At 36.6% G+C, this 72,089-nt stretch overlaps 1 protein-coding gene and 1 long non-coding RNA gene across 2 annotated transcripts; both read right to left on the bottom strand.

The window, feature by feature from the left end:
* Positions 1-17,721: 17,721 nt before the first annotated feature.
* On the bottom strand, positions 17,722-18,639 carry LOC134789849 (uncharacterized). Its single transcript, XR_010144127.1, has 2 exons — positions 18,477-18,639; positions 17,722-17,911 (listed from the first exon to the last, which is right to left on the bottom strand). It is a non-coding gene; the product is annotated as an uncharacterized LOC134789849 (long non-coding RNA).
* A 34,214-nt stretch (positions 18,640-52,853) lies between these two features.
* Positions 52,854-64,365, bottom strand: LOC134789835 (protein CIMAP1D-like). The gene is made up of 6 exons (XM_063760497.1): positions 64,147-64,365; positions 63,439-63,570; positions 62,438-62,651; positions 61,728-61,917; positions 56,394-56,519; positions 52,854-54,283 (listed from the first exon to the last, which is right to left on the bottom strand). Exons 1-5 carry the CDS (start codon positions 64,274-64,276, stop codon positions 56,394-56,396), a joined length of 792 nt encoding a protein of 263 aa, XP_063616567.1. The 5' UTR covers positions 64,277-64,365; the 3' UTR covers positions 52,854-54,283.
* Positions 64,366-72,089: the final 7,724 nt, after the last annotated feature.

Raw genomic sequence — 72,089 nt, 5'->3', positions numbered from 1 at the left:
ATGCATTGGGGGCGGGTGACGATCGACACTTTACGTACCTAGCTGAAAGAGCAAGCAGCGGAAAGCTATAAAAAGATGGCGATAAAATTGGCAAAACAACAATCGATTATTGATTTCTAGAGTTAACGGAAATATTTATTTTCATCACACTTGCTCGAGAAAGATCTTATTTCATACAGGTGTACTAATCCTTCAGGCTTAGAATCTAAGCCTGAAGGATTAGTACACCTGTATATCAATCCATAACCCGCGGGAACAATATATCTAAGCCTTAGATATATTGTTCCCGCGGGTTATGGATTGATATGGACATGAGGCTTTGAGCATGTGGCTGTCGCGAATTCACACCCTCGTTTCCAATATTTCACTTACCCTCTCGTTGCACAATGTACTATTTGTGTTAAGTGTAAGTATATAATTGTATATACAAATTAAATATTCTCGAGTGTCGATATTGAACACGATTTGGGAATGGCCTTTAAACAAATATATCACACGTTTTACAATGTATTATGGAGGGAAACAAAAATTAGGATTAATAATAAATGAAAAAAAAAACATTTTTTTCAGTGATAGGTACTGCTCCTGCGTATGGTAAAAGCCCCTATTATGGACGTGGCACCAATAATGAAACGTAAACCCCTAATCTTGTAAACTAACCCCCTTATTCATAAACGTTTACTAAAGTTGACAAGCCGATAATAATCGTTTGTCCGTTAATATGATCAAAACGTCGGAAAGGGACAAACGATTATTATCGGCTTGTCAACTTTAGTAAATGTTTATGAATAAGGGGGTAAGTATTTAAAATCAGTTTATTAAGGCAACATTTTGCCATAAACAAGAAGAGTCATATAAATGCTTAAGTTTGACGTTTCATTAATTTCGGTCTGTTTAAAAAAAATGGCGCCCTTGATTAAAAAATAAACATAGGTACATAGAGTTAGACCAAGTTAAATCTGCAACGATTTTGATAGGACACGCCTTGCAAGTGTTATTTTAAACGTCAAACTTCCATGAAATTATGACGTATAAATAACACTTGCACTGCGTGTGCTATCAAAATCGTTGCAGACTTATCTTGGTCTAACTCTAGTCTTAATTTGTTAATTATATTGAAACCATTGCAGTGTCTTTAATTAAACACGACGAAAAGGACAATCAACTTTTACAGGTATTAGTGAAGAATTATTTAATACAAAATATTTAAAAGAAATACCGATTTTTTTAAATCACATTTTCTTAAAGTCATCGCGGTTTCCGATAAGTAGCTATAATTTTAGAATTTTAAAATACATCGACACATATATAACGAAACCCTTTTCTTGCGTAGTAAGTATGGAAAAGACATTTACTTGTAGGCTACAGGAAAAGCGCAGAGGTAGGCCTCTGGGGCGCAATAGCGTAAGCAGCCTTAACGAGTTGAGAGGAGAAAGTTCCCGCCCGCCCAGAAATATAGCAAACTTCAGCGCAGCGGTCCGGTAAACCGTAATTTCCCGAGCCTTCCGATATCCCCCCACACACCTATACCCGCATTACAACTTTTGTTCTATATCAGTTCAGAGTCTTAGCGTAATATCTGAATTTGAATAGTGCTTACTTACCTATAAGGTAAACGTACTAGTGCTCAACATGCTAATGCCCTATTGACAATGACTTAAGTTTCAAGATGACATGTACTGGGACCGCGTCGAGCACCAGTACGTTTACCTTATAAACCCTGTATAATTCATCAACTCTTGTAAGCCGTTTTCACGTACCTTCTTTATGAACAATTAGTATTTAATCAGATTAACTTTAAATTTGGTAACAATATGCAAATTCAACTGATAATGCAAAGCAAAATATATTATACAATTTTGTTTTACAATATACTAAAATAATTCAGTACCTACGTATTTTCAAGGAAGAATATACTTTCGATAGGTATTATATACTACATATTTAATTGCTGGCAAGCATCAACGAAGCTTTGTGAAAAGCTGAAATGTTTCTTTGTTCTTCGTGGAGTTTCATCTTGGTAGCATTGAGACGGAATAACGGGGCTTCTTTTAACGTTTATTCATTCGTAGGTAAATTAACCTCTTTTATGAAGAAATCAAATTACTTACAGTAAAATTACCGTTATTTACGAAATATACGAAAATCATAATTTTACGTACTTACCTACAAACTTTATGTATGTACCTATACAAAGGCAAAATTTAAGGAAACACCAGTTTGCGTACATCTTGACATGTGATAATCATTATTTAGTTGTTCGAGGTCCCCCGTGTCAGGGACTCCGGGCTCGGCCGCGAACGATCCATCAAATCAAAGTTGATCTCTGTTCAATTTATGAAATACGATAGTTTGTTTTTTGTGGCATTCGCTATCATAATGTCATATTGAAAAACTAAAATAACAGTTGTATTACAATATAATATGTAGGTAAGTAGAAAGCTTCTATTGATGTGTCACTTTTGGCTTTGGCTAATGGACGACTGGTAGAAAATACCTTTAGACCATAAACATGCTTTAGACATTATAAGCCGTTTGTACCTACATGTTTTATTTATGAAGAGTGTAATCAAGTAATATTAGGTATAGCGGTGGAAGCGCCACTTTAGACAACATTGCCAAATTCGACATGTACAACTGTCAGATTTCGCGTCCACATCAAATCAACACTTGATTTTGATTCTATCAAGTGTTGATTCGATCAACTGTGGATGATATCATATCAAACTCATTATATGAAAAAATAATTAAACCAAAATCAACTTTGTTTTATGACTACTATAAGGTTTATAATGGCTCTGAGCTCGGGGTGGTTCGGTTTGGTTTGGTTGTCACCTGACTGTGGATTGTGGAACTCAAATTTTGACATTGTACGTATTGGAAAACTCACAATTTTTCCCACATCAACGGGAGATCAACACGATACGTCAAACGTCGGTTGTCGAATACCCCTCCTGATCTAGATGCAAAGCACCATCATTAAGTTATGGAGGCAATGCATAGGCTACACTTTGGCAGGTTGGTAGCTGAAGTTTGCCTCGATGAGCTGAGTCGGAGCTAAAAGTTGGCACATCAATATGCAGGGGCGCCTGGCTTGTGGCCAATCTAGGATACGCCAATTGAATGTTTTGGCCGCTTTAGGTCCTACACGTCTGCGATACAAAAGTTATGACAACTTTATTGAAGTGTCCTCAATACGGATGCATTCTGGGTTGTATGAATAAAATGGGTGCGGACAGATGTGGTGGCACAACATCAGTGATGCCAGGGCTCTGCAGTCATAAGTTACGTTTCGTTTCCCTAAAAGTCACGTTTTTGCTGCTCAAGTCACGTTTTTATATGATTGTATTGTATGGGTAGGTAAATCGATTTTGTTAGAAGAAATTCAGAAAATAATATGTTTCACAAAAAATCTACTTACCTTATATGATTTTTAGGGTTCCGTTCCTCAAAAGGAAAAAACGGAACCCTTATAGGATCACTCGTGCGTCTGTCTGTCTGTCTGTCCGTCTGTCACAGCCTATTTTCACGGAAACTACTGGACCAATTAAGTTGAAATTTGGTACACATATGTAAATTAGTGACCCAAAGACGGACATGTAAGCCATGTAACGTAAACAAATTAATTTTAAGCATGGGGGCTACTTTTGGGGGGTCAATGAGAAAGTTATAAAACCGGGCAAGTGCGAGTCGGACTCGCGCACGAAGGGTTCCGTACCATAATGCAAAAAAAAAAACCAAAAAAAAACCAAAAAAAAACGGTCACCCATCCAAATACTGACCACTCCCGACGTTGCTTAACTTTGGTCAAAAATCACGTTTGTTGTATGGGAGCCCCATTTAAATCTTTATTTTATTCTGTTTTTAGTATTTGTTGTTATAGCGGCAACAGAAATACATCATCTGTGAAAATTTCAACTGTCTAGCTATCACGGTTCGTGAGATACAGCCTGGTGACAGACGGACGGACGGACGGACGGACGGACGGACGGACGGACAGCGAAGTCTTAGTAATAGGGTCCCGTTTTACCCTTTGGGTACGGAACCCTAAAAATTAAGTTTTTCAATAACCCAAGCAAATTAGAAAAATCTGCGGAAATTATTCGTGTAGTTTTGAAAATTGGTACAGGTAGACCTTGTGGTTAGGGCATGCTCCCGGGAATTCCCGGTTCTCATATTCCCGGGAATTCCCGGGAATTTTATAGTGTCAAAAGAACCGGTACTGAAGATCCGGTACCGGTACTTCCCGGTTCTCATCATATGACTATTTATTCCCATTTCAATAGTAGTAATGTTTTAGTACTTTAGCTCGGGACATTATATAACATTTAATAGTGGTGCTATGAAACGGGGGACCCAAATAACCCGACAAACTAACCTAGTAAAGTAGGCATTCGTGCAGGCAGGCCGTGCCGTCATAGTGCTGAGTGCATCGACTACGCTACGGCCGTGTGGCTCGGCCCAGGCAGGCAAAGGGTGTCGGTTAATTTCGTAAAATAGGTTGGAACGCCAATAAGTGTTTGTTTTTAATAAAATAAGTCATTTATTAATTCTCATGCATTTATTTTTATATGAAAATAAGTCATTCATAAAGATTGTACGCTAACACAAACAATTTCTTAAAAGTAATCAAAATATGCCTTGAGAACCGGGAAGAACCGGGAATTCCGGTTCCGGCCATGCCCAGAACCGGGAAATGAAATTCTTGGTACCGGAACCGGTACTGCATGCCCTACTTGTGGTGTCCAGATAAACATACTAAAAGTCCTCGAGGGTAGGGGGTGTGCTGAGGGTGCAGGGGGGGGGGGGGTTGAAGGTACCTTTTTTCATATTTTTGCTCATATCTCGAGTATCTGTACAAATAGCATTAATTATAATTACTTCGGACAAAAGTTTTATTATAAAATTTCCTATAAATTTGCTTATTTTTATTTTTACTCTACGATCAATACTTTAGGAGCTTCAGGCTGATAATTTAAATTAGAGATAAAAAAAAACCGGGCAAGTGCGAGTCGGACTCGCGCACGAAGGGTTCCGTACCATAATGCAAAAAAAAAACAAAAAAAAAGCAAAAAAAAACGGTCACCCATCCAAATACTGACCACTCCCGACGTTGCTTAACTTTGGTCAAAAATCACGTTTGTTGTATGGGAGCCCCATTTAAATCTTTATTTTATTCTGTTTTTAGTATTTGTTGTTATAGCGGCAACAAAAATACATCATCTGTGAAAATTTCAACTGTCTAGCTATCACGGTTCGTGAGATACAGCCTGGTGACAGACGGACGGACGGACGGACGGACGGACGGACGGACAGCGAAGTCTTAGTAATAGGGTCCCGTTTTACCCTTTGGGTACGGAACCCTAAAAATAGACGATTTAAGAAAACGTCGTTTTTTCGTAATTCTTCATCATAAATAAAAATTTTAGTTTGGAGTAAGCAAGCTAAGTGACCTGCTGATAAAATATAAAAAAAAAAACCGGCCAAGAGCATGTCGGGCCATGCTCAGTGTAGGGTTCCGTAGCTACCCGTCTGTCAAAATAGACTATTCGCAAAAACTCAAAAACAGCTATACCGATTAGGTTCGCTATATTTTTCCTTGAAAGTCTGTTTTTATGATTTTTTTCATATTTTTTAGACCCATGGTTCAAAAGTTAGGGGAACTAAAGGGGAAAACACAACTTTTTTTCTTTCAGACCGATTATTTCCGAAAATATTAAGTTGATCAAAAAATGGTTCCTGAAGACCCGTATTCGTTTTAAAAGACCTATCTAACGACACCCCACACTATAGGGTGGAAGCGAAAAAAATTCATCCCCACTTTAATGTAGGGCAGCCACCATAAAAAATATTTTTTCTAGTTTCTATTATTAAATTTGGCACGAATAAATAAATTAGTTACACTGACAAAGTCGTAAAATATAAACTAGAAAAAATATTTTTTTAGGGTGGCTCCCCTACATTAAGTGGGGATGAATTTTTCACTTCAACCCTATAGTGTGGGGTGTCGTTAGATAGGTCTTTTAAAATGAATAAGGGTCTTTAAGGATCATTTTTTGATCAACTTAATATTTTCGGAAATAATCAATCTGAAAGAAAAAAAGTTGTGATTTCCACTTTAGTTCCCCTAACATTTTAACCATGGGTCCAAATAATATTTAAAAAAAATCGTGACAGTAAAACTTACTAAAGACTTTCAAGGAAAAATATAGCGAACCTAATCGGTTTAGCAGTTTTTGAGTTTTTGCAAATAGTCTATTTTGACGGACGGGTAACTACGAAACCCTACACTGAGCATGGCCCGATATGCTCTTGGCCGGTTTTTTATAATATTATATCAGCAGGTCGCTTAGCTTGCTTATTCTAAACATTTTATTTTATTTATGATGAACAATTACGAAAAAACTACGTTTTCTTAAACCGTCTATTTTGTATTTAACTTTAACAAAGTATTGATCGCAGAGTAAAAATGAACATAACCAAATTTGTAGAAAATTTTGTAATAAAACTTGTCCGAAGTAATTATATTATAATGCTATTCGTACAGATATTCGAGATATGAGGCTAAAAGAAATGAATCATTACACTAAAAAAAATAACTACTACTATCAAACTAAATGACACCGTCATGTCAAGGTAACAAGTCTCATCTTGCCACGACTATTATAATAAACATGATGGTGGATGTAACGTCAAGGTGTCAGTGCAAATGTCAACTTGGGTGCGTTCACCGCGTTCCTAAATAATACGAATTGCAGAACTAAACTTGTCCAAAATTCGACTAGCTTAAAAGTCACAAAAATTACCTCAAGATCGTAAGTCACGCACATGTCACACGAGAAGGCGAAAAGTCACGAAAAATGTGACTTTTGTGACCATCTGGCAACACTGCACAACATCGAACATTTTCTGTGTAGTGCAGTTATGTGCTTATTTATTTTATAATAAAATAAATTACTTGTTTATTAAGTTCTCATCAAACCAAAGCTGGAGCGGAGCGGGGATGGGCCATTTTATTGAAAGTTGTATAGTACCTACAGTAGGTAGCTACACTTATTTTTTAGATTTGGGAATTCTTATGTTATTTCTACTCAAAGTCACGACTGTCACGAGAGCTCTGTCGATCCTAATAGGAGAAAAAAAAATGTCCAAAATTTCAACACATTATTCGTTTCTTTCATTCAGTTAATCGTCGTACTAAAGTCTATGAAAAATGGTAATGGAATGGAAATGAAAATCTTAGAACTCTTTATTTGGAATACGTATATAAATACGTATTACATTGTTAGTTCTTTTTTATTACTTTCTCAAAATCATGTGCAACTTTTATTACGCTTTTTGTTCACCAAAATTGCAATGCAAAGTTATTCGAACCATTCTGCATATTGTGTTTGATCAGTGTTTACTTACACATCTGCCAGTTAACTTAGGCGACACATTATTGAGTATTAATTTGACGTTTAATAATATTAATTGCCTACATTCCAGTATTAATAATATTGAGTCGGAATTCGCAGCATATTTGATCGACGTGAGTTGTATTATGTAGTTAATTGATTTTGGGGATTATGATGTATAACCTAACCTAACATGATTTAGGTATACGAGTACAACCCAGCTTTTGCTGTTTTGCGAAGGATCATTTTTATTTACAAAGTAATATGTATATATGAAGTCACGCGTGTCACGGCAAGTTGTGCTAGCCGTGCAGGTGTATGTACTGTAAGTAAACAGGTGAAGCTATTCCGTATTATTTTTTGACAAGTTCTTAAAATTATTCAGTAAATCTGCAAAAACCTAATATACAGGGTGTCCCATAAATGACACGTCACAGTGACACTGGAGGTAGACCAGGCCAAGAGGACCCAAACCAACTTAACATGACCCCAGTAAAAGTGGCACGGTTTTCGAGTTATTGCCAAATTAAGGTTTTTCATGAATTTTGACCGTTTTTAACATTGTTAGTGCCAGGTCTCGAAGTTAGTTTTTTTTATGTGTACGGCGTCATGAATAGTTAATTAAGATAAGAGAATAGGTATTTTATCGATAAATAATGTAAAATGCAAAAAAGTACTGGTTTAATCTTGAATTAAATTCACAGCGAAACATAAATTTCGACTTTGACCAGGTGGTCGTGAAAAAAAATTACTAGAAAAGTAATGAGCAAATAACGTCAAAACATTGAACATATTATGCAGATTCAAAAATGGTATAAACACATGTACCTTCCTGCAATAAAATAGGAATTATTATCATCTTTCGAAAGCCTCATAAAAAATAAGTTAAAACTAGGAAATCTGCAATCCGTTGCTACTTAGTTAAAATAACGATTTATGTTAAGATATCTAATTCTGGATACAGAAATAAAAAAACGCCTATTCAGTATTTGCCGAATGCCTAAAAGAAAGAGATGGAAAATGATTATCTCCCTTTTTAAGGATATCATTGAGTTGATAAAGGTTAAAAGAAAATAAAATACTGCAGGTTGAAGTTTAATCAATTTATTAAAGTAATTTTATTTTACAATAGGTGCTCGAATTGTTTTTCCTCGGCTCGTATGCACGCTTGGCACCGTCTTATAAAACTCAAGTTAATGTTCTTAAATTAATTTCGGATATGTTTCGTGCTGCCTCGAACAAGCCGCCGTAGTTCCTCTTGGGACCTTATTGGCTTGGACTAAAATTTATCTTTTAAGTATCCCCAATAAAAAAATCTAATGGGTTTAGGTCCGGGGAACGTTAGGCCATGCCACTGGTTCCAGTGTCGGCCGATCCATCTTCTTGGAGCTGGAACCTCAGCAAGATGGCTGCCCAGAACACTACGCACGCGATGTCCGCGACCACCTCACACAGAAATTCAGATCCAGATGGATCAGCCGATTGGGACCAGTGGCATGGCCGCCACGTTCCCCGGACCTAAACCCATTAGATTTTTTTCATTGAGGATACTTAAAATGCTTAAAAGATAAAGTTTACTCCAAGCCAATAAGTGCCCAAGAGGAACTACGGCGGCGTATGTTCGAGGCAGCACGAAACATATACGAAATTAATTCAAGGAAATTAACTTGAAGTTTTACAAGACGGTGCCAAGCGTGCATACGAGCCGAGGAAAAACAATTCGAGCACCTATTGTAAAATTAAATTACTTTAATAAATTGATTAAACTTCAACCTGCAGTATTTTATTTTCTTTTAACCTTTATCAACTCAATGATATCCTTAAAAAGGGAGATAATCATTTTCCATCTCTTTCTTTTAGGCATTCGGCAAATACTGAATAGGCGTTTTTTTATTTCTGTATCCAGAATTAGATATCTTAACATAAATCGTTATTTTAACTAAGTAGCAACGGATTGCAGATTTCCTAGTTTTAACTTATTTTTTATGAGGCTTTCGAAAGATGATAATAATTCCTATTTTATTGCAGGAAGGTACATGTGTTATACCATTAATGAATCTGCATAACATGTTCAATGTTTTAACGTTATTTGCTCATTACTTTTCTAGTAATTTTTTTTCACGACAGGTGGTCAAAGTCGAAATTAATGTCTCGCAGTGAATTTAATTCAAGATTAAACCAGTACTTTTTTGCATTTTACATTGTTTATCGATAAAATACTTATTCTGTTATCTTCATTAACTATTCATGATGCCGTACACATAAAAAAAACTAACTTCGAGACCATTCCGAGTGCACACTGACACTAACAATGTTAAAAACGGTCAAAATTCATGGAAAACCTTAATTTGGAAATAACTCGAAAACCGTGCCACTTTTACTGGGGTCATGTTAAGTTGGTTTGGGTCCGATTGGCCTGGTCTACCTACAGTGTCACTGTGACGTGTCACTTATGGGACAGCCTGTATAAAACATTAGGAATGGTACAATAGTTTGCATATTTGTTACCATGTGTTATTTTTATACCATTCTTTGGGATTTTTTAAAAGATGATCGACTTCAAAAAGGATAAAATAAATTATCCTTTATATGCGCTAGCAACTGATATGCTCGAAGTCGGTGCCAAGTCAAATCTTAAAAGCGTCAACACACTGTTGAACTGAATGCCAACTCTGGTGCGGTTTAAAAAAAAAGCGGTACATTGGTCTTTGGGGGTATATTTATTAAAAGCGGTCCATTAGTTGTTTGGGGGTACCAATATCTATTTGGGGATATTATTTGCGGTTTTAGGAATGGACGCACTGAACTTTTAAATATCAATGCAGAGCCAATTACAGGATCTCACAGATATAAATCATTTACAGAGACACATTTTAAGTACCCCAATTTAAGCATCCTGATAATTTATGTCTTTCAATATATTAAGGGGCCCACTGATTACCAGTCCGCCGGACGATATCAGCCTGTCAGTTGACCGCAAAAGGCCACACACTAAACAGTTCTCTGTCAGTTTTCGGCCTGACGACTTACACGAACCGATAGTGTGTGGCCGCCTGACGATTCCAGTCAGCGCCGACAGATATCCGCCGGACAGTCCGTGGTAGAGATGGGCGAAATGTGTCAGTAGAAAGAAAAGAGTGATATATATCTTTCTATCACTGGGATATGTATCACTCTTTTATATCTTTATATCCGTATATATCAGTTGTCCCGCTCGCAACTGTATCGGCACTTGCTGACTATGCGTCATCTTATGAGTGTGTGTGTGAGAGAGAGAGTAAGTAGTAGTAGTAGCGAGCGAGAAATACTATACTTACTATATCTACTTCTCGCGGAATATTTAGCGAATGATGCGTCTGAACCCGCCCGAACGACCGCTGTCGCTCTTTCGTGTTACTTCGGCCGACGCGCGACCGAGACATCGCTTATCGCTTTAGTAAATTGTTGCTGAGGGAGGTGAGAGCTGTACGGATATACTGATACATTCGGATTCGTAAAGACAAGAAGAGTGATTCATGAAAAGAGAAAGATATATATCTTTTTTATCTATCACTCCTGAGTTACCCATCTCTAGTCCGTGGCCTCGAGTCCAGTCAAACACACATCATGAGGTAGCCGGCCGGCGATAGCCACACGTTACAGCATTAGTAAATTCTACTTTATTCCTAGTACTTAAGAGTTCATAGTCCCTAAAATAAGCATACGACTTTTTGTCTTCGAACATCACGGATCCAATACTTAATTTATGACGCTGATATTTGCTTGTAATTTCATACACAATTTTAAGGCCAGTAGACCTTATTAACCTTAAATACGGTAGGGCTTCTGTCAAATTGAAATAGAATCAGTAAAAAAAACAGATATGTACGTTAGTAAAATTCAACTTTAATTCTAGTAGTTAGAGTTCATAGTTGGTTCATAGGCATCATTTTAATTTTAAGGCATGAATACAACAATGCGAAGGTTGCATAGTATCTAGTTTGTCAAGACTTTTCTTTATTTATCATGTTATTACCTCGCAACTGTTGTTTACTGTCAGTCAAAAATAAATGTCATAGAGAGAATTATAACATAAACCTTATTTTTTTCACTATTAATTTTAAATGTGACATGTTATTATTGTATTTGCATGGCTTATATATTTGAAAATACAGACTTGATTATTGATTGCTGGAAGAGTAAGTAACCGAGTAAAAAAGGAGCAAACATTGAAAGATTCAAATAGGGAAATTAGCGTCCCAATATAACAACACTGGTTAAAATTTTAATAGTTCTCAAGACAACGCCGGGAGGTATACCTTCGATGGCGTTCACGGCAGCTAGCAATGAAAAGACTAGCTATTGTGCGATTTGATTCCGCTTTAAAGACACGTGGTAGAAACACTAGCGCAAGTATGGAAGTACCTGCTTAGACAAGAGATAAGACCTACGCCTGAAATTCTTCAGCTACAAGTGGGATCCGAATTATGACATCATTAATTCATTCCGTTTTAAGTTAAGAGAATATCTGGAGCAAACTGTGTTCGGAGTTACAGAGCGTGGCGTGGCGATATTACCTACCCGAAATTCTGGTAATATGTGACAATTATTACAAAAAAAGGATATGGAGTCACAAGCTGCAAGCGGTGGATTCAACATACTTTTACTTACACCGGCTCTTATTTAGGTACTATCTATGTATACCAAATTGAAAGAAATGAAAACACTTTACTGTTATGTTTTTGTTATATTCATTCTACTCTTTTAAACCTTTTCTACATAATATTAGGTCTACTTGGCCGTTACCCGAGTGATTTTTTGTTTGATACCTTGTAATAAATAATTTGGCCAAGCCCGAGATAGCTCGAGGCATTTAGTGTTCCGCTCGCATTATTATATTTTACAGAGGTTGTTTGCCTGTTTTTAGGATTCCGTATTCAACTACCCTATAGGAACCCTTATAGTTTCGCAACCCTTGTAGTTTTTACTACATATTTAATATATCATTAATTCTTCTTCGGCGGGAACGGACTCGATTAGATGCATAGCCTGCATCAAAAGTACGTCGCGGGGACGGTAATTTGTGTTTTGGGAAAGTATCCTATGAAACTCAGTGGCACATTCATCCTCTATGTAATAATTCGCAAGTATATACGAAAAGCGAGTCATTGTATTCGACAACAACCTAGTGCGTAGGTGGCACCTTTGTGGCACATACAGTAAACAAACCACATTGACACATTACACGTCACGTCAATCACATGGCCTACCGCGAAACAAGAAAATCGAAATTTCGTTATCTAATCTCTCTATCACTCTTGCATATTCGAGCGATAAAGAGGCAGATAACTAAATTTCGATTTTCGCGTTTACCGGTAGGCCCTTGTTAACAAACCGCCTTGATGCATCAATGTCATATTTTATTGTCTGTGAAAACTTGTCAAAAAAACAGTTTAAGGCACAGTATGTATAAGTTAGTCTATGAATTTACTGAGTCGGTAGTGCTGCACTCTGGCGGCAGAACATTGCAGTAATATCCCCTTTTAACCAGGTTTCACTATAGTAGTCAAAAATATGTTTACATTTTTTGCCTTATTACAAAGGAATAAGGTCCAAAAGTGTAAACATTATCTTTGACGTCGACTGTCCATTTTGATGAAAAAATTAAACTAGTTGAAAAACATGAAACTGAAGGCTCTCGACTGACAGCAGATGACGGCCAACAGGCCACCGGACGGCTATCTGATAATGTGTGTGTAAATTGGCCTGCAGGCCACGGACTGTCCGGCAGATATCTGTCGACGCTGACCGGAATCGACGAGCCGTAGTTCGAATAGCCGTCAGTCCAAAATCTGAAGTAGAACTGTTAATGTGTGGCCTTTTGCGGTCAACTGACAGGCTGATATCGTCCGGCGAACTGTCAATTTGTAGGGACCTGTCAAAATTATATCAGACTATTGCCGGCGGGCGGCCGTACGGTGGGAAACTGACGACTCGTCTGTAGTCGCAGAGGTGACAGCAGACCATTGCCGGCCGGCAATAATCGCTTATGTTTGTGGACGTTATTGGTCTAGGACGGCAGGCCGCCCGATAAGGCCAGAGACTGCAGGCGGACTGGTAATCAGTGGGCCCCTTTACATTCAGTATTTGTTCTTTAATGCGGAAACGAATTAACGTAGTTACAAACAGCTGAACGGAAAACCACCTGGGTAAATTTCGTTTTGGTGGCGTCGTGTGGGCTAATTGTAGAGGCCTTATTCGGATTTGTAAATATTCAATACCAATTTAATTTGGACGTTTAATACATGCATGTGAGCCCAAATGTTTCAGCGATCTAGTGTGAGTACAAGAATTTGTTTTCGATATAATTCCGCCGCGTCAAATCCACGTTATAGAGAAAATGCCCCTAGAGCGCGCGGAGCGGCGCAGCGGCTAGGCACTTTGTTTCAGCTCTCCTAAATGAAACTAGTTTGTATGCTAGTGAAGTTTTTCATAAACTGTTTCAGGCTCAAACCGCGCCTGGCGTCATTGCGAGGAAAAAGTGCAATTAGTATAAGAAGAATGGAAATGAAATCGTTTTGTTTTACTTCATTTATTTAAAGGCAGCGAGTGCTCATTCTGCACTTCGTATTATAACGATAATGCTCGTAACTCTTTTCGTATTGTAAAGCAAGAGATATAAAGGTACGTTAATAGTTCTAACACCAATAATTGTGACGTTCTCAAGCAAAACGTACCACATTTTCGCTTACCATAAGGACGAAATTTGCTCGTATTATTTATACAAATAACCTGTCAGAGCGTCCTTATAGCAAGCGCCAATGAGGTACCTTTTGTTTGAAAATGTCACATTTATAGAATTATTCATAATTAAACAAGTTTTGATTAGTTTTGGACATGTGGTCATAACCACGCGAATAAACGAACGCTCGCTAAGGCTTTAAAAATAAACTTATTTACGGCTTAGTAAAAGCAATTTTTCTGCTAATGTTATTGCTAAATCTACGTGATAACTACAGAACAATGGATACGTGATAATGGCAATCGATATTTGTGAAACAATGTTAAAGTTGAATCATAATCATAACTAAAATACCAACGTTCTAATAAGGACCATCCACCCGTCTACAGATATTATGGAAAGAGAAATAACTCCCGTTAGTTCGGTAAGTATTATTAACCACCAATTGTGTTTTCGAATAGATATAGGCATTCTCTTGAATTTATTTAAGCGTATGGCGTAGGTAACATTGTAGGCAATATTATATATTATAACTAAAAGAACTTAAATACTATAAGTCGACATCCAGGCCACGAATCACGTTCGCACGTTATAAGGAGGTATGTAAGAGAAATTCAATTAGCCAGCGCCTGTTTGAGCATCAGGGTGCGTAGCCAACGTGCCAATCGTTTACAATCCGTAGAGAACGAAACGCAACTGTGTCCGTCGTACTAATATGGAAGAATTATAGAAAGAGATGACTACGCTACGCCACGGAGCGTTAACGATTGGCACGTTGGCTAGGTACCCTGAGCAGTGATCGGCGACGGCGGCGACGGTGTGGGCCGCCTTGCAGGGTACAGGGAACTATGTAATACATTTTGTATGGAACTACCGACGGCCGGCTGGAGTTGGAGACAATTTAAATAGGTGTGTTCATACAGGTTGACCCAAATATGTACTTGTACGTATACGTTGGCAAAAAAATAAGAATATTTTTTTTATTACATATCCGTTGCAAAATCTCATTTAAAATAATACCTTATTCAAATAAAATAAAACATAGACGAAATGTGCTGAAAACTGTCATAATACATGTTGGTGTATTTCAAAGTTCTTACGAGTATTGCGTTTAATAAATTGACTAAAATTTTCTATGATCGATTTTGCTGATAAAACCTTCCAACACGTTTATCCATTTAAGCTGAAATTCAAAACTGTCATTAGCTTCGTTAGGCGTCTATCTAAAATTCAATCAATAGTTAAGCCCCGCTTGATGTGGACTTTAAGTTCGTTATGTTGTTTGTCTTGCCTATCCCTTTGGAAATGTAGGTACTCGTATCTAAGCTGCAAATTCCAAACACATTTATATCGGACCTAATGTATTTATTAGTTATTTACAAGACATGATACGTACACGTTAAAATATAATTGCTAGAGAGACTGATAGAGAAGTAAATGTACATACGTTACTTACCCAAGTGTATTAATGAGTACCTAAGTAATGAATAGTGGAATAGTACCATTACGAATGGTAACGATTGCCTGTTTTCTCCTGAATAAATAGTGTAGTGTAACTAAAGAAAACAAATCTATCTCACTTTCATAAGAAAAAGTTTGACATAAAATCGTGAAATGGATAAAATCAGGCTGTGAGCTGCGTTAAACTGCATTATAATTTTATTGAGGTCCGATCCCGTCGAAGAGTTTCCTAGTGAGTGATATAAAGTACCCATACTATAAGGGTATGTGGAAGCCTGATTGTAATAACTGATTATGAATTCGATCTGGAATTTATACGGATATGATCTGTCAGCTGCCAACTGCGATAGGTACATAAATATTTCTTTTCGTACAGATTAACAGTTGTTGCTAGTCGTATATACCTACCGACAGTTGCAGTTATGTTATAGTGGCATTTCTCATAGTTAAAGGTAATTTGGGAATTTCACTACTTTTGTATCAGTATCACAAGTTTCCATGCACAGTAAAAAAACTTAACTGGTCTCGTAAATTAACTAGTTAGTCAAAACGTATAAGAAAATTTACTTTTATAAGTAGGTAGGTCCGCTGACAGGCAAATAATGTGATTCGATATCTCCATCGAAGAGGTTCTGTGATGTAGGCCTTTTACAGGACAGTAAATTTATTATTTATTCGGTGCGAGAGGTTCTTTCGTAAATTATATTTATTAGGGGAAAATCTTTTGGGATTACATGATCTACTTTCACTTTTATTAGTACGGTTTTGGTCAGCCATAATATTACACTAGTGCGTGAGGCCAAATGGTTCGAGCAACAAGTCACCCGGGATCCGGGATCAACCGTAGTTACAGGATTTACATGGCAACACGTTGAACAATGTTGTTGCTCAGGAGTATTAGAGTTTGTATTTCCCAAAGGGTATCTAGAATGTATTTGGATTTGCATGTTTGACGTGAAATCTACCTGCCTCGGTCGGTGTGTCATCGCCTCATTGGCATTTAAATTGCCTATAGCTCCGACGTATTACTTATTTCCAAAACTTGTATTTAAAATTATGAGATTATATCTAACGTTTTAAGTGCCGGTATAGATAATTGAAAAAAAAAAAAAATATATGTAGGTAATACACAAAAAAAATTCAGGGGTGTTAAGATTATCCTAATTATGTACAATTTGACAAAGTGTAGGTACCTCAGCTAAGAAATATATTATATCAGGTTGCTCTGGTTCCTACCTGTCTCGTAGGTAACCCAGACTTAAGTGAGTTTATACAATTGAAACTTAAAGCCAAGGAAGAGGAAATAATTACTAACAGAAATTACTTTTACATTTTTACAATAAATCAATTAAGAAACAAATAATTGTAAAACTATCTTAAATTATAATAAAACTAAAATTAACCTAGATAAAATTTAAACTTATCCATCAGCGTGCGACTCAATCAAGTTAATTGTTGCTAGTGAAGGTGTGTTTGTGTGTGTGTGTGTGTATATATAAATGTATGTGTGTGTGTATGTGAAAAGAAAAGAAAAAATGGTTATTTATCAACTTTTAGAAGTTCTTCTATGTCCTCGTAGGAAAAGGAGCTGAGCCATGAAGATATTTTTTTCTGAACTTCCCTAACCGTCAATTTTTTGATGAGGATTTTAGTGTTGACTTTGTTGTACACAAACGGATGGATGAAGTTAGTTAGAAGTTAGTGAAATATATATATTTACCTATATAGGTAAATAATTTAGTAAAATAAAAAAATCTAATGAAATGATACTTATAAGTAGGTAGAAGTTATTACAATACTTAGGTAAGTAATTATATAAAATTAGTTAAGTAACTACCTAATAACCTGTATAAAAGTTGTGAGACAAAATCTATCTAATCAAGAAGAGAAGAAATTGATTAATTATTGTATAATGTATGAGTACGTGATACATAATTTGAGGGACACAGAACAAGCCACCAGGGAGGCTCAGCTCAGGTCGACGCGGCACGGTATTGATCCGGTTTATTTGTGGACTGCTGCATTCTGCCACCGAGCGGGTCGTCTGCTTTCTCACATTAGCAGACTACATTTTTGGCTACTGAAACCATTTGTTAACCGCGATACATAACTCAATGTGCCTACGCGCTACCTTTGACAGGGGACTCCCTCTGGTCGCATAACAACTTTTGTCATATTTTTAATTGTCATAACACTTTATGCATAAAATTGTAAGTTATAAAAATCTTTAGTCAGAATTATTCCTGAGCATAACTGGGTTTTTGTCATAAATGAGTTATGTCATAATTTTTATAGTCATAAATTTAATTCGCATAAAACTTTAAGTCATCTGCTTGATATCAATAATTGCTTTTCGTTCGAAGTATTGCAGTGCATTAATATAGACTTAAAAAATTAAGTCATATATTTAGTGGTCATGTCATAATATGTTTTTTTCATAAATGTTACAAAGCATGAATAATAAATATGTATGGTTGTGTGCAACCTATGAAGCAAATATTACTTTAGTCATAATCATAACCACACAAAGACCGTATAAAAGAGGAGATCGAAGGAGAGGAGCCCCCTCTAGTAGGAGAAACGCTTTTATAAAAGAAACTAATCATAGTAGGTAGGTTAGGTTCGTTAGGTTTCTTTAGATGCCCGAAGGGCAAACTACGCAGAAATAGGAGCCCCGCGTGAGCGGGGCTCCGTCGAATTATGTGTTTAGACGGAGATTAGGGAAAAGATTTTTTCGAGGAGTTGTTAAGAGAGGCTAAAATTAGTTTCTTAAATTATTTATGTAAACCATTATGGTTGAAAATTATTATGCTACAAAACGTTATACGTAAAAACACTATAAGTATCGATAAATATCCTTTTAGTTGGTATGACATTTGATTCATTATAATCAAAACCTATATGCACAAAAAATATATGACAACTGCTGAGTATGTCATCAAATATTATGGCTAAAAATGTATGACACAATATAATATGACTTTTCATTTGTATGCGCAATGATGATTATGACACAAGTTGTTATGCGCATCAAGGATATGACTTAAACTTGTATGCAACCCAATATAACCCCTTTGACAGGGTTAGCCTTAAATGTTCGTACCGCATTAGATACATACTAGTAGAACTTCACCTATAACGAGACATTAACTAACTTGATAGTAAACGTCACTAAGTTGCCGGCCGATAATATTCTGATAAGTGTTAAGGGGTTTCGTTCGTTTAAGCTTGAAGATGGTAATTATTTTCCAAAATTTACACCATCTGCTTCCCTGAAAATTGGTAGTGTCTATAGATGTAAAAGTGGTTAAGAGAAAGCCAGGAAATTAGAAAGGAATAAAATATATGGCAAGCTGCGTGAAATTTGCGAAGATTTAGCGATCGCGCAGGTTTTAAAGTTTTATCTAATAACTCTGAAAGTATACTTCTGTTTAAAATTTTGCTTCTCAAATCCCTCGACTATATCACTGGCTATTTTATACCAAAATTATACTTAATGCGATGGTGTGCAGGGTCATACAATTATATACAATTGAAATTAAATGAAAGTTAGAAATGTTTTCGTGATTTCGAGTCTACTTTAACCTAGTGCGGTTTTGGTTGGAGTCGTATAATACAATCTTGTTTCCATGTGAGTTTTTTCTTGGCCTTTGCCTTCAGAAAAACGTGTATGTACCTACAATTCAATAAAAAAAAACTACAATTTTCCAATAGCCCTCTCTTTTCCAATCTGTATATGAAGTCTACAATACTAAATTTACTTCATCTTTCTCTTTGATTCATTTTATACGAATATATTTTAAATTTACTTGTAGGTATATGTTCGTTTCGTTAGGAACAACGATAACTGAAGGTACGAGTATGTATATAGCAATCTTAGGCTAGACACAGTAGATACCAAATTATCTGACGCAAATCAGTCATCGTTAAAATACCTTCGTTAGGTTGATGTTAAGATTTACGGTTTTATTCAATCCAGCGGCCCGCTAAATTATGGGGAGCCGAGATCCATTAAGTGCTTAAGTGCCTTTGGAACACGAAATTGGGGATGATAATGGAAATGGGTTCCTCACGATGTTAATATGGGACTTTACACCGCACCCACCAATTCTCGGGTTGTTTGCAATATGCAAGTGCTAAGTTCATAATTTAAATGGCCGCGTCCATATATCTAATGTGAATCCTCCTTTATGTAATATAAGCTTTTCGTGCAATTGGACAATAAACAGGATCCCCGGTGAGCGAAATGTCCTGATAGCGCGAGATTAAATGATACGCAAATGTAAATTGGTTGTTATTATAAAACCGTTTGTTATCCGCACGCATCACGCCCCCGGAGCGTCAGAAAGTAATAGTTGCGGTGCCATTTATCACCCGAGTTTCATAACGGATCCCCTCTATGCTATGGTACTATAATAATTTATTGGTTTGGGCCTACTAATCCGATAGAAATGGAAATAACCGCTCTCATTCGTAACTTTGGCACAATAAAGAAGTTTCAAGTCTTTGAGGCTGGGAGTACAAATGGGATAAGTTTAAGAAAGCAATCGGCCTTATATGGTCGTTATGGACCACTATGTAGTCGCGAGCGTGAAAACCATTGGAAAGTTTCTTCTATTGCTTCATTTGATATCACACTTTTCATAATAGTTGTTTTTAAATGTTGGAAATTCAGTAGGTCTAGTTTGAAGTTTGTGAATATACCGAATGATATAAATAGTAAAACATTGTAAAATGAAAATATTTAATCTCTGGATGATATTCCGATAGTGTAGGTGGTAGTTCCGATAGTGATCAACATGGGGGACAAGGAAGACCAAACCTCGTGTAAAGTCAAACTGCGGTGAGCTCCAGCGCGGCGGAGGTCGCTGGAAACAAAATTAATTACGAAATAGTCGAGGAAACTTTTGGGTTAGCGTCGCGCCGCTGTTGGAATAATTGTTGCTAATTGAGTTCCGTCTACTCGATGTGCCGAACGGGTACTTAGACGGTATCCCTTATCATCATGTCATAGTATGTACCTTTTGATATTTTATACATGTATTTTATAAAAGTCGAATAAAACAAAAACCTAACTGCGACAAGCCTTTGCAAGTTCAGAATTCCTCTTAACTCTAAGTTTTTTTTATTGCACTTGAAGAAAATAAGGTTACATATTTCAGGTCAAATTGCACACAAATACTTTTAATTTTCGGCACTGTAGGTCCTAACGAGTAATCGACTTGAAACGTTGAAAGAGAATGCTGCTCGACGTCGTTAATGAGTATTTACCAGTGTTGGGCAAAAAGTAATTGCATTACGAATTATGAATTGCAATTACAAAATGTAATTTGAATTATGAATTGAAATTACGGAAATGTAATTTCTAATTGCATTAAAATTTCACTGCATTACAAAATGTAAATCGCAATGCAATTAGAAATTACATTTTGTAATTTTAATTCGTAATGCATTACTTCATGCATTACAAATTACACTCACTTAGTAAAACATTTTCATTGTTTTTATAGCATGCTATACGTGTTTGTGGGTTTGTGTTTTAATTTTGCGTAATGCAATTACGAATTAATGTAAGTTCAATTAAAAATTACCAGGTACTTAATTAAAATTAAATTTAATTCAATTACGAGCGTAATGCATTACAAGTAATTGCATTAAATGTAATTTAATGCGTAATGCAATTACAAATTAATTGCATTATGCCCAACACTGGTATTTACTAACTTAACAATACCTAATAAACATAAATATAAGATTGTAGATTTTGAGCGTGCGTGAAATATTTTTAATTTTGACATGGGGGACTTAAGCAGATTGCAAAACAAATTGAAGCGAAATGGTTTTGTAGGAAATATGTTCACGTCTGCGGGGGTGAAACTGGCTCAGCTAACGAGTCTCCTTCTAATTGCTACTCGGGTTCCACCTGTATGCCTTTGTTTGCATAAATATTCGTAATATGTTATGACATTATTCGTATATCTTTCTACAATTTTTTTAATTAAAATGCTGTTAATATTTGTCCTTATCTGTCACATGTTCATCTTCATCTCTTAAATGAAAAATTCTTAATCTCATTTTTCATCATGTTTACATTTCTTTTTAATTAGCGTACAATTACCGTATATTTCTAGTACATTTTTTTTGATGTGAGTTTCAATTTCGTACGATACCATGTCACCGTTATAAAGTATGGCACAAAATCGGTATAATATTTATAATAGTAATACCTACAAATTACACTAATCAAATATTTAGCTACGAGTATACATTTGAAATCTTTATATGTATACTATTTTCAATCATGGTTGTATGCCGAATCGGCTTTTAGTTCTCATATACAATATATATATATTATTCTTACGTTTAGGTACATAAAATACCTACGTTTATTTCATTGCAAATGTGATGAAAACCATAGTGTATTAACGAAACATATAGTCGTAAAATCTTCTCATTTCTATTGGTCCTTGGTTAACAATTTTAGCTATATCGTTCTTAATTGGAAATTCAGAGTGGAATATACCTTACAATAGTGTTAGCGAATAGCCTTCACATTCACAGGGCACGTGGGACTTTCTCAGGCTCCTAGTCTAGTGCTAATGTAATGTGTCTAGGGAATGCGTTCATTACTAGTGCTAATGTAGGAGCGAGAATTATATGATAATACCTCGAGTAGGTATTGCAACAATAATTACATTAATAAACTCTGGCCAGCGATAGGTACTCGATTATATATCTATATAATCTATATATATCTATATAATCGAGTACCTATCGCTGGCCAGAGTTCTTCGAGTATCTACTCGTACTGTAGATGCAAATGAGATATTTCGACATTTTTATTGACAAAGCAGCCTAGCTGTAAAGTGTGCGACTATTAAATATATCGAAGGTTGGGGGGTCGAACCTCGGCTCGGCATATTTGACTTATACTTACCCATCGTGGTAAAACCTGACGAGTCCCAATAAGGCCTTGTTTCCCCTTTGAGTTGAAAGGTCAGTTGGCACTTTGGCAGTCGCTTCCGTAAAAACCAGTGTCTATGTCAATTCTTGGCATTAGGTAACGGAGCGGAGCCCAGGCACTCCAAGTGAACCGTGGCAAAATGCCGGTACAATGTTAGGAGGATGATAAAAATCTTCGTAGGACGATCAAGTGAAATATGAAAATTTTGAACTTTCCCATTAAATAATCTGGAGCTTCAATTAATTACTGCACTGGGTTAATTCCAAAAAAGAACTTAGGTACTCTACTCTAAAAAACGACTTATTTTCATCAGCGTCGAAAACCTTTTTTGAAACGTCTACCTATGGGTAATGGTACCTATGCTGAATGTCATGATGATGATTTTTAAATTTGTATCAAAAAGTCAAAGAGCTGGTACAAGATAGGGAAAGCTGGAAGATACTCCACCGACACGAGAATATCTCTTAAGTGAATGATGATGATCAATGTTAAATGTTTACACGTATAGTTGAATTATCGAGAAGATGGAATTGCATTTGTAGTGGTTGTATGCTGATAGTACAAGAAAATAGAAAATTCAAATATAGAATGCCTGTAAACAAACAATACTACTACATATGCAATTCCACGCTTTCGATGATACGACTATAATTAATGGTATAGAATCTTGATATACGAGGTCGATACATTTCAAAAATGCTTCAAATATTTTGGCCTCTTCTGACCAAATTACAAATTACATTAACTAAATATAGTCATTCACTAAAGTATGTCAGTACATAATCATATTCTGCTTGCTTTTATTAGATGCTGCATTTTTATGGCTTAGCTAAAGTGTGATGAAAACAGTTTTTCTACGTTGCGGATTTATTTTTTTTACGTGAAAGCGTGGGCCGGGGAATGTTGAAAATAGCGAGAAACTTGCACGAATACTATTTTGCAGTAAGATCTATGCGAGGTTAGCCACGTAATCTCCTTTAGAAGGTGCCTTAACGGGTCCTCGTACCCTCCATATATAAGAGTAATTTCATTAGTCCTCGTCCAACGACGTAATTTTCTAATTAGATTGCACATGGTTCCTGGGACAGAGGACGGCCTTTGAAAACAAACATTTGAACAGTGAACAGGCTACTATTTGAACAATTCTGAAGACGTCGCTCAGTTTTAAAATACTATTTACTTTGTTAAGAAGGAAAATATTGGCATTATGTATGCATGTATTCAGTAACTTTGTAAGAACTAAAAGACTTGGAAATCAGAAACTTGCTGAAGGTGACTTACGAGTAAAGCACAGTTCGAAACCGTCTTTGAAGCGCCTAGTTAAATAATATTTAAGCAAGCTTTTCCTGAAGTATTTTTTTTGAAGTGAGGAATAATTTTATCTGGATAAGTATCTAGTTATTAACTTGGAAGGTATACACTTACTACTGCTCGAAGCTGCAAAATCTCGTTTCTGCACACAGGGAGGTGTTAAAGTGGTAAGCTGTTGGGCGGCTATTCATTTAAGTTTGTTGTTTGCAGTTAAGCTGCGCTCTTTGGTTTTTTTAACTTTGTTTCCATTCCACACTCCCGTTTCTGTAGAAATTAAACGTATTTTGGATTCTAATTAGTAGCGTAAAGAGTTTGTAAACTTATATATGTACCTAATCCCGTTATGTGCATTTTATAACTTTTGTCGTAATAATAATTATAATTTAACTGAGTTTCAGATATTGTGACATAACATAGATTTGAATTTTAGGTAATTTGAAAACATGGTGTTACGTGAAAAAATAAGCATTCTGAGATTCGATCATTTCGTTTTGATTTCTAGAAATATTGGTAAATGGGTATAACGAAATTAAGGTACAATGCAACTAAGGCACAAGGAATTGCCAATTATAAAAACGGATCAGACTACATCGGCTAAATAGATAATTTAAATACGAGATATAGGTACATAAATATTGATATTATTATAAATAGGTATTTAACTGCAATTCTAAGAATCCTTTTAACATTTCGAAAATATAACTGATTGCCAGACCCGTTCCCTTTTTATGGGATTAATTATCTATAATGTTAATGAGGATTCAACTAGACTACCGAACCTCTTTCTGCAAATAAGAGTGAGGAGAAAATATAATTTCCGTTTTTGCGTTATAAAATAAGCGACGATCCAAATAAATGCCGTCCAAATTAAAACGGGAATAGAAATCTTACGTTCAAGATTTTTTTATTTTTCAGGAATTTTCCTTAGCGCGCGCTCGGGGCACAATTAAATATTAAACCCTCGCAGGTATTTTGCATAATATTGGGCTATTACAGGGATTGGCTGGAAAGCAAAAATATAAAAGTAAACAAGGTCAGCCCGTTTGGCCAGGTGGCGGCGCGCCCCGTTGATGCAAGTAATCCGATTTGTATCTTGGAGTATGAGGTTGTTTTTATATAACTGAGCTAGCTGTTGCCCACGACTTCGTTCGTTATATTGGTTGTTTTAGTTCTATATGAACATTGTGCAGCAAAAACATAGATCCCATTAAAAAAAATATCACGCTTCACTACCCCTACCTTCTACCACTACCACTACCCCTCAACACGCTTAGATAAAGAACTGCCTTTTTACGAAATTTTAAGTGAATCGGTTTCAGTTACAAACTGCAATCGGCTAACAGGCCTATTCGGATTTCGAGATAATCACATGATGTTGACACGATTTAGAGATCAACTAGATCTACATTAGATATCGACTAGATGTGACTTGGATATCTAAGTCATAACTTGTCGAAATCGTTCAAGAGGACCTCCAGAATCGCGGAAACGTCAAATTTGACATATCTATCTTACAAATATCTTTAAATTATCCGTATCGTATTAACTTGTTGAAGTCTAGTAGAAATCTAATTCATTTTCCGAATCCTGTACGCTTGCGTGAGATACGTTTTATACCTAACATGGTTGCAAAAACATATGCGAGCAAAACGATCAAAATTACCAGTTTGTTTACCTTGACTTTTATAGAAGTAGGGTAAATTGTCAATTACTGGTCAACGGCTAATAACTGGCCACCCTAAACTAACCTATAAACATAATTCAATTTACTATAAGGTATCAATAACTGGCCACCCTTCAATAACTAGCCACCTTATACTAAAATTAATCCTGTTATAGGTGAATATAATTAATTTCTAGTGGCCTGGCCTGTTACTAAACAGTGGCCAGTAATTGACGAATAAAGTTTGTTGTAACAGTCATAGTCTCGAGCGACTTAATTTCTCGTTTGCTCACGAAATGGTTACCCAATCGTCTAAGTGCTGACGAAGAGAAGCTGCTAAAGAAAGTTTGTAAACAAGGACAATAGGTACTATTAATAATTTGGCGAAGTCCCCGGGTCCCCGGCGCAGGCGTCCCGAAAAGAAATCTCCTCGGAAGTGGACTAGATTTATGGCAGCAGTTAACGTGACGCAGGTATTTTTGCGCGCGCCAAGCGACGGAAAACTGACCGATACTTCCACACATTTCTTCTCGATGTTTGTTTTTGCGGCCTTGGCGTTTAATCGCGATGAGATTTACTGTTAACATGAGAATACTAGGGCTGCGAACGTATTTTGTTCTTATAAGTAAGAGAGTAGAGCTTTGTTCTAAATAAACGTGTCTTATTATTAGGTACCTATATACATGTGTTATTTCTTTGTGAATTAATAATACGAGGCAGCTAATATTTTACGGTTTTAATTTGAACATCAACATTCCAGCTGGCATAATCTCGACTGCCTTCTTAAAATGATTACGGATTTAAAAGGGCTGGCACCGCACGTGTAATTTACATTAATTGGTTACGAATACCTTTAATGGTCTGGTGTTATGTAAGTACGCTTATTTACTGACGACATTACTTATGTTTAAATTTGTGGACGAATATGTTCTACAAATACATGCAGGTACCTTAATACCCACTACACTAACAATAACGCTATAAGGGTACCTACGCTGAGCCTTCTAAAGGCTAAATGTGCTAAATAGACAAAGTAAATACAATATAAAAAGGATTACTTGATCCGTGGAAGTTTTCCGGGTCGAAGTTACAACCCGATGAGAGGGTTTGCTGCCCTCTTAATAAATCTAGAGATCAAGGTATTTCATATAATACCTGGCTGGAGATTTATGAGAGTGTAAGTCATTGATGTGATAAAATTCATCTCCCACTTGTTAACATGTATGAAATATATATGTATATGTATGTAATAAATGAGAGTACTAGGAGGCATCCATATAGATCAAAAGATTACGCAGGAATAGGACTAAATATAATAAGCTAGGTACTCAGATTCCAAATAAAAAAAGCTTTTATTCTTATATTTTAGAATATTTGGCTGAGCAAATATTACAGGGTTCTATGTTTCCATTTAATCGAAGTAAAATTTGAATATTGTTATAGTGACCTTAAGTCGAATTTCAACTATCTTGAAAATTTAATATACAACCGTATATAATAAACTCTTATTGGGCCAGCGATTTGTCACTTGTCATACATATTATTCGGATCACAGTAAGTATAAACAACCTCTTGCAATGTTGCTTATTTTCCTAACTGTACATGTAAAGCGAATTTTGCGAAAGCTAAGTAGTTATTTATCTTTCCGACAGCAATGCTAGTAGACTTTAGTGTATATTTTTAAGAAAATTGACACTAATTTTCTGGTGTCTTTGCATTTCGTACGTTTAGCTGATGCAAGATTAGGTACCAACAAACATTTACAACAGAAACAATCAAACGAGGAAGTCGTAATAAAAGCCTTACACGAGTAGGTAGTATATAGATAGGTAGGCCTACTTTAAAGCCCACGGTACCATTAATGCACAGTGCACACGTTTGTAGCATTCTCAGCTAGTTCGTATATCACGTGTAAGTCAACAATAGGGCGCCGAGGGCGCGCCCCAGGGCTCCGCAATGAGTGCTTGTCACTCCGCAGATCATGAGTGTGTACCTACACTACCTACTGTGTACTCACCATAGAGGTAGGATTTATCTAAAGAGGAATAAGTGCGGAAAGCGAGATATCATTAAATAAACACTTTTGTGAATATTAGAACAAATTTGGAACAAATTGTTATTTACTATTATTTTTAATTGGGTCCAATATAGATTTTTTTCACAATTTTTTTTATGTTGCATTTATAGTGTTTTATAACATATATTTAATTCGGGGAGAATAAAAAATCCATGCGGTAAAGGGTTAACGCACAACAGATTATTTTAAGTGACAGATTAATGATGGTCTTTTTACTTCACTTCCGTAAGAGAGCGATGTTGTTGTAAGTACCTTCGGGTTGGAAAATGTGAACGAACATTACTGTATTGCAACTATTGCAAGCTAATACGACACGTGTACAGACATGGTAAATTCACCACACCATGCACCTTGATCAAAAGTCGTTGTAAAGTTCTACAATTAAATTTAAAATATAATTAGATAATATCAATTTATAAGGCAAAAAGAAGATTATCCAAGCAGTCAAACATTATTCCTTCTCTTTCAACGACGCTATTTAACAATAGCGTCTATTAACAATAGATACGACTTTTGTCTCGCCAGGAATAGTTTACAAGCTGTCTAGTATATTCGATCTGTGGTACCTACATGGTGTACAGTATACGTCACGGCTGTGTCCGTACACATGTCTTTGCCCTACGTCTCTAGTGGAAGTCGAGTAGTAAATAACCTCGAGCCACCCACAGCCCCACACATCAAAACTTGCGAAGACAACTGCATTACTGCAATGATACTTTGTCAAAATAAAATGAAATGAGAGTCCTTTTTATAGGCCTCTGGGCGGCTTGATATGTTACGACCTAAACTAAGTAAAAAAAATAATCAATTAATATTTTATTCTTTATTTGGGGTCGGTAACCTTTACCTTCGACCTTGCGAGTTATGCGGCAAGAAGTGCCGTGCAGCGATAGGCTTGTATAGCCATAGGCGGAAATGCATTGGCCGTCTCAACCGCTGGACACAGCGTTGCAACAATCATCCGTCAGGGATGCAGTGGCCATTGATGATTTGGGGTCGGTAACCTTTACCTAATTCTAGTATTGAAATTGACTTAAGTAATTTAATTTACCTGTATTGAAAAATAGTCTGGGAATAAAAATTAATATTATGAAATACCTAATACTGTATAGTACCCTCGAAATGTAAAGTTTATGCATAATATGCATGTAATTGTTTTGTTGCGCTTGATATGTTATCTCAGTTATCTGTCATTAGTTCTTTGTATCGTTTGTATTTGTCTACGTTAATATGCACTAACAATTACAAATTATTAAAATAAATTAGATACCTAATCTTTTCCCATTACAAAACCAGTTGGTATCTCAATATGGATATCATTAACCTTTTCGACGCCGTGTCAAACACAAAAGCTGTCACGCGGACGCCACGTCACCGAAGTGTCAAAACTGAAATTGAACTTTATGCATATGCACGTAGGTCTATGTTGCTGTGACCGATTAATCAGTCTTTGGCGTTGAACCTGCGGTGCGGAAATATCGGTCATTGACGTCCAAAAGGTTAAGTAAATTTAATTAAAAATTAATTTTGTGTCTCCATTGTAGTTCCCGGTACAAATATATCCATTTTGTCAATGAGATTACACAGTTTGCAGGATTTCTGAGAACGTTGATGAGGTTTGCAGTTCCCGAGATTGTGTCGTATGATGCAATTTCCTTGTCACGGGTTTACCCGTTGGCCCCTTGGCCCTTATCCTACCTGTAGGTATATATATAGGTAATTCACCGTGGACAACTGTCAGCACATTTGAAATTAATAATTCTCTCTTTAAATATAGGAGTATAGGAGTCCATCACACAAATAAATGCCTTTACTGGGATTCGAACCCAGTACCACCGGCTTCACAGGCTGGGACACTACCCACTAGGCCAGACCGGTCGTCAAAAGATCCAAAAATAGCGTTTTGAGGAATTAATTTCCAGCAATCTGGAAATCGTTTTGATATTTACATTAGGACCCTAAATGCGTGTAATCCCAGAACGACTAAAACTAGGTATTTTCAAATAAAAACTGTATGAGACAAAATGAGGGTTTTTAATACACTGTGCGAAGCTTTGCCGCCGTCGCCCTTTATATATTTTTTTCGTTTGTCTTGTTGAAATATTCCCTTTAATCATCAACTATCCGAGATAATACACCCATTACACAAATCCAGTTATGTGTATGTATAATTTTCAACTCCATTTCTCAGTGCAAAAGCCTGCCGAATTTTTATTCTTACCATTTGAAATTCGCAGCGAACTCGTTAAGAAAGTTCCCGCAAGAGGGCAGTTGTCGCCGTCGGCTGTTTTATGCCGGGAACATTAATTCGTCGTGTTTGAGATAGTCGTGTAGCCTCTAATTGGCCCGCGTCAGATTGTAGCATCTCGTTAGTTATATTACGTATGTCGCCGGATTCCAGTATTGTCTTAAGGGATGTACGGTACGAGTCTGCTTTAGAAATACATGGATCACTGTTTATTTAAAGTTGTGATAGGTACTTGTTTTCACACATACCTACAGGATGGTTCATGAGATGTAAGGTTGTGTAAGGTTAGGTCAACCTTACACACCCTGAATAAATGTATGTATCGTATACCATCGTATTTAAGTGAAACAACCACACATTTTTCCGTTTTTTAACTTTTTGTTAAGTAAGAGTTATTCTCTACAATTACGGTCAGCCTACAACAACTAATTAAATAAAAAAAAAAATGAAACCTCTTTAATTGTTGTCATAATTAAGCGACTATATGACTAGGATATTATAATTAATTATAAAAGTAGCCAGACTCTGGTGACATTCAATTTGATACTTACTATAAAGCAAATATGTATATACCTAGTATCGGTATTTGCTAAAAGTTTTCTCATTGTAGGTAGAGTGTCGTAACATTTAACACTTTTTGTTTTCATAGTGTTGAAAACCGGCCACAGAGTGTCGGATCATGCATAAATATGGTTCCGTAACTTCATGTGATACAAAAAGATACCTCACGTCTCCTGAATTACTCCGTATTAACCATCATACTGTTTTAAAAACACTCGATCGCTACATTTAACGTGACTTAGCTAGAGTTAGACCAAGATAAGTCTGCAACGATTTTGCAGTGCAAGTGTTATTTATACGTCATAATGTCGTAGAAGTTTGATGTTTAAAATAACAATTGCATTGCGTGTGCTATCAAAATCGTTGCAGACTTTTCTTGGTTCAATTCTAACGTAAGGATAAGGGCAAGGGCGTTTTCAAACTGTGTTTAAATCACGTCTGCTTTGTCTTGTCACTTCAAAGTTGTCACAGGTAATCAATCAAAGATAAACAGCCGTATAGGTACTAATCACTTAGTTACATATGAATCATCTTGCCATTTAAATTATGCATAGCAATTTGGATAGATGTCTTTGATCTTAGTTATAAAAGCAACGTTATACGACACATGGTGCAATACTCCCCATATTACTATATTTTATTATATAGGTACATAAGGAAAATGGAGGGCTTTCGTTTCATGTTAATTTCTCCGGTATCAAATATAATTTCTATATTATGAAGATGTCGATGCTTGACATCGTAATTATTATGAGATTCTAATTACACAGTCCTTTTGGATCTTCGCAGGCGCGTTCCAATGTAATTTATTTTCAAGATCCACTTTAAGTAAATGTGCTCTTCAAAATGAATTTAGCTAGGTATAGGTAGTTTGTAACCAAAATCGTCTCGGAAGCTTAGGCAGCGTATTTACCTAAACAGGTGTAAAATGGATGGTTATGCGGCGAAATTACCATAATGTTTGTTGTCGAAATATTCGCTCGCCGAAACGGAATATGTAATGAGCGGGCCGAGCGGGAGCAGATTGGTTTCCATTGCCTGCGTCGAGGATGAGGGAGTTGAACGATCAGTGTAACTAGTGTAACCGTGAGCTTGGGATCTGTAACCACTGTGGGTAATCAGAGAGCGCAACTCTAATGATTGGCATGAGTATTCGACTTACTGGCACAGTGTTTGCGAATAGCAACACAGCAGATTTCGCACGACTATGCCGCTTCATGTTCTTTAAAGGTAATCCAGTAATTTTATGCAGCGATAAATTTAATTTGTACTTTGTTTGCGGGGTGGCATAAAGCCTACTGCGTTTTGAGTATAAAAGTTTTAAAGAGCGAAGTGAAATTCAGCATGAAGAGCCGCCTGCGAATAGAGATAAGAGAATAGCCACTTAGCTTAAAATAGGCATACTTTAAAACGTTAAGTTTAGGTACCGCTTGCTTAGTGTTTAATAGTTATTATGTAATTAAAATTGTCAAATTAAGTATTGCCCAATCGTTACAAAGTCTGGCTATTTGGCGCTGGTTTGTGTTTGGCATGTAATTCGTACATGGGTCAATTTCACCAAACGAGCATTTTTATCAAATTTCCATGGAATTTTGAAATATTGATATGATATAACAAAATGTGATGTGATAATTCGTAGAAAAATAAAATAAAGCCAATATTACTTTCAGGGTACACATATTCACGTAATTTTGAAAGATATTTCAGTTTGAAAATTTGATCCGGGCACGGGAATTTTTCTGTCCATGGGAATTGGATTTTGCTGGCACGGGAATTAGTTTTCTAAGAATTATTCGTATTTAAACTATGTTTTTTATTAATCAAAAGTAAAATAATAAACTTTTAGGATTATTAATGACCTATTTCATATTTGAGATCTATTGCATGGTTTTAAAACATCATACAAATAAAACGATAAGATTCAAAAACTTAACTAATGAAGTTAAGGATCTTTCTGAATTACATAAATAAGAATAAATGTATTTTTTTTAGTTTGATTATTATTAATGATTAATAGCCTTCATCTGACTTTAAGAAACATCGTCGTAGTTGATTTCAATTTTATATAATGGAATATCGTATGAACACTTGGACAGCCTTTATGTAGGTTTGTTTAAAAGTAGTATATTACTAATATTTATGAATAACATAGATTGTTTTGGTTTTTAATGAGTCTGAGTATTAGAATGGTAAGCTTTAACGATAGAATTCGTGGATTCGCAGCGAACTAATAAAAAAGCGATATTTACTATGTATTCATTAAAATTCGCATAATATATGGCCCACTTGTAATTGTTCCACGATATATGACCTAAATAACGCTAAAAGACATATACCGTCCATAGTAATAGCGTTTAATAATTAAAATAAATGATAATTTCTAATTACCGTGCCTAGAAAACGAGGCATGGGAATTAGATTTCATAAGAAATAAAATCGTCAAAAATCTAATTCGCATATTACAGAAATTCTATGCTATCCTCAATATTAAGATAAAAATGGGCTATGTCACACTAGTGCTCGTTAACGAAAAGATGTTAAAATTATATACATTATTGTGGCCACAGAAATTATTATTGTGGCCATGGAACTTAGATAAAAATTGTCGCCCTACCCGTTTTCATTGTTCTGTCGTAAATTTCTAGAATCTTCAGTGGCTTGTCAAAATCGTACCTAAGATATTATCTGTTAGAAGACACATGACAGAACAAGAAAAGGGAAGTGGGATGTTGATTGGCTTTGAAAATTTTCAACAAAAAAATACTCTCGAGCTCGGACATAATTTAATTAATCATCGATCACGAGTTATTTACCACAAAGAAGTTAATGTTTTATATGCTTAGTGATAGTAAATATCATCTTAAGTTAAATTTAAGTATATAATATTCAACAAGTGATACTAATGTACAGTTTTTAGTAGGAATTTTCATTATACTCAAAAACAGATTCCGGACAGGGCACGGAAGTAGTAATATGAGGCTTTAAATATTTTTAAGTGTACCCTAAAAACAAATTAATCAGTGAATTCATGTTGACCGCGGTGTGGAAGTGCGAGTTCTTTATGGAAAAAATAAATGGTACTTACGTATTATCTTATGCTACCTTCCGATTTTCATCTCGGACACAAAAAAAAATCGCGTTCAGAAAATGACCCACTTGGTACATACATGACATCTATCTAGAGTATTAGCGATGACTTAGGGAGGTATTAAACTAATCGACTATGCGAAATTGTTTGAAAGCCGGAAGAAAAAGCACACACGACAACGCATAATAACAAAAAACATGACATTCGACACGTGTCGTTACACAGCGCGATACCGAATACCGATCGATTGTGTTCAGATTCAAATTGTTGGTCCCGTATTTTCATTGGTTATGCGAGCGTGGGTGTTCGAGTTCTTGGGCGAAGCAGGATAACGTGATCTCAGAACTGTAACAACTATGCCAAATGTAGAGCATAGAGTGCGCTTGTTATTGGTCGGCTGAGCTTTCATCTATATAATAAACATTGCCTTAATTATAACTACAATATTTGTTCTAACTTAGTGTAATGACATAATTATTTCTAGGCCTCAATACATATTATACATATAGTAAGGTTAAAACTGCCACCCCACACAAACGAATGTCCAGCAAAACGTGAGTTAGGTTAGGTTAAAACTGCGACCCCGTATTCATTATTTTGATTGCTTAAAGTATTACGTTATATTAAAATATAATTTAACAAAAACAAAGTATAAAAAAAAATACATTAAAACATGTAATGACATTTATATACAATGGCATTATGGCAAGTGTATGGTTGTTTTATTTAACATTACACACACTGACTTAATATTAGAAATAGACACACAGAGCGGAACAAAAACGTCAACAAAATGTGGGTCAGAATGACATTAGCGGAAAATTTGCATTGATGATAAAAACGCTTACGTAAATTTTGAGTCAAGATAAATATTTTGTACGGAAAAGAACTTACTGTCGTAAGCATTAAGTGTCAAATTTGTAAACATTAGTACCAACACTGTTAAAACTTTTAAGTCCGATGGCACTAAACGTAACGTCACCATTGTATTTACGTCAAACAACGTCAAACGAGAATAATGAACGAATAGAGTCCCTTTGGTACATTTTAATAGGTATTACTGTACAGAAAAATCAAAGTAATAAATGAAACAAATTTAATTTGATCGGGAGTTCAAATAAAATTAATTCATGGTAACAACCCTTGTAAGTTATCATAAAACAAATTTATTTTTAATAAGTAAGCATTCGTCTTTAAATACTATTTTCCTTGAAATAAATTCAACTTATTAAATAACTGTGTATTTTAGATCTACATAATACTCTTCGCGCTTTAGTTCTTTGCAATATAGTGCACGGGGACATTTAGGTCGCTACTGGTACTGATTGGTTATGGTCTTTATCAAAATATCCTGTGGTTGTCACTGTGTTCAGACAGGTTTAGCATTTACAGTTAGTCGATGACCTTATTGGTCGTGTATATGTCGGAAACAAGGAAATGGGCTGAACACACAAGTGCCGTTTTGCCTTTGTTTAAAACTGCATCACCCCTATCTCTTGCTATAATAGCAGTCCACTCTGCACGTCGCATAGGTTTTCTTGGAAATCTTGAATTTAAACATAATATTATATGTTAAAATAAAAATAAATAAAATAAAAAAGCCTTTAATTTCTCAACATCGTTACACAAATAATATGATAATTTACAAAATAAATAAAGATAAAAAGAATGAATGAGAACCCCTTTTTTATAGGGTATAGGCCTCCTCCAAGGTTTTCCAGAGCTCTCTGTCTGAAGCTGTCGCTATCCAGTTTGGGCCAGCGACCGCCGTAAGGTCGTCTGACCAGCGCGTGCGCGGCTTGCCTCTGCCGCGCTTTCCTGTGGGTCCGAGCCACACCGTAGCTGCTTTCGTCCAACGACCATCCTGCAGTCTTGCCAGATGGCCTGCCCATCTCCATTTTAGCTTTAGTGCCTGTACTAAAAAGTCTATGAATTTGGTTTTTTCCTTAATTATCACGTTGCGTACTTTGTCTATTCTTCTGATTTTTAGTACTGACCTTTCCATGGCTGATTGACATGAACGTATGCCCTGCTTGCTATTATTAGTCAGTGGCCATGTTTGCGAGCTATAAGTGAGGCAGGGTAAAATACAGCTGTCCATAACTTTTTTCTTAATTGATAAAGGCATATCGCTTTTAAAGATTTCTTTCAGTGCCCAGAACTTTTTCCACGATAAGTTTATTCTACGCTTGATTTCATCAGGGCCACTGTTTGGGTCAAAAGATATCATTTTGCCAAGGTAAATATATGAGTCTACATGTTCTATGTTAATTTGACAGACTTTGATGGGCGTTTTTAAACTGTTTGTCATAACTTTGGTCTTGTCAAAGTTCATCTCTAGTCCTATATTTTGGCTTGCTTTGTTTAGGTCGTTGATCATGTACTCCAATTTGCGACTTGATTCTGCAAATAAAATAATATCGTCTGCAAAGCGGAGGTGTGTCAAGCGCCGGTGGTTGACAAATATGCCATGTCGGTCCCAATTCAGCTGATTGAAGGCTAGTTCGAGCACAGCAATAAAAAGCTTGGGCGAAATTGGGTCTCCTTGTTTCACTCCTCTTCTAATATTTATTGCTGGGCCAGCCCTGTCTAGTTTCACTCGACTTGTGCTTCTCGAATATACATTTTGTAAGATTTTAATGTAGATAGGGTGGACGTTGTTCAGCTGCAAAGCTTTCCAGATGTTATTATGTGTGATTGTATCAAAGGCTTTTTTGTAATCAATGAATGCAAGATATAGAGGCCTTTTAAATTCCCTATATTTCTCGATGACTTGCTCTACCACCTGTATATGATCGTTAGTTGAAAAGCCTTTCCGAAAGCCCGCTTGCTCTATCGGCTGGTTCCTATCTATCTGTGCATTGATTCTATAGCATATGCTCGAAGAAAAAAGTTTATACAGTGACGGCAGTAAACTGATCGGTCTGTAGTTGCTAATGTCGTCAGGATTGCCTTTTTTGTAGAGCAGGGTTATGCTCGATTCAGTCCATTGTCTTGGTACGGTGCCTGAGGTCTTGACGAGGTTAAATAGGTGAGCGATTGGACGAGCGAGGTAATCGACGCCTATTTTAATGGCGTCGTTTGGGATGCCGTCCGGGCCCGCGCTCTTTTCAGTTTTTATATTTTTTATTAACTTAATGAGTTCGGTCTCCGACCAGTCTTCGATGTCGCTTTCTATGGTAATCGGAGAATTGTCTTGGGTAGCGCTTCTATTAGATTTATCGTCATAAAGTTTTTTATAGAAATCCGTGGCAGTATTGATAATACCTGTTCTGGATATAACTGTTTTTGAGTTGCTTTTGAGATTTGGTATCCAAGTTTTATGAGTAGACAGCTCTTTATACGCGCGTTTTATACTTCCTTTACTTCTTATGTGTTTCTCTATTACCGTTTTTCTATGTCGCTGATAGTCTGATCTAATGCTTTTGCTTGTAGCTTTGTAAAGCTTGGAAAGCTCTCGTCTTATTTCCGGTGATTTAGGTTTAATGTTTTGTAGTTCATGTCGTTTCTTAATAAGTTCTTTCGTATGGTTGGTTATAATTGATTTTTCTGATTTTTCATAGTTGTTGTTATGTAGAGCGTTTTTAATATAGTTCTCAAGATTGTCATAAAACACTTGGACAGGGGTTTCTTTGTTTAGTGGTAAACAATTATTTCCTGCTTGTAATTTCTTCAAGAATGATTTTTTGTATTCTTCGTTGTTGAAATAGTGTGTAGAGTTACAGTACGATCTTCTGCTTTTTTTCATTTTTATAACACGTATTTCGGCTCTAACTAGACGGTGATCTGATGGGAAAGATATTCTGTTTATAACATGTACGTCTGTAAATTGTCTGGGAAAGTTCGAAAGTATAAAATCTATTTCGTTTTTAGTAACGCCATCTGGTGATCTCCACGTCCATTTTTGGTTAGATTTTTTCTTAAAAAAAGTATTCATTAATGACATTTTATTTTCGAGGGCAAATTGAATTAGGCGTTCGCCTCTTTGGTTTCTGTCTCCATAGCCATATTTACCGAGTATTATTTGTTCACTTTTTTCAGGATTCCCTATTTTGGCATTGAAATCGCCTATTATGATAATATTTTTGTGACTTAGTTGTAGAGCTTTGTCAAGGGTGGAATAGAATGCTATAGAATTATATGTTACGAATTCCATATAAAAATAAAAAAGTATTAATCTCACATCGACTCATTAGATTTTTGTTCCTTCACATCCCTTCTTTGGTACTAACAAAATAATTTATTCAAAACCATGAAATTACCACCAGATTACATAAATTATGTAATGCTATCCAAAGCACTAACCGAAAGAAATACATTCCATGCTTTTTCCTTGTTTTATCATTGTTATTTTTGCATATTTTTACGACATTGTTGACAACTTCACATTTGAGCGGTCCATACAAGACTAAACGAAAAAGTAACGCGTGATCTGTTTTAACGTTACTTTTGCGGGGCCATTTTTTGCGGCTGATTGGGTATCCAGTTCTTATTCTATATCAATGATTACACACCATGTTATCTGTTAGTCTTAAGTAGATTTCAAGTCGATAAGTCTATGACTTCCCTAAAGGCAGTATATTTGGCAGTGTGATAATGAACACACCTCGAGGCTCGCAAGAGTAGTGCCGATACGGTGCTGGCTGCTCTCCAACGTTTGTGGAGCGCGCTTTCGCGAAGTCAGCCTATTTCATATGTAATTGGTAGTGTCGTATAGGGCCACAAAGCTCAACGGCAATACAATCATTTGCCGTGTGCCTTTTGAAGTAACCAAGGAACAAAAGATGGGACCAAGACTACTTTTTCTTAAGACAGCAATCGCTTCAGATCATGCCCGCAAAGGTTTGACTTTGGCCTACCCATGTTTTAATCCGGCTTGTAAGCTCATGAATCTCATGATACAGTCATAACCGGAAGAAAGCATGAAACTTGACATGCACGTAAGATGTAGAAACCTAGAAACAACTTGCGTAGAAACGACTTTTTTCTGAAATGAGTTTGACCCACGTACTCTATATATTAATTAAATGTATGTTAAATATTTCACCTCAATTTTCCAATACCTATAAGCAATGGGAACAACAGGCTAGTGGTGAATAATATCTTAGCCTTGGTGGACACCATTAGGTAAACTGAGAAGGACACGCGACCAGCCTGAATGGTCGATTGTCTAAGCTTAAACGAAGGATTTACTGATTTACCTGGCTAAGTGTAGTTACCGAAATGAAGTTTAGAATACCGTTTGTCTAATTTCTGTACGTCGAGACAACTCGTATGCACATTTAGTTATGCAAAAAGTGAGCGAGTGTATATAACCAATATCTACGTTTCCGACACAGAGAGTTTTCGAGAATAATGGCGTTAGGAATGAGGTCATTGAGTGAACAAGGGAAAGTTACCTATTTATGTTTCCGTAAAACAAAGTGATCGTCTCAATTTCTTGATGAACATTCACAGCATCGATGTTATTTAATCCTAACCCGATGTAGAGTATCGAACAGCGGGGCGGGAAGAAAGGCAATAAAACGCCTATTTATTTGAAAGCCAACAAGGCTCGCAGTAATGAAATTCCTCGCGAAATATTAACGCATTTTTTCCAACAAAGAGGTGATGTATTATCGGCGCTATGTACCGACCGAGGCAACATTTTAGTATTGAATCAATGACGCAGCTTTTTAATATCGCTAGCGGCTCTGTTAAACTCTTCCTGCCGCTTTAGGTAAGTAGGTACATTACGTCAGACAATATTATATTTTTTCAGCATCCTACGGTTTTTAGGGATTAGATTGAAAGGGCTATTTTGTTAATTATTATTTGTTAATACATAATATACAAGGCCGAGAGAAAATAGATTAATTTAATATGATGTGTAGGTGAATCAGTAGGCGTGAAGCGGGCGGCGCGGCGCATGCAAAAACATCGGTTAGACTGAAATCCGATAAAAATTGTAAACAGCAAACCGTTTTGTAAATAAATCTACGCCGTTTATTCATCGCAATCCCTACAAATTACGTGGGCTGTAACTGGCATCGAAACAATCACAGCCGATGATCCGGCCCGTGTTATGCAAATCTGGGCTTTGCTTCTAACAATTGATGCCTACTAGCGCCATATGTCGACGGTATATAAACATTGGTATGTACTGCAGGAATATCAATCGGTGACTGTATTGACGATTTAGATGATCAGTCCCTGTCCCTGACGTCGGGTGGTGAGTACGTAGCTAAAGCTCAAGCAGCATTCAGATTTTCAAAATCTGTTATTCATTTTATATTGCCCTTTGCTCTTTCCTACCTCGCTCGGGCTTGCTTATGCTTATTTCTGCGAGGTGTATCAGAAAGGAAGGACTGATCGTCAGAACAAGAAGAGTAAACTAAACTCTACTGTGTAACAATTCTGCTCGTGAAAGGCGTCTGAATTGATCCTACTTATCCAAAAACTTCAAATGAAAAAAAAAAAACAATGTCGATTAGAAAGATAGATAGAATTCTCTTTATTGGCACATCCTCAGTTACTTTCCACGAAAATTATGTTCAATACGATCGGTTGACGCATTAATAAGTTTTTTCCAAAAAACAAATATCTGCTTATTAAAATGACGCAAGTGCCGCGAACTTATGTTCGCGCAAAAGGCAAAGCAAAAGGTAGATAACTACCTAGTAGTACCTACACCATTTTGCTTGTATGGCTTTTTGAATTGTATTAAGGTAAGGCACCGTCCATTATGCGTGGTCCGACATGCCTTTGACAGGTTTGTAACTAGCTGGGATATATGGGGGAAGTATTTATTTAAGGGGAAATCCACAAAAATATCTCTTTAATTGATCTTACACAAAAGAGTTTGAACAAGTACATACGAGTAATTACATATCTACATAAATATACACCCTTGATTTTATACATATATCGCGTTGTTACAAATTCCTAAAAAAAACGCAATAGAGGTACAAAAATCGTAGCAGCAAATTTGAAAATAGTGGTCCGTTTTGCAACCCGCGGGTAGCGCTCGGGGCAGCCAGGGGGCTATTACGTGTCGAAAGGTTTCCGCGCCGGTGCTCGTCCTGGGACCGGGAATTTTTACACATCACCGGATTCGTCAGGAATTGCACATATACTTCCTCTTAGCTTCTTGCTACATGATAAAGTGAATACACACATATTATTTTGAAATGCATTGTAAATTTTATGGATGTAATGTGTGTAAAATTTAGTTACATACCTACTTGCAATATGTATGTTTGATGTTTAACACGATCAACTCACAAAGATATAAAATATTAAAAGAATCATTCTCAGACAAAACATGGCCGCTGTTTATTAAGTGCTTTACAATATTGGACAGAAAGTACAGAAACACGTGTCGAGTCTTGTACTTTTGACGGTGGTGTGTTATATTTATTTTCGCAACAGGATGGGGCGGTAACATTAATTGCATGAGAAAATACGCAAGTAAGTTTAACGAATTAGCATTAGCACTGGTTATTATTTCGCGATTTAGGAATGTAATATTTTTGTTTTAATTAATATGCACATTTCCGCAAAGTAACGCCTGGTTATATTCATTCATTATTTTATTACTAAGTATTTCGAACTTACCTTTTACCTCATCCCATTAACATCCTAAAATAGTAGGACAAATGCTCTGTATCAGATATGCTGATTTTCAGGAACCAGCTGCCTTATAGGTAATGGGAACTAATGAGATGATATTTAAGCATATTCTTATAGCACGCTTTGTACTGCAAGTCTTAAAATAATTGGTTTTACAATTATTAATAGTTTGTTTTCACAATCAATATGGAGATGATTCCCACATTCATCCCGCAAACCATTATGTAAAATACAAAAACATTCTCTGGTTTCGTTTTTGTTCTCTAGAGAGTGGCAGGAGAGGAGCGAAAATGAGAAATGCAAATAGGTTGTTGAGCTCCCGCCACCGAATAAGCCTATGAACGCTTGACAAATAGTATTATGCTACGATTGCGCCGTCTTTGAGAGAAACATAAGATTAATAAACCAGTAATATCCACAGTATTTGCCTAGTCACACATCCGAATTTTTGTGCCAAGAGATTTGGCTTACGTTTGCATTTATAGTTTTAACCAGAGATAACGTGTTTTCATCTAAAATACCTATATTATGTAATAGAAAATCCTAGTAAATGTAGGTCAATCAAAACTACATAAGTTTTGGTTACGAGTTTGCGACCATACGATTCATATGGTAATCCAGCTGACAGCTTATTAGTACGTATTAATGGGTTCTACGTCACACCCTTATCCTCTACGACCCTGACGCTGACTTCTGAATTCGACACCTAACGTGGCGTTTAGGTACATATACATGCTAACGTATTATAGGCACGATGGATGGTAAATAAAAGTTTAGTCAAAGGGATAACTTGATATGTTACATCAATGTCTGGAGAAATGAAATGATAAAATAAAATTAGTAAAAGATATTTCACTTGAGATTCATCGCTTCATTAGATAAAAAGATAATACTTTGCCTACGGACAGGTAAAGCGACCCGATAGGCGGCCGGGATGATATTTCAAAACTAAACAAAGATATCGTAGCCTCTTTTGTTCTTTCAGCAGAACAAAGCTCAAATGACCCCTTCACCGACGGCCACTCCTTTGTCATCAGAGCCCTCCTCCCCGAATGTCGAAAAAGATTAATTACTGCCATGCAAATGGATAGAACTAATTTGGCTCTTAAAAATGTCATGTTTATTAATATTTATTAAGGAGGTTGGGTATAACAGCCTTGTAATTTAAGAGTTTACAATCAACAGACATAGAAGTTTTTGTGGCAAAAACGAGTGTATAAGAAAATGAAACAGATAAATCTGTTATCATATCTATCTATACATATAATAAAGCTGAAGAGGGTCGAACGCCTGTACATGGAAGATATTCGAAAAAAAGTTGGCTGGGGATACTTAGAATCGATAACAGAACACGTTCCAACCGTTTTTAAACATTTTGTCTGTTTGTCTGTTTATTTGAACGCACATCACGTGAAAACGGCTGAATGAATTTTGATGCAAACTTTACTAATCTGTCGAGAGAATCCCCGGCCAGATTATAGGCTATAAAAATTCAACCCCTAAAAGGGGGGGTAGCCACAACAGTCGATTGAGTTAAGTTTGCCCCTGAATCTTATGGCACTACTTAGGAAGGAGGGGCAAACTTTTTTCAAATATGTGCTAACACTATAGAGTACCCTGGTAAACTAACAGATGGCGCTGAATTTAATACGTTGTGACATGAATAAGCCACTGAGGAAAGATTTTGCCAAATTAACTCTTAAGTTTAGAAGAGGGGGTACGGATATCAACAAATTTAATTGAATAATTATGTTGATTTAATAATACAACAAAATTAAACGACAGTAAATTAATTGCTTCTCATTGCACAGTGCCATCTTTTGGGGAACTGAGTAAACATGAAGTAATCAAGAAAACTAAAAATGAGTTTACATAGTTACGTAGTGGTCAAAGAGAATAGATAGTATACAGGGGTCCTGTCATAGTAAATTATGTAGTCACAGTAAATTTACTGCCATCTATCGACACACGACTACAACTCAAAATGAAAACGTATAAAACTATCGAAACAATTTATATATATGGATAAATGGTTTTATTATTTTTATGTCATTTTGACCCATGTTCATTCACTGATACCTAAGTGTTAAGATTGTTAAATATGAAACGGTGATGTCAACGCCATCTAGCCGACCACAGGCCAAAGGTGTGTGCGCCATCTATCCGAGAATGACTTTTTCTTGATTTCCGAGGCACGTTTTTTTCTTAGACTTTATTCATCTTATACGGAGTCACATATGTCTTTGGTAGTGGTAAAATAAACACACATATCAACACGCGTATAATTGCATAATTATTTAAAATTATTAATTTTCTCCGTCATGAATTATACCTAATCGTAATTATACCGCATCCATATCAAATCCATATTCATACGTATCGCCTCCTTTAAGCACTTAATAATGGCCACGAAGGTGGGTACTATGAAAAAAAAAACATTGACCTCTGTCATTTGCAGTGCCGGATTAACCCTTTTAAGCAAAATAAGCACTTGCTTAGTTAGGGCACCACGTCTAGGGGACACCAAAACCGTAGGCAAAAAAACGCGCAGGCTGCATCAGCATTGCAGTCGTCATGGAGTAGGTACCTACATGAAACTTTTATACGTGTACAAGTACCCATCTAATAACGAAGGGTCGTAGGGATCAAGTAAGAGAGTGAGGGTACGTAAGACCATTCGGCGTTAGGTCTTATGCGAGGCCTTCTGCCTTACGGCAAAGTTGAACTTCTGCCTTAATTACACTTGGGCGTGGATCCAAATCCAAGCTTTCCTCTTTCGCAGCTGGGCTTTCTGCCTTGCTCACAATTCGCCAACCACTTGGTCAATGCCAAGCTCTGCTTTCTTGCATCTTGCATCTTTTCTGTATGAAAATAACGTCGCTGAGACCCTTAAATATCGAGCCCTATGCGAAGCTAGGCTGATAGAAAACTCTCCCATCCCTTCTCTGTATAAAATCCTTGATTCGCGCCTGGTTGGGACTAAAAGTAAAAATGTACAACTGTCTATCAAATTGCGTTTTTTACATCGAAAAATTTTCGCGCTGGCTTCGCTCGCGTTTTCAATAACTTTCTAAGATATGATAAAGGTGACATTCGGGTGGCGACTGCAGCAGCATTACTCTGTTGCAACGTTACTGCTGCAGCACTGTCAATTTTCGTGATAAAATGATGTGACTGATTTCCATACTAAAAGTAAAAATTTACACTGTCTATCAAATTGCGTTTTTATATCGAAAAATTTTCGCGCTGGCTTCGCTCGCGTTTTCAATAACTTTCTAAGATATGATAAAGGTGACATTCGGGTGGCGACTGCAGCAGCATTACTCTGTTGCAACGTTACTGCTGCAGCACTGTCAATTTTCGTGATAAAATGATGTGACTGATTTCCATACTAAAAGTAAAAATTTACACTGTCTATCAAATTGCGTTTTTATATCGAAAAATTTTCGCGCTCGCTTCGCTCGCGTTTTCTACAACATTCTAAGATGTGATAAAGGTGACATTCGGGTGGCGACTGCAGCAGCATTAGGTACTCTGTTGCAACGTTACTGCTACGGCACTGTCAATTTTCGTGATAAAACGATGTGACTGATTTCCATTCTCAGCTGTAATGCGGCAATGAACGTCACTCAATTTACCAAAAAAATTCAATGTAATCTTGATGACCCTAGGGAGAGGGGGCACCATGGTCTAGAAATGCTTAGGGCATCAAAATATCTTAATCCGGCACTGGTCGTTTGCGGAGTCAAACGATTTGGGACTCGCATTTTATACGCATTACCATGCCTTCCCGAAAAAATCGAATCATTCGCGAAAGTCTCGCAACGCATTGAGGTTACAAGGGGCACGTGGTCTTCCTCAGGAGTCTGAAGAAGACCACGGTGAGTGGTGCTCTAGCCAGGCAGGCCGCTTCGCTTTCGCTCGCGCGCGTATACCTTACTGTATCGTCCGATATACACCTACTACTCTGTCGTTTAAATCACGTGTAAAATTTGAATAAGGGCGAAAAAAACTGTGTAATTTTATTTAGTGGTACCTAATTGTAAAATATTTTATCTGGACTACAGTCCTCTAGCATATCCATCTGTCAACTTTACTTCAAGTTCCGCCTCCAGGGGAGAGGGAGAGAAATTAGGATTAGAAATTAGCCGCTTACTGACACAGACCGAATACCACGCGGGCGGAGCCGTGGGCTCAGCTAGTTCAAAATATGTAACTTCTAATTGCTGTAGGTAAGTTACCGAGAAATTTCAATAATGCAAGTCAATAATAAGCGGTACATAATTTATTTATTACATATATTTAGTACTTAATAATTAAAACGTAAACTGTAGTATACAGTGCCAAAAGAATAGAAAACTACCAATAGGTACATCAAAAGAGAAGAAGATATCTAACGTGTTGTGTATTTCGCGGTAGATATCTTCTTACACAATGTAATAAATATATGACGTTAAGGTAACATCGATAACAGACATGTCGATATTTTATTTTGTCAATCACTTCATTTTGCCACAAAAACTTCTATGTCTGACAATCAGGCTTCGACTGAAATTGTATTGAATATTACGAAAGTGAGAAATTAAGCCACGTCCTCTATTTGTATTTGTGTACGATATAATTCAAACGTTTCTGTTATATACTTAGATTTTGACAGACAACATTCATCCTAAACAGTCGAAGGTCCTTGAAGGAAGGACCTTAAAATTTGAAATATGTTTAAAAAATATTTTTTTTTATTGAGTCCCTGAAGGGGGTGAAAATGGGGTTGAAGATTTTTAATGAATTTTACCCGCATGGAGAATATTATTTATTATTTATTTATTAAATGTGAGCGATGGTTTTTAATGTATCATGTTGGCGCGTCTGTTCGCTCCCTGTTCCGACCCAAGCCAAAATAACTTTGTTCAAGGCGTACTGTCAGGCGTTCTACAGTAGTCAGCTGTGGTACCATTTCATGAAACGATCGTTCAATAGACTTGCGAGTAGGTACAGTACAATGGTTGACGCAAACGTCAACACAAATCACAAAGGATAAGACAGTGTAAATGTACTGACTTTTGGAGGCTTTTCATATATTACGTAAGATTACTTTACCATTTTCTGATCCTCTCTTCTCTTATACTCAAGTTAAAATAAGAATTCGGTGACCCAATTTAATCTCAATACCTAATAAATGGTTTCGCATTGATCTTTATGTTTAATATACATATGTAGCATTTGGAACCTGGGTCCTCTACCGACTAAGCTAGGAGGCCGTTTAGTATTGAATGCTCTTCTAGGCTTAACAACCCTTTAAAAAGTAGATCAGCTACTGAACATCTTACTGACAGGCCAATTCGAACGTACACTGACGTCAAACTGATATCTAAATGATGCGTTTTGCTCGTACTTGTCTGTACATGTATTGGCGCGAGCGAGACGCACGATAACGCGGGAGGTAGGAATAGGGCATGCTCCCGGGAATTCCCGGTTCTCATATTCCCGGGAATTCCCGGGAATTTTATAGTGTCAAAAGAACCGGTACTGAAGACCCGGTACCGGTACTTCCCGGTTCTCATCATATAACTATTTATTCCCAAATCAATAGTATTAATGTTTTAGTACTTTAGCTCGGGACATTAAATAACATTTAATAATGGTGCTATGAAACTGGGGACCCAAATAACCCGACAAACTAACCTAGTAAAGTAGGCATTCGTGCAGGCAGGCCGTGCCGTCATAGTGCTGAGTGCATCGACTACGCTACGGCCGTGTTGTGGCTCGGTCCAGGCGGAGGCAAAGTGTGCCGGTTAATTTCGTAAAATAGGTTGGAACGCCAATTAAGTGTTTTTTTTTAATAAAATAAGTCATTTATTAATTCTTATGCAATTATTTATATGAAAATAAGTCATTCATAAAGATTGTACGCTAACACAAACAATTTCTTAAAAGTAATCAATAGATGCCTTGAGAACCGGGAAGAACCGGGAATCCCGGTTCCGGCCATGCCCAGAACCGGGAAATGAAATTCTTGGTACCGGGACCGGTACTGCATGCCCTAGGTAGGAATGTGAAAACTGTCATTATATCTACTTACAAGTAGCCTATTTAATGAAATGATTTTCAGTTAACCCAATTAAAAAATAACAAGTGATTAATTTATTGTATCACATATTTTGTAAATAATATTAAATTAAATAGGGTATTATACTGTATTTAAAAAAATTATTTTACACCATGTATGAAATAAAGCACCAGATAATTATTAGAAAAACACAGATAGGAGTTATTTTTAAACACAAGTTCTATTTAATAAATCGGATAGAAATATAAAAAGTAGGTGAGTTGACCGTGACGTCACGATGTAATGTTTCATATAAATTCCATATTAGCAAATCGTTTTGACAGTTCTAAAAAAGTAACTGATTTGACTAGTAGGAAAACACCCTATTTAAAAAATTGTGTAATGTCAAATTAATCAAATCGAGGTCAAAAAATGTGCTTCGGCTTGCCTACCGAAAATTTTGATGAAATTGGTAGGTACACAGCTTGGCTGTAGCCATTGGGTTACCGGCTTTATAGGAATAACACACCCATGAGATTTATATAAATTGACACCCGGATCAGATTTCCACGCGCATCACACAAATTACATCTAGTATAGGTTATATATACGAATTGTGGAAGAGAGTAACGTGTGTATTAAGTTGAACTTAACTAAATCAGTATATTGACGTAGAAAATTAAATGCTTGTAGGTATTTAACTTATATAAACGAAGTCTTAAAGTTAAATTGCGTTAACCGAATGGCAAACCATCGAAGTGCAAAGTTGGTTTTAGTATTAGGAGGTTTCCTTTCATCTCAAACGTAGATAGTTTAAAGTTTCTCGTGTAATAACTAAACATTGCGGCATTTATACGGCGGCGCGGGAAACTATTATGTTTGGGTAGCAAACTTATGACGAATACCGAACAGCTAGCTATGTAGGATCTGAAGATAGGCTAAACAAAACATAACGCATTCACTGCCAATATCGTAGCGCTACGCTCGTAGCCGAACTCAGAGTTTTCCCGCTTTGTAGAGGAATGCGACTACGAACAGAGAATCCGCTGAGCGGGTTCCCGGCATTCAATGTGTTTAGAAAAAATAAATATAAAATTCAAATACTTAAACCAAATAAATTATTTTTATGGCCACTGGAGGCATTGGCCACTTTATTCTTGGTATATGACATTTATTTCGGTTTATATGTAGGTATAATTTAAAATTCAAACTGTTTATTTCAGAAAACGATTTAGTAATGATTAAAGGCATAGCTCGAAATGTATTGTTATTTATATTTTGATTAAGTTTAAAATTGAGATCATGTATTACATTTACATATATGCTTACCGCAAATTTTATTTTTAATTAAGTATGTTCATTGGGAGATCTAGGTAAATTATTCAGCAGGTAATATTTTTAAGTTTGCTACGGATTAGTCTGTAGTGGTGTTTTGCCAGTATGTAGTGAACACTATTGGGAGACCCATGAGACACATGAAATTCATAACCTACACATAAAAATACACTTCCATGACGATATTTTTTATTTATTTATTATTGGGAAACAAACAGTGGAAAAAAAAACATATGTTTAAACAAATACAGAAAACACATAAGCCATAACAGTTTCCACTTATAGAGTAATAACATTTTTGTTGCTCAAACTAGACTTACACGTAGGTTTAGGTAAGATTATCAAATTAAACCTTAAAACAATAACTAAACTATAGCGATATATCTGGGTGACAGTCATATTAGGCCTTGAAAAGTTAAAAATAAAATCAGCTTATCAAAATGTTAATCCGTCTCACTCACGTGGTAGGCCGTGTACCTAGGTAGGTAGTTTTAGTAGGTAAATACTTGTGAATCAGACGTTTATAAATGAGCCGCATTCTCAGTGAAGATGTTTACGCATTACCTGATCTAATTTGCACCATGAACTATTGATAGTATCCGTAATGACTTGTATTCAGCCGGTCTAGCACATTTTTCTTTTTCTAATTGTATTAATTAAATAGGGACGGGTAGTCTATCTCGCGGCGAGATACTGTCGCGCCAATCATGTGCTTGGCCTACAGCAGTGCCACAGTCTATAAAACAATACAGTCTGGACAGCAATCGTGCGGGGTGCGAGGGGCGAGGGGTGGGTCGCACGCACCCTAGCTGCATACATCGCCATTGTTAGTAGCTCGGTACTACTTACAGGGCTAGCGTGTCTTATTTGACTGTGCAGTATTTGACTTAACAGGTACCGTTATGTCTTAGACAACCCTACTGTGTTCTTGCGCGGGGTCGGCATTTACGCAAACATCAAAGGCGTCGGTCCACTGTAATTTTTTACACGATGGCAGTGCTGTGTAATGTATGAAGAGTAAGTAGTGATTGGTCATCCTTGTTTCACCAATGGCTATTTAGCGGATATGATCCATTTTAAGTACGCGAGACAGCTGCGGTGTCTTGGGAGGGCACTGGCGGTGGGAGGTGATTATACACACCGCTGGCACGGGTTTAATTTAACGCCATTTACTCGCGCCCACGGAGGAGATGCTCGCCGTTTGACGGCCAATTATGACGGGAAGGATTCGCTAGCGAAACAGAGCACTTACACATGCTTGAAGCAAATTCCCCTGTTACTTATCTCCCTGAAGCGAAGACGAGTTCTCTTTATTACATTAAGGTACTCGAAGAATACCCTCGGTAAAATATAAACGATAAGGAGGTTCGAATACGAGGAAAAACGGTTTTTATTGGCTAGATAATGAAGACGGAGTGCGATAATTGATCGAATCAACGGTATGAAATCTGTTGAGTGAGCGTCCAAATCATGAAGATCTACTTACTTTCTAACGACACATAAGATATGTACACGTAACTCTAACTAAGTAATACTTATAATACTTAAGTAAGCATCAGTAGGCTTAACACGGGAGTGTCGCGATAATATCTCGCTAGCGTGATAGACTCGTCCCTCTCTAATTAATACCACCAGTACGAAGAAAACTGGTAGTCTATCTCGCCTGGGAGGTACTATCGCGGCGCTAAGCCTACAGATGTTATTTTGATAAATCGAGCGCAGTCAGTCAAAACGCCATCATCTAATACGAGTAGTTATAATTTTCAAAAATTGGCGTAATTAAATCTATCGAGTTTTATCGAGGGAGCCGGTTTTCAGTTTACAGTCATAAACTTATAGCTAAATCTTAACTAAGTAGGAAACTGAAAAGTTCGCTGCCAAGAACATAAGCGAAATTAGCATGAGTATATAGCAGTGTTGGCCGAAACATTAATGCAATTAACCATTTTTGGCCATAACCATTATAAATTGAACTGAAAACTGTAACCGTCCGTTACGGTTTACGGTGCAATATATAATGGTTAATTGCAATTAACGTTCGGCCAACACTGGTATATAGGTTTACGGCAACATACGTAAATGCTATAATACATTATAATTCCAGTAGTAATATTATAAATGTTGTTTGTTTCTATATTAATGGTTTTTATTTAATCACGCATAATCGGCTGAACGGATTAGATTTCATTTTGGTAAAAAAATAATTTAAATAAAATGGTTACATACATACGATTATCTTTATTCCGAAAACTGTTCTCTAGATGCGTAAAGCGTGGTTTGCGAATATTGATTTAAATATTGATTTAGACTTCCATGCTGGTAAAGGTTAGTTTTAGAACTAAAATCATAGGTAACGCCGAAGCTCACGGACACGTAGGTACGGAACATGAATCGAAACTTTTCATTGTACAGTTAGCGTCTAATAGTGGCCAAATAGTCCGTCACACCGTACTATTTTAACACTTTTGCAGCTGTAATATATTTAATGCTGACTGTACAAGGTCGCATCTGTGAAAATGGATGCAAACAAACGTGGTTTTCAATCAATGTTTGAGTTGCCTTCTCAAATACGAAACGGGAGCTATCACTTGAGCAACGTAAACCTAATCATCAAAAACCAACAGTCAGTCGTGTCGGTGCGGCGGCCATATCCAGGCGTAGTCACGACGATGTGTTTAACTTAACGTTTTGCTCTCCTGTTGTGATTCCTACTACTGGTCGGTCACTGTTTTGTCCCAGTTTGCAGATTTAATTGAAACACAATTATAGTTCACTCTTAAGCGAACAATAATTTTTACGGGTTCGTAGCTCAAAAGTAGTACTAGATTAGCTACTATACCTACCTACCTAGAGTTAAAGACCAGGAAAAGTCTGCAACGATTTTGATAGCATACGCAATGCAAGTGTTATTTATACGTCATCATTTCATAAAAGTTTGAAACAAGCTTTGCTTAGTTTGGGGCTAGGTTGATCTGTGTAAGATGTCGCCTAATATTTATTTATTAAAATAAAAGAACTGCTTGAATATGTGCACTCGGTAAAAATATATACCAGAGAGATCATGCATGGCCGGGTTTCATGGTGTATATAGTCTCTAATATTATACAAATTTGCGAAACAATGATTCATACACCTTCACCCGCGAATGTAATTTATAAGTAAGCATTTAATGACAACTGAAATTTAATAAACCTACTTTAGTTAAAAGCGGAAAGCAATATCTATTAGAAATGATGCAGGTATTTTAATAATTTGTAACGTCTAAGGAATTTGAATTTGACTGTTTCGTTTATCTCATAAAGCAAATCGTTTCTGTAGCTGTTTATTATTTTCACAATAACTGGCCTCTAAGACAGTTCACGGGGAAGGCAAATATGTATAATAAGAAAGTAACAAAAAGAACGTCCTTACAAAGTTCTACATTTCTTATAACAAAATGGACAAAGTGGCGACAACAATATGAAATGCATGAAAAAATATGAAAGTTTAGAAGTGCCTCGGTATCCGCGGTAGGCGAGTGGCTGGCTGTGTCACAGTACCACGACCCCCTTGCATACAAATCAGACCAGTGGCTGACTTTGAATAAAACTTTTAGAAATTAACTTTGATCACATTTTACTGCGATTCGCGGCGGCACTGCGTGTCGTCTAGGTGCCTCGGACATTAATATTACTTGACATCCAGGTAGAGGCGTGCCTGGATGCCAAGTAATCTTACAGGCCTATTCGGGTTTCGAGATAATCACAAGATCTTGAGACGATTTAGAGATCAACTAGATCTACATTAGATATCGACTAGATGTGACCTGGATATCTAAGTCATAACTTGTCGAAATCGTTCAAGAGGACCTCCAGAATCGCGGAAATTTTACATATCTATCTTACAAATATCTTTAAATTATCCGTATCGTAACTTGTTGAAGTCTAGTAGAAATCTAATTAATTTTCCGAATCGAGCCGGTAATGTCCGTTTACCTAGTATAGAAATCAATTTAAAGTTAAATTCAGTGGACCCTTAATGTCTCTTTTCTTACAACTTTATTTATTATTTCTTATACTTAAAAGTATTTTATAAAATGACTTCTTGTGTAGAAAAAGAGAAGGTAAACATTCTATTATGTTTTCGTATAGGTGCCCTTTATGCCCTCGATTATTCATGCTCATGAAAGAAACATAGAAACCGATGTAAGTAAGAAAAACCTAATAATTTTTTTAAGCTTTTTCAATTTTACCGCAAATTACGAGAATTCATGGAAAATATTTCATCAGTAGTTGGTGATTTTAGTTATTCGTATTCTAATTAATTATACGAAATATGTATTATTAAGTCGATATTCTGTGCTAATGACACTGAATATTAAAAATGACAGGTTAGATTTTGATGATTTATTACATTTATTTAAATCTATATACCTATAAATAGTATAACTAATACAAAAATAATATCTATATTAAAAAGATTAATCTATATATATAATACAAAAATAATACCTATATCATAATGAGTGTATCCCTTTCATTCATTAAATTGTAGAAAGGGATTCTACGCGTTGGTTTCGCTTCAATGCTCGAAGCACAATTGTTTTGTGTAAGTACGGGAAAAACAGAAGTTAAAATATATAAAAACAAATAATAATTGGAAACTAATAATAATGTAAAATAATTCATATTATACACACATGAAGGTGGCTACAGGAGTTAGAGATTATAATTATGATATTAGCATAGAAATTATTATGCATTAGCATAAAAATCACACTTGCTCGGAAAATATCTTATTTCATGCAGGTGTACTGAAGGGTAAAGGCAGCTTTCTTTTTTAATTAAGTATGTTATGTCACTAATTCATACGAACCAAGTAGGTCGTAAGTAAAATAATTTGTTTAAAGTCAAGGTATAAGCGATCATTACTTTTAAAATACTTGCATTTACAATTTAATATTTTTGTTTATGTTTAAAAAAAATAATTTGATTAATTGAATCGTTTAAAATATTTCTGCTTAATTTTCAATCGTGGCTGATCGAATGCCGAAGGTCTGTGCCTTCGATGCCTAACCTGTCAAGAAATGACCATATGGTGGACTAATGTTTGAAATGTCACCGTACTGTTAGACCAAGACAACTCTGCAACGATTTTGATAGCACACGTAGTGCAACTGTTATTTTAAACGCCTAACTTCTATGTAATTATGACGTATAAATTTATATCACTTGCACTGTGTAGGTGCTATGAAAATCATTGCAGACTTTTCTTGGTCTAACTTTAATTATTTGGCTTAAAATTTAGTTTTTTTCTTCGCAAGTGTGATGAAAAACATTGTGTGTAACTCCGGGAGTATGAATATTACTCGAGTCTTTAATTCTCTCCAGCCTGCGGCTGTCGGGAATTGTATACCTCGTTTACAAAATTTCGCTTACCCCCCTCGTTGCACAATGTACTTACTATATTTGTACGAAGGGCCCGGCCGGTATTATGCTTCGTCCAGATTTAGCGAATGTGGCACGTTCGCGCTCTCTGCGTACACGTTTGCGCACTAATTAGTGCAACACATGCACGACTCGCTTAAAGCGCACAATCTCAGGTCAACGTGCGGGCGGCGGTTAATCGGGACGGATTAATCTCGTGTGTGCCGCGATCATTTTTTTCAAATAGTTTCCTCGTACGCGGATCTGCATTCCATACGAGTGCAAGCCTCATGCAGATATTTAGCTACTTACGCCGCCACCAACGCGATATGTCTCAGCACCATACGTTCACTGGAGTACCCGTATGCTTTAGGTTGTGGGTAGGAAGGACGATCCTGTGAAAACATGAGTATTTTTATGCTTTTAATAACCGATTTCATCGGAAAAAGTTACAAGTTGTTTTATGTGAAAATGGTTTCACATAAAACAATGTTATACCATTTGATAAACGCGTCATAAACCGCTGACCAATGACCACACAGCATCGAGTCATATTATCTGTCTGTCTTCCCACCTGATATACCTACTAATGGCGCCAATTATGAAACATTTAATATAAATTTGGAGTATTTTTTGATATTTCATTGACAACTGTAAAATTTATGTTTTCAACTTGTTTAATGAAAGATACTGCAATTCGTTTCAACATAGTTAACAAATTAAAACAATGTTTTTTTTTTCACTCATGGACAATACGGCGCATTTTCTTTTAAAACAGACCGAAATTAACGAAACGTCAAACTTGAGCAGATCTATTACTCTTGTTAATGGTAAAATTTTGCCAGTGTATAGAAACGAATGTTTCATAGAGTTAGACCAAGAAAAGTCTCCAACGATTTTGATAACTTACGCATTGCAAGTGTCATTTATTCATATAAATATTATTTGTATGTCTTTCCCATCACGGAACAATGGTGTTCCGGACCTTTGGGAGGCGTGCGCGGAGCCGAAGCCAACACGTAGAGGCCCTTTTGACACTTTAATGAAATGTAAGGGGTACACCGAGCGGAGGCTGCCCTTGCCAGTGTCATGGGACGCACGCAGAGGCAGCACCCGCCAGGGTGTAAGGACTATTGAGAGTTGATGGAATCTAAAATGTACTAGGTTATTGGGTGAAAGCGATGGACTAAGAACTGAGCTATGGGGTAAAAAACCGGACGCCTGCCTAATAAAACGGTATGCAATTTTATTTCCGGCAGACGGTGACTCGCCCTCACAAGATGGGCCCCCACAAAAAGCGACATCTGGGATTGCTCAAGGGCAACACCGGTGTGAGCGGCTCAGGGGTGTCGAGAGGGGTTTACTAATATGTGGCCGAAAATTGTATGGCAAATTATCACTACCCAAACTATTTTTCCCATAGTATAATTTGGCAAAACTATCAGATGGCAGACCAATGTTTCGCATATATAACATGTCGCAAATGATTATTTACAATATTATCGTATGGCAAAATATTTAGTTGGTCATGTTTCAAAACGTCTTTTATTGTTATGTCGAATGTATTGATAGGCATAAATTATTTTTCGCCTAATATTGTGAATAACGTACCTATCCCTGGGAGCAGTTTCGTTTTTAGGGTCATAAAAAAAAATAACCCTAACCTACCTATCTCTGGGAGCAGTCTCGTTTTACGGGTCATAAAAAAAAATAACCCTAACCTACCTATCTCTGGGAGCAGATTCGTTTTTAGGGTCACCAAAAAAAAAAATAACCCTAACCTACCTATCTCTGGGAGCAGATTCGTTTTTAGGGTCATCAAAAAAAAATAACCCGAACCTACCTATCTCTGGGAGCGGATTCGTTTTTAGGGTCAACAAAAAAAAAACCCTAACCGACCTATCTCTGGGAGCAGTTTCGTATTTAGGGTCATCAAAAAAAAAACCCTAACCTACCTATCTCTGGGAGCAGTTTCGTTTTACGGGTCATAAAAAAAATAACCATAACCTACCTATCTCTGGGAGCAATTTCGTTTTTAGGGTCTTAAAAAAAATAACCATAACCTACCTATCTCTGGGAGCAGTTTCGTTTTACGGGTCATAAAAAAAATGCTAAATATAGTTGTGATCCAATAAAAAGTATGCGAAATTTCAATTTGGGCAAACGTTATTTAACAATAAATAGTTAGGTATAATAAAACATTTGCTTAGTAACTATTTTTCTAAATGAATCGTGGTAAAATGAACATCTGCTAAATAAAATTGTGTTCAAATAAAAATTATGCTAAATAATAATATGCTAAGTATTGGTTTGCCAACTAAAAGTACTGCAATAAGTTGGTTGGGAAGTGAAATTAGGCGAAAAATATTTCGGCGAGATGGCAGTACACCACTTACGTCAATATATGACCTAAGAAACCTTTACGGCGACTTGTTTACGCCTTTACTTACCTACTTGATATTGCGTACTTCGTAATAAAATGTGTTGGAATATAAGTATAATTACCTACGTTCCTGTGTTGACAACGAGATCTAGCTTGGAGGGTTTGAGGTGTGCCGGGAACTCTCCCAAATACGGAGTATGGCGAATGCCAAAGGAAGGTGCCGGAACCGTCCTCTTCTGCACCATGAACTTTGTGCAAACAAAAATATTAAATTATAATTTATAATGAAGTAAAGGCGTGGAGCTATAGGGGATATGACTGCAATGTTCTGCCGCCAGAGTGCAGCACTACCGACTCAGTAAATTCATAGACTAACTTATACATACTGTGCCTTAAACTGTTTTTTGACAAGTTTTCACATACAATAAAATATGACATTGATGCATCAAAGCGGTTTGTTAACAAGGGCCTACCGGTAAACGCGAAAATCGAAAGGATCATGCCGAATTTGGCCTACGATTCGATAAGCATGCTATATATACGATAAATTTAATCATATTTCTTACAATCTCATACATATATTAGATTCCAACGAAAACTTCTTTGTAAAGAAAATAAGTTAAAGAGTAATTAAACCAAATCAACACATCCCACGCCATTACATAGAATCAATGACATTTCATAAATGGACGTCCAGAGCCAAACAAAAAAGTATATGGCAGCAAAATACTTTTCTACGATGTTGGTGCTAATAACGCTCACTTCAAAGAAAAACATTCATACCACTAACGACATACTGTTTTAAGCACTAAATATCAAAATTGCAAAAAGAACTGCGATACAGTAAAAACTTTTTATACCAATGACTTTAATTGTAACATACCCAAATGACTTACGTCAAAAGTGAATAGCGAACGAATAGAGTCGCTATGGATTGGGTTGTCATATTAACTAGTAGTTCGCCCCGAACTGAGAACTCGCAGTTAACCAAAAATTATTATAGAGCGATTGACTTTGTTGCACCTACTTAGGTATCGTATAGTGCGACATAAAATAGTAGAAAATAAATGAGAGCACCACTTTCTACGTAACTGTCACATTTTTGACGTAAAATGCTTACACATGGCAACAGTTTAGTATGCACATTTTTGAGTTCCATTTTATTCAATTTCTACTATTTCATGTCGCACTATAGGCGGCAATAAGGCGGCAATCTTCGAGAAACACCGGCTTCCGACACGTCGGAAGGGAGGGGCCCAAGCGATATCTTACCGTACAAATCTTTCTGCCATTTTTTGCGGAGGGAAAGATGCACACAGTCGCACTTCTCACACACTTACATACAAAATCCAATCTGTAATGACGACACAAATACATAGAAAATGACACAAGTCAAAGACAAATCTTGCAAACCTCGATTTCTTTTTGTGTACGGACGAGTCACAAGTGTCACAACACGCACACTAACACATTTTCGTCGAAGAATTTTATTGTATTCTGAGAGATGAGAAGTCGGATTTGTTGCTCGACCGATCCGCAATTTGTACTGGGCGAGCAAAATCGATAAATCCAACAATTACATAAGACTAAAATATAATAATTGTGTTTAAATGTAATTAAACGTATGGATATGTGAAAAAAATATTACATGTGAAATGTAACACCTTCTTTTTGTAAATTTGATGTCCCCGACCTCTTTTTACAACAAAAACCGAGCAATTAGGCATTTTTTCTGCTGCTGTGTTCACGCGCGCGTCTGGATTCGGTCTAGTGTAAAATCCGAGCGCAACTAGTTTTATTACCCGCGCTAGATCAGTCGATCTTGTACCTAGGCAGAGGGGAAATAGTGCGAATGCCGCCTCCCTTCCGTGTTGCTCGAAGGCGGCAATGGATCAAAAATAGCCTGGATTTATTGCAAGGTCTGTGGAGCCCTTGACTGATAGATTTAAGCAAAGAGTAGTATGTATAATATATAGGACAAAGAGAGCCCTCTCGTGGAACTTTTTTGCATCCATTTTGAAGTGCCATCTGTAATTCTTAACCAGAAATATCAACGTCAATATCAGGGGGGGAGAGGGATAAATAGCGTCTAAGTATGTAGAGAGATTACTTAGGGATTAGAGAGATTACTTAGGAGGAGTTCGCACCGCGCCGCCGTCGTGACCGCACGTATACTTCGTGCCATGCCACGAAGTCGTGTGTGTCACGCATACCATCTTGGCAAGACACAGGCTCCTGCAACTACAAAGCACCATCGACGCAGCGGACTCACCTCCCATCCCGATGGCGCCTACAACTACAGACACCATCGCCGTAGCGGGCCACACCACCCGCACGACTATGGACTCTACTACTCTCCAACTGCAGATACCATCGCCGCGGCGGACAGAGTCGCCCGCCAGCCCGCGATGACCACACACCTCTAGCACCACCGCCGTAGCAGGCCACACCACCCGCACGGCCACAACTACAGACATCATCGCCGTAGCGGACCTAACCGTCCGCACGACCTTGAACGACCACCACAGCTCCATCTCCTGCAGCACCAGCGCGTCTGCTAGCAACATGGACGCACAGAAACCCACCTTACAACAGAAGCACTGTCATCCATAAAATGATGACGTTTGACCTCCCCACGAGGTGGGGAGCGACCCGAAACAGCCGTCACAGCCGGAAGGCGGGCGCGGCCACGCATACCTCCTTCGAGGTATCGCATGATATACTACTGCGAACGTAAAAAACTTTGAAGAAAGGCTTCAGGATATTTATTAATACACGAAAACAGATTAGATACTTTTAAATTGACTGTTGATGTAAATAAATTACCTATCATACACGGTTGGAATAACACACAATTGACCACGAAACACAATTACACGCAGCAGGTTGTGAATCTACCCGCCATAATCTTTCTAATTTTTTGGTAATAAAGTTCTCAGCAACTGTGATGGCGTATGAAAACTTTGTTTCTTTCAACATTATAAAACTGAAAGTATTTTTATTTATCTGAATTATGTCGTAGTACAGACAATAAATGGGGTGCTATAATATTTTGAGTTTTATTTGACAAAGTTGTTTTTTTGTGACAATCGCCTCCATGGCAACGATGGCCATAAATAATCTGTTCTAACAGATGTTTTTTTGTTTGATCCATGCCTTAGATACAAGACGTTTAAGACGTTCTGACGAAATAAAGTGAAGCCATATTAAAAAAAAAGTTTAGCGTTAAGTAATATAGATGTCGCTATTTTTTCGAATAAAGTGCTTTATATACGGCTGTCCCTCCCCTAGATTTAAGTGATCATAGAAATCATAGAGATTAAAATAAACTGTACCTGTGCTAAGCCGAAATATTTCCTGTCAAATGTCAAATACCTATATTATGTTTATATTATTTTATTTTTATCTTGCTAATTATTTCAAAAAGGTAAATATAAAAACGATATTATAAAAGTGCAAACCGAGCACTTTCATTTGATACTAAATTCGACCATGTTTTTTGCAAATAACATGACCAGAATAGCTAGGCCCCTCACAAACAGCTTTTTGGCCTTCTAAGCTCTTCTACTTCAATAATCCCTTAATCGAGCCTGCTCATAATTTAATGACTAAAATATAATGCCCTCAACTACACGTTTACCCAATTTCATTCAAATTAAAACAAATTTACTTAAGTTCTTGAGTATCAAACTATCTTCTGACAGTTCAGCTTAAAAACATCGAAATGCCGGGACGTGACGCTAGCCAGCCGCGTGATCCAAGTCGAATGTAAGAACTTCGCTTCGCTTCGCTTCGCTTCGCTCGCTCATCCGATTATTACATATTTATTTGATAGTATTGTATGAAATCTAGAATAGCATCAATTTACAATTAGCTTTCACCGGCTTTCCCCAATGAAGTAGTTTTTTACTTCTTTAAAATTGATTAACTTTTTTTATAAAACCTTAATTTATAATATCAGGGTATGATAAAACTTAAAAATACATTAAAATAAAGGGAATAATATATATCTAACTTTTTTTTATAAATTACCTATATGATACCTACAAAATAGGAATTCTAACTTCTTTGAAATAAATTAAGTTCTGTAAGTAGTGCCTTATTAGGCAAACATTTGTTTTTGATACCTTCTTTTTTGGAATGAGTTACTTATCGAATTCATTATAACAATCCTGTGATTGTTACTGTATTTCTTCTCTCTCTGGATTTGAAGTAAATATGTTTACTTAAGTGATTGGTTTTACATTTGATGCTATAACAATTTTTACTATAAAACAGCTCTAGTTGTTATAGTATATTCCGGTTCGCATGCTATGTCTTATTCATTTAAGGAAGTCGTATTAAATATATTATTTTATTTAAAATAAATGTATCAATCTAATACCAACTCATTCGATTTTTGTTCCTTGACAGCCTTTAAACGCCCAATGTCATCGATATGTTTACACTATTTACGGCACCTTATTTCCTTGTAATAAGGCATAATAATATTTAAATAGCCCGATACAAGGCAGAATTCCTAACCTCAAAATCGTAGAGAAATTCCGCTTTTGTAATGTTCTGTGAAGTGTCCGTGAATTTCTAATAACTATCGGGACTTTCATTTCATGTTTGGAGCCTAACAATATACCACCCATGTTTAGCGAGTGTTAGGCCAAACTTGTATGGGAGTGGAACATCATCCTTTAGTTATCTGCCTCTTTATCGCTCGAATATGCAAGAGTGATAGAGAGATTAGATAACGAAATTTCTATTTTCTTGTTTCGCGGTAGGCCCTGTGATTGACGTGATGTGTCAATGTGGTTTGTTTACTGTATGTGCCACAAAGGTGCCACCTACGCAGAGCTTTGCCTAATATTCCCTATTAAATAATCATTTATCAGTTCAGTGCAACAGGCCAGCCAATGAACTACGATACGAACCTAGAGTACATTATTATGATAAAAAAGACAAAATCATAACAGGGCATTTTTAGCAAAAGGCGAAAACGTTAACACACGAGCGATCGATCACGGAGGGAGTGTGGCTCGTCTCGGGGCAAATATTTATTACTCGTGATGTATTTGTACCGGAGCTTATTAAGTGTGCCAATGAAAGAGTAATTATTAGTCTAGTAAACTTTAATGTATTTTAACCGATCGGATTATAATTTAAGTAATATGTGGGTCCGTTTTAACGCTTCTAACATTAAGAGTCAAACGGCAAATGAACTAGACCCGAGTTGTGACATATATTCAATATGTGCACATTGATGAAATCCGATAGAACCAATACGCTGTTTTTATTCTCGTTTACATTTTCTTTTAAAACGAAAACGTAAAATGATTCGATCCCTTCCGTCATGAAACCCTACAAAATATTTACATAAGGGTGACCCTAAACAATGCATCACCTATTCGCGGTTTTATCGTTTCCGAGGGTTCATCTTATAAACATAGGTAAGCAATGGAAATTACCTTTCTCTCGCAGTAGTTGTTGGGTGGAGGGCAGTCGGGCGGTGGCACAGGCCGGAACGGGTGGCCGAAAGAATAGGCTGGTTGATTCTTTTGAGGGTAAGTGAAGTTGGGATCGTGTGCCCCAGGCCCGGGTATGGAAGCAGGAGTAAGATTTCTCGCTGCATAGCCAAGGGAATACGCTGGGGGTTTTCTGTAATAATATAGAATAAGTTACAATTGCAATTATTGGGAAGTTTTTTGGAGAGGAAATTATTATAATTTCTTTGTATAGGTATATTAAATGTCGCGTTTATCACCAGTCGACTTAAAAAGTAGGAATGCTATGTAGATGTAAAGGGTTATCCGCAGATGGTCTAGAACGCAAAATGACTAGTGTGTTGTTTTGCCTAAATCGCAATTAGTCTACATCGCAAACGGTCTAGAACGCAAAAAGCCCACTTTTTATATCACCACATTTTACATAGGTAGGTTAGGTTCGTTAGGTATCTTCAAATGGCTGAAGGCCAAACAGCAAAGAATAGGAGCCCGCCGACATCGCTATAAAGTTAAGATAAAACGGAAAAAATAATTCGGGCATTTTGCGTTCTAGACCGTTTGCGATGTAGACTAATTGCGATTTAGGCAAAACAATACACTAGTCATTTCACGTTCTAGACCATCTGCGGATAACCCGATGTAAATTATCTCGAAAGTTCTAAATGTAAACTTACTTGAGCGGTATATAAGGCCAGTACATATTAGGCGGGCACGTCCACATATCCCACGCCACGTACGCGGGCCGCGCGGGCGGCTGGCACGTGTACGCCGGCGCGCGCTTGTGGCGCACGTTGCCGGGTGTGTGCGCACCCGGGCCCGGCTTGCTTGTGCGGTCCTCTATAGGCTCGAGTTTTGGACCCACAACTCCACCGGGGATTCTTGACGTACCTGTTATTGAAAACACATACCCCGTTATTCATAAACGTTTACTAAAGTTGACAAGCCGATAATAATCGTTTGTCCCTTTCCATCATACCAATACGTCGGAAAGGGATAAACGATTATTATCGGCTTGTCAACTTTAGTAAACGTTTATGAATAAGGGGGATAGTGTTTTCCAATAATATACATTTTAGGAAACCCAAGCCTAAAGCGAACCCACTAATTTTTAAAACAAGGATAAAAGTTGCGTATAGAAAAATAAGCAAGCAAATTTTACGATTTATCTTGACGTTTTTCCTTTATTCTTTTCATGAAATAAATAGTTCGTTGGATAACAAAGCGAACAAATTTAGATTTCCACGAAAACGCGTATCTAACAGACAACTTTGTAAAAATTTCGTAAATGGATAATTAAGTAAAGCGATGACAGTTGTTTAAGGGCGTAATATATTGCCCTTTTTTACTTTTATTTAAAAGGAAAACCTTTTCAAGCATGATTACGCGCCGAGAGTTTGGAGCCGAATAACCTGTAGAAATACTTAAACTTTTGCGTCATTTTGATAATAAAGAAGGCGCGCATTCTGTGAGTAATCATCTAATTTTAATTTATCTGTGATCTGATAATACTTGCCGAGTACTCGCACACATTTAGTTTCCCTTTGACAAAAGTGGACGTAATTTAATCAGTAGAATTCTAATATACCTACCTATAATTTTCAACAAAAATTACTTTTTTTTTTTATAATTTGAGAATTGGACTCGAAATACTGGACAATTCGATATTGAAGGTTACCTTTTTTTGTATACCCTCGTACGTTGAAAACTGGTGCGTTAGGACAGGCGGCGGGCTTGAGTAAGTTGGCCGGTATTGCCAGTCCGAACGAATATGCTGGCGCGCGCTTGATGTGCCCGTGTCCTTTTCCACCTGTAGTTACCAATCACTCATCATCATTGGCCTTCGAGTCTATTACAGACTATACAAGCAGTATCAGGATGGAGACAAAGTTTTTCGTGGCTGTGTAAGCCAATACGACCACAGGCCTGGCAGGTGTAATGTGCCCGTAGCGAGCAGGTGTCGCGCTGATGACGCTTGGCACGCTTACTTGCGAGTGTCTTTATTTTAATGTTTCGCCTAAGTTTAATGTTAATGTAGAACATAACTACAGTAAACTGTAGTACATAAATGGCATTTTGACGAAAACTTACAGCATTATAAACAAATAGAAAAGGCTGGCTAATGTGAAAAACGCTTGTCGATTTTCTATGAAAAACGTCTAAAAATTAGGAAGGGGCAAAATTCAAAAGTTTAAGTAGGTATAGTTACTAGGTCAAGTGAGGTATCGTGTGGAAATGCTTGACATGCATTATTTAAATACTTTTTTTTTCAACGAAAACATTTAGAGGGGGTATACCATCTCCGAACCTCAATCAGTTTACTAACAAACGTTAATTTCAAAAGGAAAAATAAACAGTAATAAAAACCAGTAGGTAATGATCTTACAATATAGCTCGGGCACCTCATATTGTTGCGGGCCGGGCGCCGTTGCGTCTCCAGAGTCCCCTCGCCGCTTGGTGGGCTTAGCTGGCAATTGCTTTACTAACTTCGCCCTACACTCCCAGCCCCACGGCATTACAAATTATTTGATAAAACTTACGATAACAATACGATGAGAAAACAATAAGAACAAAATTATTTACGAAATAATAATATTACAGACTGACAAACAAAATTGACATAAACTTGACAAATATTTTAGTTGATACTTATAAACAGGTACTTACAAAGAGGATGAACCACTAATATTTAGATTAGTTTTGTTTTGATATTTGGTCGACAACATCGATCGTCCGAGATAGAGTCAGACCAAGAATAGTCTGCAGCGGATTTGATAGCCCACGCAGTGCAATTGTTATTTTAAACATCAAACTTCTATGAAATTATGACGTATAAATGACACTTGCACTGTGTGGACTATTATATCCGCTGCAGACTTTTTTTGGTCCGACTCTAGAAGTACTTAAGTTTAATAGCAGATATATGAACTCGCTCTAACAGTAATCAATATGCATGTATTGTGTTCTTAATTATTATCAATAAATGTATTCTGTTCTATTCTATATGTAAACAGGCCCTAAGGCAAGTGTGCACGCTCGCAGGGACCTTATCAGTAAAAAAATAATTATTGATTACCTCCGAAATAGAGTTAATTGGAATGCCTGTGTATTTGAGAAAGTTACTTTAAACTCAGGAATGCAACCTTGAATTTAACGGAAATCACAAAAAAAACACGGCGTATGTATGCATATTGATAATAGTAGTATTTAGAATGTAATTTATTTGCATAATTAAATATACCCTCTGTATACGACAGTACTAAATGTACTAATACTAAAATGAATTAATAACTATTTAGCTTCAATCTAAAATAGGCCCTTGAGACATTGTACCAAGGATGCTGGCGGCATTTCCTCGTTGTATCGCAATGCTGATACGTTGTGCGAGGAAGCCGTATTTAATTTAAGTATATAGTGACTTTTCTCTCTCTGTACTGATTTTCTTTTCCGCACCAATTGTAAGCTTCTGTTTGGCCCAACGCTTGACTGATACGGCTCGATTCGGGAAATGAATTAGAGATTCACTAGATATGAAATAGTAAAGATATGTGACGTTCAATGGCAAAAGGTACCTTATGGCGGCTGGCGCTTACGTCGCATAGCGCCGCAATAATATTGGAGCGGCGTTAATAATAGCGTTAGCGCCAACCGCCATAAGGTACTTTTTTCCGTGAAACGTCACATATCTTTACTATATCGTATCTAGTTAATCTCTAATTTATTTCCCGAATCGAGCTGATAGGGAATGTATCATGGCATTAAGTCCGCCATTTGTACTTTCTTGTATCGTGTTATAAAGGTTAAATAAATAAAATAAATACCTATAACAGTATTTCATGAATGCAATTTTATTGACTTTGTACTAGGTACCGAGCGCGCAATGGCTCTTTTACTTAACACCAGACACTAAACTGTTTAAACGACAACGGTTCCACTCACTTGAATTTTTAGTCGCTATTGGCGACATGTTTCGGGCCCGTCGGGGGTCCTTCCTCAGGCTCGAGTGCTCGCGGCGGCTGCACTTCGCGCTCAGTGCACGATCACTCCATTCCCCGACGTGTTTTAATTTATCGCCACTCGTTGCAAATTTCCTATTTTTCGCACTTGTATCGTAATGTACTATTGGTTTTCACGACTAAGTTTGACGGGTGGGTGGGTGTTACAAACGCGTCTTAGGTTGGTTTTTCACCTGTCCAATTTGTTTGTCCAATGTGCATTGAGTCTCACTCTCTCATTAAGCAAAATGTGAGACGCAAATACAGTGGAACCTGGATAATTGCAATCTCAAGGGACCGGCCATTTTTTGTCAATTAACCAGGTTTTTCATTTAAGCAGGTCGTGTCAATTAACGAGGTTCAAAAAATCGTTGTGTCAATTATAGAGGTTTTCATTAATAGAGGTTGCGTTCTGACAAATTTCTTTTATGGAGGTGCAAATAACCATTGAAAGTAGATTTACACGCTTACGTTCTGGGTTTCTGGTCTATATATAGCTTCTATACTTGCACTTTTACACTACATTAATTACTACTTTATTTTCTTATTAATCATTTGGGTTTAAAAAATTCCCTTGAATTGTAGAAGAAAGTTTTATTGGAATGTAAAAAGCATACTTTGTTTTTGATTTAATAAAAAATATTTCACCTACTACAGGCTGTGATAGATACCCAATAAATAAATTGAATTCTGGATGAAGATATAAATAAAATGATCATTGCTATTAAAATATTGTTTCTGCTGTCTACAACCACATTATTTCAATTACAGAGGTAATAAGTAAGACTCGTTTCAATAATAGAGGTAAAAAGGAGAGCAAAAATAACGGATTTTTTTAGCACAGTGTCAATTATAGAGGTCTTAGTTGCGACGTGGTCAATTACAGAGGCAAAATTACGAAAAGCCCTAAAATCTAAATTGCAATTATAGAGGTTCCAAAATTTCAATTATAGAGGCCTTTTGGTCTCAAGGGACCGGGACCGGACTTTTGGTTGCAATTATTGAGGTTTTCCATTTATCCAGGTGCCAATTAACCAGGTTTCACTGTATACATTCGACCAAGATATTGGACGGACGGAATACCAGCCTTAGATACCTCTTCTTGATACCCACAGACAAGACATCCTCCAGACATAGCATTGCCTAATGCCTAGTCGCGCTACCCCCTCTGCCACAAATATGGTAGTTTTACTCCATTTGTCTTTGAATGGACCAATCACGGCACGGGACTCGCTCACCTCGTCCCCCGCTCCCCTGTATTTTGGCAGCATCGGTTTCATGAAAAAAATGCTCTATACTACTTCTTTTGAAACTAGGTGTTCTGTGTTGATACCAAACAACCAAGAAAACATGTAGGTACGTAACGAAAAGGAATAGAGCAAATAAAAACTGGTGGAGTATTTCAACGGTGGAGGAAATTGAGCTGCACCGGATATCGTCGCACCGGAACGACGTGCGACGGAGCAATGGCTTCCGGTCGAGGTGGGCGTTCATTATTCCTCCATTCTCTCACATTTCAATTTTATATTAAGTTGTTTGTTTTAAATCGTATATCGTTACGTAGTTTCCTGTCCGGTCTGATTAATTGGAATTACGTGTTGTTAAAATGACGCCGTTCAATATTATTATTAATTGAACAAATTGAAATAAGAGCAGTAAAGGATGACTCACGCTAGGCCGGGCCGGTACTTCCGGCGCTTCGTTTGCTATGGAAAGAACCACGTGATCACTGATCAGCCGTCATAGAAAATGACATGTCGGACGCCTTGGCCAGAGGGGCTACCGCGAAAACCGAAATTCGCAAATTGCGGGGATCTTTCTCTTTTACTCCAATGAAGGCGTAATTAGAGTGACAGAGAAAAATGCCCGCAATTTGCGAACTTCGTTTTTTCGGTTATAGCCCTGGGTCCGGCCCGGTGTAGCGTGAGTCATCCTTAAAGTCAGTTAGTTATTATATATGAATAAAACTGTTCTGTATATGTTTTATTATATGAAAGTTGCCATCTTTGCCACATAAAGTTACAAAAACACACAAACTCGCCCAAGTCTTGTGTCATAGGGCCACCATAGATGTTTTCTACTTATAAGATGTTAGAATACTTTTGGCCGTATTATATTCTTTGCTCTCAAGTCAAAACGTTTGGAGACCCCTAATCTCGACCAATTTGTTTAAAGGATAATCTCTTTGCAAGTGATAATTAGAGTATTGATTTATTTTATTTATAAAAAGAGACGCTTGCTTGAAAAGATTACGCCCAAACCCAAACACGATCAAAGTATATCGTCTGTTTCATAATTTCATTGTCCTATCAGTAGCTATCGTTACCTCTTCTCTTCTTCCTCGCGTTATCCCGGCATTTTGCCACGGCTCATGGGAGCGCTTCCCAGGGTCCGCTTGACAACTAATCCCAAGAATTGACGTTGAAGAATAGCTGTCATTACCTATTTGTCGCAAATAGGTACGATTACCCATAAAACGCATCACTAGTATATGCACTTATGCTTGTTCCTTTGTGGCACTCTAAAGACCTTACAATGATTCGTATTCAATTAATTTGTCAATCGATTTGTCTTAATTTTATTGTCTAAGCCACTTGCACCATTCCACTAATCCGGGGATATCCGTTTAAACCTGGAGTTACCCCATGGTTACCAGTACAATTTGACACTAGGTTAACGGTTTAACAGGTTAACCCCGGGGTAGTGGGATGGTGCAAGTGACGCTAAGTGTTACTGAAGTAATACATGATGACAAACGTAGGTAATGTAAACAAAATAGAAATCGACATTACCTACTAAGTATGTTGAGTGGGGTATAATTTTGCGAGGAGTTAAAAATATTTTTAGTTTTCATTGATCTTTTTTAAGTAAGAAAGATCATTTAAGATCTAAGTATAACGAATGTTCAGCCATCGCTGTCGGATTTATTTTATTGTTGCATTTTACCTTTTACTTTGTTCAACGTAAGTAAATAGGTAAGCTTTTTACAGTTTCACATTATGCCCTATTGTAACGCTCTAGTTAGGTATTAATTTTAATTAAGTACTAATACAGTTTGGGACGGATCCTACTGAAATATTAAATGTAGGGCAGTATAAATATGGTGGCCGGCGGCGAGGGCGGGCATCCATTATTCAGCTGGCGCGGGACATGCGCCGCGGGTTTAATAGATTGCACCATGAAATCTTCAGCGCGCACATCAATGTGTTCGTCCCTTAATAAAAGCGGGAACATAAGGTGTTAAGGCGTAATTTGTGTTTGTAATACAGTATGTATCAGATCGAAAGGCAAAGAAAGATACCTATTAATAGGAATTTTCAACATCAGACCAGCAAAATGTATGAAACATCCAATTTTCTTTCCGCGTTTTCGGGGTTGGTCCCATAGTAAAAGTTGCTCAGTATGACCTAAACATTAACGGGTCTCTTTCGTGGCCTTTCGTTCTGATACATAATGTATATCTTATACGGATTGAAATAGAGAAATCAGTGCGTTTGAGAATAATTGAGAACAAATTTACAAGCAAATTTAAAAACTAAAGAAAACCTGGCAGCGTATTAAATTATTTGCTAATAAGCTTGTAATCGTTTTAGACTCTAAATGGTCTTTCAAAATGAAAAATGTTCGAAGAAACCTAAATTATCATTAGCAAATACTTATAAACTGATATCCAGTGATCGGCAAAGTCGGTGCCACACGGGGTTAATGACCTAAATTATTGTGCTAATACGGATATGATGCGGGAATCCCGGAATTCGTGTTGTATTACACTACAATGTTTCTATTTTTAATACATTAATGAAATTAATTTATATTACAATATAAAAAAGAAGCTTTAACGAAAACATGAAAAAAAATAGTAATAGTTGGTCGAGTCGTTCTCGTGTTTTGTGCTTAGCAACATTTGGCGATTCAATGTATTTATATACATTTACTTACGACAACCCCTTAATTTTAATTAAGGCATGAGATGCTGAATGAATTTAATTTGCATCTTTGTTCTCGAATGGTACTCAATAACAAGTTACTGTTTGACTTGGTTGTTGAGCAGTACTCATAAATCAACAAAGGAGATGAGAATAATGTATAAATAAGCGATTATCAATTTCAACTCTGAAGTAATTTCCGGCACTAAAACTCACAAATTTCCTTTAAGAAATAAATCGATTTAAAATTTACCATACCATAATAAACAGGGATACATTATTGAGCACTTAATGTATTTTTTTCCTGTTGTTTCTAAATAGGCTATGAATCACATAGCCTATTTAGAAACAACAGACGACGACGCAGCGTTATTCGAGTTATTTGTAGGTGTATTCGGTACACGCGTGGAATACGAAAGTGGTGAAATGCTGTACACGTAATTAATTTCGTGATGTCGAGATCCACTGTTGATATCTCTTGATCTCTTTCAGAGCGGGCGCTAAGCCTTTGCTATCATTGGCCGACACTCGTTTACGACTAGAAGCGTTTGCGGATATACGTTAATTAACAATCGTTGGTTGCTACACATCTTTTATACACGAACACACACTTTACCTATTACATGTCACAATGAAATATGTTTTAAATTGATAATATGCGTTTTTCCTTGCTACGATTAGTTTACGTAAAGTGCCTCGATGAAAACTAGAATAAACGACTCTTCCAACATGTATTTCAGTTAAAACTAGGTTTTAATAGTTCGGAAATACTAAACAAACATAAGATCCTTATTTTACGTTAATATCATAAAATACAAAATTAGTAAGTAAAACATAAAATACAGTATTCGGTCCATACTTTCTTAATAGTAATAATTTACACAAAGAAAAATGCATCCTAGTTTTGGTCATAAAGCAACACAAGCCACTACGTTCTACTCGTAACTTTGATAATTTATTTTTAAATCTAGAAAAGTTACTGTTAAATACAAAATTATAATACTAATAAAAAGGTTCTTACATTTTATACCTATGAGTAGAATAGATGGGGTATAATAAAATGCTTCGTTGCCTTCGGGAAGGATTTGGTTCACTAAACTTTATTACATCTTTTGTTAAAGTAATAGGCGCAAGAGTATATTCTTGATTTTGGGAAATATCTAACGTAAAAAATATATTTTAATCTTGTTTATCAATAAAAACACTTTAAAGAACGAAACGTTCAATCCTAAAGAATTTATGAATCCCTCGGGAATCTTTAGAAAAGGCTACAAATAAGTTTTAAAGAAAGGCCCGATCTCGAAAAAAATTTAATGTTGAGACGAAACAATAATGCAGAGTATTCGAGTTGAAAATCAATGGAAAGGGTCCTCTCACTCCGGCATAAGCTCTTTGAAAAAAGTTCCCAGCTTGAATTGACTTTCCCTGTTCGGGCTGAAGTTTTGGTATGCCTCAGTTGGCCGTATCGCGGGTGACCCATTTCAAACGTCATTGTTAAGTCGACATGGAGTCTCCTCCACGTATACACCTTCGCACAAAAGTCACTTGCAAACTTTACTGTTACACTGTATAAATTCCGAACCTCTTGAATTGTTAAAATCGTATCTAAGTAAGTATCTCTATTTATTTATCAACAGTATTATTTCTTCAGGCTCGTAGGATAGTCCATGTGTGCATAATCAGACCTCCGCTTATTTTCTTCCATAGTTAGGTATCAATATTATCCAATCATAATAGTGTGTTTCTTTAATTTTGTAGCTCTGTGTTTAAAATATGTCATGAGACGCATTTTTTATCTGAATTAAATACCGTGTGATATAAGAAAAACGACTACATTAAACAATTGAATGACTAGGACTGTTTTCAGTCTAAAAATATGTCTTAATTGAATGAACATAATACATTTAAATTTATGTTTAATATATTCACTGATGTCTCTTTGCACTAATAGCAAACTAAACAATGTGAGAAACCTTTAAGCTCACTAATAAATTAACCAAGCTCTATGAATTCACAAGGGATTTCACCGGGTAGATGAGCAATCGAGCACTTCATAAGAACGTTTTTGGATGCACTTTTTATTAATTCTAATTACTTAATGTACTTAAACAAAATGAGATATTTCTTATTATTAAATATACATAGAACGGGTCACTCACGTATTTTAAGTCGAAAACGCTCGATATGTTTCACTCCGTAAACCCATCCGTGTCCGTTCTTAATACAGGATGACTTCAAATTGGTAATACAAAGTCAATATTTTACATACATCTTCCCTTAATAAAGCCCCTCAATTAAGACTCATGCTTTTAAAATAATCAAAAGTATTTTTTTATTATTTTTTTAGGCTTCACATGGTTATCCTAACATAATGATTAACAGAGAAGGTTAAATAATTTCAAATGAAC

Source organism: Cydia splendana, chromosome 4, assembly GCF_910591565.1.
Source record: "Cydia splendana chromosome 4, ilCydSple1.2, whole genome shotgun sequence".
NCBI lineage: Eukaryota > Metazoa > Arthropoda > Insecta > Lepidoptera > Tortricidae > Cydia > Cydia splendana.
The sequence above is the reverse complement of the archived record's forward strand: the minus strand, read 5'-3'. Positions and strand labels throughout refer to the sequence as shown.

Coding starts and splice junctions, on each gene's coding strand:
- LOC134789835 (XM_063760497.1), bottom strand. CDS start 64,276: ATGCCGTGGGGCTGGGAGTGTAGGGCGAAGTTAGTAAAGCAATTGCCA. Junction 63,571..64,146: donor TGAGGTGCCCGAGCTATATT/GTAAGATCATTA, acceptor TGGTAACTACAG/GTGGAAAAGGACACGGGCAC. Junction 56,520..61,727: donor ACAACTACTGCGAGAGAAAG/GTAATTTCCATT, acceptor GTTTGCACAAAG/TTCATGGTGCAGAAGAGGAC.